The sequence below is a fragment of the Bufo gargarizans genome, chromosome 6 (genome assembly GCF_014858855.1).
Source record: "Bufo gargarizans isolate SCDJY-AF-19 chromosome 6, ASM1485885v1, whole genome shotgun sequence".
Classification (NCBI taxonomy): Eukaryota; Metazoa; Chordata; class Amphibia; order Anura; family Bufonidae; genus Bufo; species Bufo gargarizans.
In genome coordinates, this window is record NC_058085.1 from 245,176,076 (window position 1) to 245,248,164 (window position 72,089).

The 72,089-nt window shown below is 45.0% G+C and overlaps 1 protein-coding gene across 3 annotated transcripts; it reads right to left on the reverse strand.

Moving 5' to 3' along the window:
• Window positions 1-1,609: 1,609 nt before the first annotated feature.
• Window positions 1,610-60,322, reverse strand: LOC122940581 (gastrula zinc finger protein XlCGF26.1-like). 3 transcript variants are annotated; one of them, XM_044297213.1, is made up of 7 exons: window positions 60,036-60,322; window positions 55,025-55,160; window positions 37,812-38,003; window positions 20,261-20,375; window positions 13,774-13,832; window positions 3,829-3,940; window positions 1,610-2,979 (listed from the first exon to the last, which is right to left on the reverse strand). In XM_044297213.1, the coding sequence occupies exons 2-7, from the start codon at window positions 55,130-55,132 to the stop codon at window positions 2,075-2,077; spliced, it is 1,491 nt and encodes a 496-aa protein (XP_044153148.1). In that variant the 5' UTR covers window positions 55,133-55,160; window positions 60,036-60,322; the 3' UTR covers window positions 1,610-2,074. The 3 variants fall into 3 exon arrangements, with proteins under 3 accessions (XP_044153148.1, XP_044153147.1, XP_044153149.1); XM_044297212.1 differs by lacking the exon at window positions 60,036-60,322 and adding an exon at window positions 59,794-60,025; XM_044297214.1 differs by lacking the exon at window positions 60,036-60,322 and adding an exon at window positions 42,149-42,209 and having other exon boundaries at window positions 55,025-55,155.
• Between the last annotated feature and the right edge of the window lie 11,767 nt (window positions 60,323-72,089).

Sequence of the window (72,089 nt, forward strand, 5' to 3'; positions counted from 1 at the left end):
CACCCTCAGTCCTTATATTACCACCCAATAGCACATCATGCCCTTGTTTTTTTTTTCTTTTATATATTATGTATCCACCGTATAGGTTCATTGACCCTCAGCTAAAACTTACAAAAGTGACGCTGTAGCAATAATGCAATGCCCATCCTGCGTCTCTTTTTTGACTAATCGTATTGGCATTTTTACCATGAAATTAAATATTTAACTGCTTAAACTTTATATTGCATATCTATATCAAGATTGTTTAACCTTACACGTGCCCTGCAAACAGCTATTTATTTTCAGCCACGTAATCAATTGGCGCCTCTCATATATATATATATATATATTTACATTTTTATTTCCATATTTTACAATTGATAGTTGTTTATATTTTTTATTATTATATTATATAATTTTTTACTTTTTATTGACATCATGGTATTGACGTATATATGTATCCATTCATTCATATCTACATCTAAATCTAAGCTTGACGGACATATTATTATTACTATTATCCCTTTTTATATAATTTTGTATGTACATGTTTTTTAGACTTGAAAAAGGGGTCCACAGAACCCCGAAACGCGTTGTCACGATAACAAAAATAATAAAAAAAAAACTATTGGTTTGAAACAAACTCTGGTTGTGTTTTGCGCCTATGGTCCACTGTGATAAAGGAGACCATTAACCTTTTAATGACAAAAAGTAGCAGCATACAGCCAAGGAAGAGATGCTGTGGAGAAAAATGCAGATGGGCCGCTGCAAGGGTTACAGTGTTCTCATCTCTAAGCAGGGGACAGATTCTCTTTAATTTATTTGTACAGGCATACTGTAGTGTCTTCTTGCAGCCCTTGGACTATGACAAAATTTTTTAATTAAATCAAGATTAAAAAAAATACCTATTGCCTATTCTAGAGCAAATAAATATAGCTTTGACAAACTTTTCTCACTGGTTTCCAGAGCTCCACAGCATCACAATGCAAAATACAACACAAAGCATCTTTATTATACTGCTCCACAATAATTTAGGCAAAGACATGCAGAAAAAAACTTTTACTGACAACCACTTTATAAGAGAATTCTCACCAATAAAAGGTATTGTCTCAAGATTTCAACTTACCAGCTATCCACAAGATAAGGGATAAGTATCTGAATGGTGGGAGTCTGACTGCTTGAACCCTTCGTGTCCCACTGTATGAACAGAGTGGTGGTCGAGCAAGTGCGCTGCCACTCCACTTATTCTATGGGACTCCCAGAGATGATCAAGTACACTAATGTCAGTCCCATAGAAATAGAGCAGCATTGTGCATTCTCGACCACCTCGCCATTCATATGTAGACATAGGACCCTCATGTTTGTGATCTGTGTGGGTCCCAGCAGTCAGACCCCCACTGATTAGACATTTAATCCATATTCTGTGGATAGAGGATACGTTTAAAAGGTTATGTACACCTTTGGAGGCAATTTTCGTTTGATTGCATTTTACTTACTTTGAGCTAAAAATCATATTGTCAATTGGCCTTTATTAAAAATATTGAGCCATTCTGTCACAAAGGGCTAACTGTTTTTCTAACTGTGTGACTGGTACTTACACTTTGTGCTGTCATCTAATAACCCTTAGCTCTAAACTACTAAGAGGTCATATACACTTATTTAAGCCACATTCTTCTCAGTAAGAAAAGGATTGAGCTTTAATGAGTGTTTATAATGTGAGAAAGCAGAGATAAGGAGTCCATCTGCTTCCCAGATGATGGATAAGACAAAAAATCCACAGGCAGCAACTACAGCATCTCAGATCTCAAAAAGGATTCCATATTGTTAATAAAGACCAATTGAAAACATAATTTTTAGTTCAAAATGAGTATAATACAATAATAAAGAAAAATTGCCCCCAAAGGTGTACATAGCCTTTAAATATTAGGACAAAAAACTTATATTCTGTGAGTTGTAACATCATCTGATTTTACAGAAACATTTTTCTAACATCTTGAACATTAAACAGCCTCATCCTGTATTTCGGAAGTACTACAGCGGATTACAGGTCTTGAAATGAAAACGGCTTCTGCTCTGTGGAAATTTTTTGGGTCCTTCAGTCCGAACATGAATATGACTTCTCCACAGTGTGAATTCTATAATGGTCAACAAGTTCTGATATCTGTGTAAAACATTCCCCACATTCTGAACATGAAAACGACCCTTCCCACGTGTGAATTTTATGGTGGTCAACAAGATCTGATATTTGTGTGAAACATTCCCCACATACCGAGCATCCAAATGGCTTCTTAAATCTGTGAGTTCTCTGATGTCTTTCAAGATAGTCTTTACGTGCAAAACATTTACCACAATTAAAACAGGAAAATGGCTTCTCCCCGGTGTGGGTCACCTGATGCTTAACAAGATCTGAATTCTGGGAAAACCCTTTCCCACATTCTAAACATGAAAAAGGCTTCTGCCCAGTGTGACTTCTTTGATGTTTAACGAGAACAGATTTCTGAGTAAAACATTTCCCACATTCTGAACATGAAAATGGCTTTTGTCCTGTATGAATTCGCTGATGTTCAACTAGGGATGACTTTTGGGTAAAGCATTTCCCACATTCTGAACATGAGAATGGTTTCTCCCCTGTGTGAATTCTCTGATGTTCCACAAGAACAGATTTCTTGGTAAAGCATTTCCCGCATTCTGTACATGAATATGGACGCTCGTCATTGTGGATTCTCTTGTGCATGGAAAGACTCAAGTTCTTTTTAAACTGTTTCCCACATTCAGAACATGTAAACATTTTACCCGTGCTGTGACCTGCACTTTCATTAACAATCTGTGATGGGTCAGAAAAATGTTCCTTGAAAAGATCAGATGATGGTTTTCTGTTGTGAAAGACTGAGGATAGATTGCCAATGAAGACATGTTCTCCGCATTTATTTTTTGTGAAATCTCCTGCTTCTTTATCTGGAATAAAAGGTAGCTGTCCTTCTGTGCTCCCATCTGAGTCATCTGTAGAGTGAAAAATTTAACTTTCAGTTTTTCCCCCTCCAAAACATTTTCCATTAACATAACTATACATATATAATGCATAAATACACAATATTTTATTAGATCAATAAGGTCAATTATAGGACCATGGTCACAAACCATCATCTGTTGACCAGGTATCAACCTCAGTTTACGTGTCTGACATGAAGGAAATCTATATATGCAGTGTTCCTTTTACCAAAAATGGTTGCCATACACTTTGGGGTGAATGGGGTTTTCTAGCAGTTATTTTTTACTGATGAATTATCCTCTCAATAGGTCATCAGTATCTGACCAGTGGAGGTCTGACACCTAGGACCCCTGCTGATCAGCTTTTTGAGAAGGCAGCAGCACTTGCAGTAGCATTGCAGCCTTCTCCAACTTTTCCTAGTCCATTTCCCATCACGTTCATCAATCACCTAGCCTAGGTGCAGCTCAGCCCCATTGAAGTGAATGGGGCTGAGCTATGATACCAAGCACAGCCACTATGCAATGTACAACGTTGTGCCGGGTACACTGAGAGAACAGAGCGGGTCAACTGCAAGCGCTGATGCTTTCTCTTTCCTTTAAATGGTCCAGTAGTCAAGGCAACCTAAGGCATCAGACCAGTTACAGAGACCAGAGCAGGAAAGACTGATTATCTATCCAACATATGGTGCTTTTTTTTTTCCTTCTAAAAACAAGACTAGAACGCATCCCCACTATTATTACCCCCTTGGCCAGTACATTGCATACCACTGTAACACCTCCACTACTGAAGGAAAAAGAGACAGCTGTATGAATAGACACACACTCTTTGAAGCTCCTCTTTATTTAGTGGTCATTACTCACCTGGGCTGATAACTACAGGAATTACCTCTTCTTTACAATGCTGATCATCGCTCATATATGTCTCTTCTTCACTTTGTTTACCATCAGCTTTCAAGTTTTCCTGATCTTCATCCTAATTTCATGATTGAATAGGTAATGTAAAAATGAGCAAATAACGTATCTAACACAAACGTAGATACCTTAGGAGACTCAGATTTCAGTCCTCATCTCCTTTTTACACAATAACAATTTAGGCTAGGGCTACACAACGACATGTGTCGCGCGACACATAGGGCACAACTACACTGCAACATGTGTCGCGCGACAATTTTTATGATGATAGTCTATGGTAAGTGCCTGTCGCAGAAAAATCCATCTTGTATAGATTTTTTGCTACTGTCGTGTCGCAGTCACAGCATGTTGCACGTCGCTGTAGGACAGCAATGTGAAGAAGGAAGGGCACATGACTTCAGACCCTTTTTCACATTTTGTTATGTTGTGGCCTTGTGCTAAATTAAAAGTTTTCCCCATTAATCGGCACTTGATACCCCATAATTATAAAGAATTTTAGAATTTTTTTGCAAATTTATTAAAAAGGAAAAACCAAAATGTTCTCTGGAATGCCTTACCCCAAGCAATTAGGTTAATTCACAATATCCAGTTTTAGGTGCTCCCTAAAAACACATCTTTTTAGGTTAGCCTATTATATCACCCAATCTAACTTTTCTTGATTCATCCTACTTCTGAACCTGATCCATCACCAAATATCCACACCCCATGCACTCAGAAGCACTACAGATATCAGCTGGTGATTGGCTCAAGCAGCTTCATATCTACTCCCCTATTGTTTAAAGATGGCTGGACCACTGTACAAAACAAGCACTTTTTAAATGGTGACAGAACTAACACAACCCGCGCAGGCACCCCACAGCAGAAAGGGGGCATACGAGAACCCAATGGCTATGAACACTGGCCGAGCAGGCAGTAACAGTATGTGGGGGAGCACAACTACTGTCCCTGCGGAAAGGGAGAAAAAGAAGCAGATGATGCGGCTTAGTAGAAAACCAGCACTTATGGGTGACAACAAGGGCAGTACGACCGCTCAACCTGGTGAGGGGAGCCATGCAGACAACTCACATATGCAAACTGAATAAGTGCATACCCAAACCCCACACGGAGGGAACGCTGATGCTGTCACCGTAGTAGATTGTAGAAGCAATGCGCTAAGCCAGTGCTATTGAAATCGGTAGGTTATACCAGGTACAGAAAAAGTACTAACGCCCAGCAGAAGTGAGTAAACCCCCTCAGCCGCAGTGCATTCAGGCAGGACATAAGCAAAGGGCCCCCTGTGGAAGAAGGAAATGGAGACACGATCACAACTACAACTAGCGAGAAGGCACCAGGCCTAGAAGGAAGAATGCTGTGTAGATACCGCCGGAATGCCAGGGCCGATACTCTACATGGAGGAGGTCATAAGGAGAAAGCCATAAATGTAGTGTTTCCCGCCCATGCGTCATGTAAGCCGCAGTTTAAGGATGAAAGCAAATATTCCCTCTGGGAAGGATTATATTTGGTCAGCGCAAAGACAGCCTCGCAGGGGGAGGCAATAGCAACAACTATGGCATCTAGGGTCAGAGGAGAGACTCCATCTGAAAATGTGGACAACAGCAATAGCCATCAAGAATTGGTGCTAGCGCAACACCCCACCTGAGAAGGAAGAAAACTGGCAATCAGAGCAGATGTTCCACCTACTGAAGGAGCGTGGATGCCGGGCGTGCCAATGACAATCAACCAAATGAGATTGCCCCTCACAGGGACTCAAGGCATGAGGAAAGGTATGAGGTATACCAACAGCCTGTTAGAGCTACAGGCCGACCTGGAAGACCAAGGCTGCCATGTAGGCGCCAGACAGCAATGCAAACTAAGACTTCCTGAGGAAGGGGGTAGTGTGAAGCAGTCACAGTATCCAGCAGTAAGGCCAAAATACCACCTACGATGGGGGATAAGGCAATTGTAGGTACCGTGTCTAGCCAATAGACCACCTATGAAAAGGGATGCCATGCAACAAGGAACAAATGAGAGTAGTCGCAGTAGACAACGTTGAAGCAATTACTCTACCCAAGAAAGAGGGATAATGTAATAGAAGGAACAGTTTCCAGTGGTAGTGGAATTACTCCGCTGAGGGAAAGCGGGGAACCGAAAAGATGTACAGGGTTGTCTGGAAGTGCAAGCACTACTGGTTGGGCAACTACTCCGTCAATGGGGGAGGGTAATGCTACAGGATCTCTAACACGCAATTGTGGTGCAACTAATCCCCCAATAGAAGGGGGAAAGCCGACAGGACAGATGATATCCAGTATGAGTGTAATTACTCCGTCTGCGGAAGGGTTAATGCTACTAGATGTATGGTATCTACAGTGGTGGTATAAATATTCCGCCCATGGAAAGAGGTCAATGCTACCGGACGTAAAGGAACCAATGGGATGTAAACACTCCGCCGATAGAGGATTACTCTGCCCATGGAAAGAGGATAATGCTACGGGCCGTACAGTACCCAGTGGAAGTGCAATTACTCTGCCTAAGGAAGGAGGGCAATGCTACAGGCCGTACAAAACCCAGCAGGGGTGCAATTACTCCTCCTACGGAAGGAGGATAATGGCATGGGCTCTACAGTATCCAGTGGTAGAGCAAGTACACCGCCTATGGAAGGAGGGTAATGCTACAGGCTGTACAGTATCCAACACAAGGGCAATTTCTCCTCCTATGGAAGGAGTGTAATGCTACCAGCCGTATGGTATCCAGTGCAAGGGCAATTACTTCGCCTTTTATGGAAGAAGGGCAAGACCCCTTGCAAAGTCATTCAGTTTTGCATGCGATTGCGTTCAGTTTTTATTGCGCGGGTGCAATGTGTTTTGATGCGTTTTGCACGCACATGATAAAAAACTGAATGTATACAAACAACATCGCTTAGCAACCATCCGTGAAAAACGCATCGGATCCGCACTTCGCTTGCGGATGCGATTTTCACGCAGCTCCATTGACTTCTATGGGGCCTGCGTTGCGTGAAAAATCGCTGAATATAGAACATGTTTCGATTTTCAAGCAAAGCACAAGTGATGCGTGAAAACCAACAAACATGTACACAGCCTCATTGAAATGAATGGGTCCGGATTCCGTGCGGGCGCAATGCGTTCGCATCACGGATTGCACCCGTGCGGAATACTCGCTCGTGTGAAAGGGGCCTAATACTACAGGCCATATGGTATCCAGCGCAAGGGCAATTACTCCACCTATGGAAGGATGGTAATGCTACAGGCTCTATGGTATCGAGTTCAAGGGCAATTACTCCGCCTATGGAAGGAAAGTAATGCTACAGGCTGTATGGTATCCAGCGCAAGGGCAATTACTCCGCCTATGGAAGGAGGGTAATGCTACAGGCTGTATGGTATCGAATGCAAGGGCAATTACTCCACCCATGGAAGGAGGGTAACGCTACAGAATGTACAGGGACCAGTGGTGAGCGCACATATTCCACCTAAGGAGAGAAGGGACTGTGACAGGACTCACGGAATTCAGTGGTAGTGTAAATCCTCTGCCTAAAGAAGGAGTGTAAGTTACAGGGAGTGCGGTATCCAGTAGCAGTTCCAGGATTCCGCTTATGCTATAGGATGCCTATATCCAGCGGTAGGGTTAAGAAATTTTGCCTACAGAATAGCGTGGGAGCTAGGTTCAGAAGGACCAGATAGCTCCAAGTGTTAAAAATACATAAATATATAGTTGTTTTTTTTTAGCTCAATTCTAACCAAACAGAGCTAGGGAAACTGCACCAATCCGTCTGTACTAATAACCAGCACTGTAAGCCTCAGCAGAGAGCCCAGTAAGCTCTTTCCTCAGCACAGTAGTACTGAGGCAAAGAAGGGGTTAAGCAGAAGGCAGGGGCAGAGCTTATTGAGCAGCTGGTGGGGATTAAAGCAAGCCAGGTGTTTTGTTTTTAAGCATGTGCAATGTTTCAGCTGAGTAGCCATTTTCCTACAGCTACTCCAATGGCTTTTGAAGTCCTACCTCTCCATACCAAGGTGGTGAGTTGGACCAAGCCCTCAGAAGGCGCTCACCCACTTATGCTGCATCTCTTGGAGTAAGCAGAAGGTGGCCTGACATGAAGTCTCCCCTGTCCCGCCCCCCCCCCCCCCGCCGAAACGGAGACCTCAGGTGGAGGTAAGTAGGCCTCCTTGTGGAATATTCACATGGGAAAACCTGAGAAGGGGGAGGAGTGTTACCCCTTGGTGAGGGTAGCTACATCAACAACAGAGGGGACTTAACAGAGGCCGGACCTGGTGACCCGAAAGCTGGCGGGATACAAAGGTTTTAGGAACCTCTGGCCCTCCTTGCATTCTGGAGACCGTGAGCGAGCAGCGGGCCTGTAGACCCCCTGGACTACCGTCTCTTGGGTGGGAACGCAGTCAGCTTGGAGACTGCCATAAACCCAGCTAAAGGAAAGAAAAAGAGAAAAAAAAAAATTATCAGAAGACCTGCAAAGCAGGGAGGTGTGCCTCCTACGGACACTAAGCTAAAACTGATTAGCTCAGTGTCTGCAGGAGGGATATAGCTGACTTTTTTTGCTTAGTGTCGCCTCCTAGTGGCAGCAGCTATACCCATGGTGTTCTGTGTCCCCCCAATGATACGAGCGAGAAATGTAAGATTACACCGGTAATCACTTTTCCATGAGCTCATGACAGCACCCTTGAGAGACCGCCTTTATCCAGGACAGGAAACTGGAACTTTCGTGGAGAGCTCTTAAGGAGGGGCTCTGCCCCTATACCACCAGTTAATTGCGAGAACTTGAATATATACATGCTGAAAAGTAGATATATATGCTGAAAAGTAGGGTGGGAATAAATCCTGGGTGCTGTAATGGGCTCATGGAAAAGTGAGTGTAATCTTCAATTTAGAATAATAACTAGCTGGGGGGGGGGGGGCTACTGCCTGCAGGACTTAGAGTCTAAATCTAATTAATACTGACAAAAAGGATCTGGTTTAATGAGCACTCTGTCCTCCAGGATGTTAGTATAAGGAGGAGAGGCTGAAAAGGCAGAAATCTCACCCACGCGCCTGGCAGAGGTAACCTCCACCAGAAATGCGGTTTTAAAAGACAAAGTTAATAGACAAATCCTGCAGTGGTTCGAAAGGAGGCTCCATCATTCTAGACAAAACTAGATTAAGATCCCACGGGGGAACTAAGGATCTGATCACAGGTTTAATCCTACTAATTGCTTTAAAGAATCTCCTAATCCATGGATGATTGGCGATAGGGAAATAAAAAAAAAGCACAAAGGGCAGAAACTTACCAGGCTGTTAGATAAAGGGTTTCTTCCGTATGGAAGACAGGACCCTGAAACAACAGATCCTGCCTGTCCGGAAAAATCCAGGGATCTGTTAGCGAAAGCTTCCCCAACCAGGTGAACCATGTTCTCCTTGGCCAGAAGGGGGCAATCAAAATGAGCCTCGTCTGTTCCTGCCTCAGCTTCTGTAATACTCTCAGAAGAAGTCTTAGAGGAGGAAAGGCATACAAAAGTTGATTTGGCCACAGAAGGGAGAAAGGAGAATCTTCTGGACTTAGGGAAAATAATAAGTTGCATTTTTTGTTCTGCCTGGTTGCAAAGAGGTCTACTTGAGGATGGCCCCAGAGCTGAATTATCTGCCTGAAGACTTCTTGGTTTAAACACCATTCTCCTTGATCTAGAAGGTTTCTGCGTAGATAGTCTGCCACTTTGTTTTTTGTTTCCTTTAAGGAGGACCTTTCACCTGGAAAAACATTGTGAACTAAGTATCATGACATATAGAGCGGCGCCCAGGGATCTTACTGCACTTACTATTATCCCTGGGCGCCGCTCAGTTCGGCCGCGATGTCCTCCGGTATCTTCGCTCACTTGGTTATAGTAGGCGGAGTCTTCCCTTGTTCTGCTGGGCGTCTCCTCCTCCTAGGCTGTAGAGCTGGCCAATCGCAGCGCAGAGCTCACAGTCTGCGCTGCGATTGGCCAGCACTACAGCATGGGAGAAGGAGACGCCCAGCAGAACGAGGGCAGTCTCCGCCTACTATAACCAAGTATAGTATGAGCGAAGATACCGGAGGACATAACGGGAGAACGGAGCTCAGGGATAATAGTGCAGCGAGATCCCTGGACGCCGCTCTATATGTCATGATACTTAGTTCACAATGTTTTTCCAGGTGAAAGGTCCTCCTTAAGTGTACTGCTTTGATGAAAGGACATAATTTTTTTTTTTTATCTGGTCTCTCCTTGCCTGTTTAAGTAGGATACCACCGTGGCGCTGTCTGAGAAGATCTTTATTCTCTTTCCTTGTATTATGGGTAGGAATTATCTTAAGGCAAATAGAACAGCTCTGAGCTCTCTCATATTCTGGGAATCCTGACTCTCCATTGAGCTCCATACCCCCTGTCGAACCCACCACACTGGTCGGACAATAGGCCCCCCACCTGGTCGGACTGGCATCTGTGGTGATCTGCTCCTATAGATCCCAAGAGAGGCCCTGAGACAGATTTGAAGGTTCCAGCCACAAGGTCAAGGATTGTATCACCTAAAGGGGTGAGAGGAAGCGGGGCATCCAATGGGGACAGTGATCCCTGCCACTCTTTTAGAATCTGCCATTGAAGTGTTCTGGAGTGAAACAGTGCCCAATTGACCGTAGGGAATGTGGAGGTCATTTTGCCTAATACTGCCATTCCCTGTCTGATGGTTCGATCTTTTGAGTCTACCAGCGACCGCACATCTTCTGCTAATAGGGATATCTTGTGCTGAGGCAGGATACAACGTAGGTTCACTGAATCCAGAATCAGTCCTAGAAATACACAACTTTGGGAAGGGGTCAGTTTTGACTTTCCCCAGTTAATCTACCATCTTAGTTTTGTCAAGATTTCTAATACTTCTAGAAGATGAGAGGTTAAAAGGTTTTGGGATTCTGCCACCACTAGAAGATCGTCCAAATAAGGAATAACCAGAATGTCTCTTTCCCTTATGTGGGCCATAACCTCTGCCATCAACTTTGTGAAGAGTCTGGGGGCCTGAGATATTCCAAACGGAAGTGGTCTGTATTGCAAATTATGAACTTGGCCTTCCATGGAAACTGCCACGGAGATATTTATGAAAATCTGCATGAATGGTGGCCATGACAGTCTTTGAATAGATGTTTTATTGCAGACTGTACAGATTCCATTCAGAATTTTTTGTATTTAAGGAATTGATTTAAGTCTCTCAGATTTATAATCATTCTGAATGATCGGTCTGGCTTAGGTACAAGGAAAAGCAACAAATAAAACTCCCTTCCCTTCTGAGTCTGGAACAGGAACCAGAACCGTTTTCTTTAGAAGGGAAAACATTTCTTGTTTTAGCGCTAGGTTTCTTGTAGAATTTTGAGGTTTGTCATTTTTTTAATCTTTCCGGTGGAGGAGAGACAAACTCTAGACGGAACCTGTCTTTTATAATACCAATAATCCACGCGCTTGACAAGATTCTTTCCCAAGCCCAAGCAAAAAGAGAAAGTCTCCCCCCCCCCCACCCCCACAGGACAGAAACAGTCATTCTTGACCAGCCTTGGGTCCTGAAAATTGCCGAAAATTCTGTCTTTTGTCTCTATTGAAATTATTTTTGTTTCTGCAAAAAAAATGTTGTCTTTTGGGAGGTCTGGAGACAGGAAACCCCTTTTTGTTATCGGAGGCCTTCTCTAAAAGGTCATCCAAAACCGGTCCAAAGAGATAATCTCCCTGGCATGGAATAGAGCAAAGTTTATTCTTTGAACCCGTGTCACAAGACCATCCCATAAGCCAAATAGCTCTTCTTGCAGAATAAGACAGAGCTGCTGACCTCATATTTAATTTTAATGCATCCGCAGAAGCATCTGAGATGAAGTCTACTGCTTTAAGGGTGGTATGAAACACTGCTATTAATTGGTCTCTGGAGGTTTTATTCTGGATATGGGGCTCCAGTTTTTGTAGCCATAACTTTAACGACCTGGCAGTTGAAGTAGTGGCAATATTCGGTTTAAATGCCTGGGTAGAGGCCTCCCATGCTTTTTTAAGGTAAACATCTGCTCGTCTATCCATAGGATCCTTTAAAGCACGAGATCCTCAAATGGCAAAGCAGATTTTTTTTTTCACATCTTGGTGATTGGGGTGTCCAATTTAGGAGGCCTATCCCAGCAGGAGGATCTCTGCGTCATTAAAAGGGTATTTTCTTTTAACATTTTTGGGAATAAAAAAATAAATAAATTGTCAGCTTTTTTTTAAAATAAATTCTTTTTTTAATTAAAAGTTTTATGTTTTTATTTAATGGGAAAACTCTTGATTTTTGTGCCTCAGATCACCAAACATTATATCTTGGACCGATTTCTGTTCTTTAGATTCATCCACTTTCATAGTGACTCTAATAGCCTTCAGCAGAGATTCCATATCCTTAGCGGAAAATAAAGGTCTACCTGTGGTTTCTTCATCCGAAGAAGAGTTTGAAACTTCTAGGATTTCTCCTTGCTCATTCTCGTCTGAAGAATCTGAATCAGATACCATGCTAGAGTGACCCTGTTTTCCGAGGCTGAGGGGAAGGGAGGCACTTCCCAAAAAATGTCATTGAATCAGAAACTTCAGATTTGACAATATCCTTAATGCTCTTAAGCAGAGATGGGGATTCCTCTTCTACCACCTTGTTCACACAATGCTGAGATAATAACCTAGACCAGGAAGGGGCGAGTTTTTACTTGCATACAGCTCACTCTTTCACTCTGGTTTTTGTGGTAGCTTTCCTGGGGCCCTCTTTGATACTCTAAAAATAAAATAAGAGAACAAGCCCCTATTAGAACCTGACAGGGGAAAATAAAAGTTGGGGATTGACCCCCTTACCCCACCAGGAGTTCCGGTCTAGCGTCAGGACCCTCCTGGACGCTGACTACTCTCATCCTCCATGATAGTAGACAGGGATAGAGCGTCTTCCATAAGAGATCCACTGATGCTTGTAGGATGGCTAGGCGCCTTCTAACTGCGCACTGAAGGGTTTTAAATACCCTAGGTCGGGTCCCTGCCGATGCTCCCGTGCGGCCTCGGTAGGAGATGTCCCTCCCCTACTCCTGGAATGCTATTTCCACGTGCGTTTTAAATACCGGAAGTTGCGCGCAGTACAAACTCTAACCCCGCCCCCCGCCTCTGTAAGCTGCCCAGGCAGGGGGGCAGGCAGAAAAAAGGCCCCGGACCTCCTTAACAAAGCCAGAAAGATCCGGCGTGTCAGCATCACCGTGCGGTTATGCTGGGACGGCCCAGGAACACCGGCCCGATGAAGCATCCAGGACCCAGAAGGAAAGGCCTCAGACTTTGCAGGCGGCTCCTAGTGGAGACTTATGCTGCACCAGGTAACTCTACACACAAAAAACGTCCTATCCATAGGACAGGACACAGGAACTGGTGGTATAGGGGCAGAGCCCCTCCTTAAGAGCTCTCCATGAAAATTCCTGTTTCCTGTCCTGGATTTAGGCGGTTTCTCAAGGGTGCTCTCATGGGCGTAAGGGAAATTTTAGTTTTGCTTTTACAATAAATTAGCAAAGATTTCTAACTCGTTTTGTTTTCACTTTTGTGTTACGGGGTATCGAGTGCAGAATGATGGGGAAAAACGTGTTTTAGCACAAGTCCGCAATATAACAAAATGTGAAAAAAGTGAATATGTGAGCCTATATGTACGGTACGTTAGAAAAAAGTCTTCAATTTTAATTGTGGTATGGGGAAAAAAATAGGATCAAAGGAAATCAGATTAGGTGCAGAATTGCTAGGATATTTTTTATTTTATTTGTGAGATTATTTTATGTTTAATGTTCCTTTAAAAAGTTAATTTTAATGACAAGTTAAATTTCCAGAACAAGAAACCTACATATGGTAAGGTCCCAGCATAGCCATAATTTCACAGCTCTATGTACCTGATGATCCTGTGAAACACTTGAGCGGGTCTCTGGTATAATGCTATTGCATGGACTATCTGTAGAAAAAAAACACAAGCAGTGACTTAATTAATTTAATACATGTGTTTTTTAGAAAATATAGGTAACATTTAAACCTGCTCATGCTTTAGTGCCAAACTTTGTGGCAAGCTGCATGCAGCAAGCTACGCCCACCCACAGAAGCCAATTTTGCAGTATATTGTGCAGTCACTTGCACCAGGCCACACTGTTTCTGCTCACCCTTACAATGAGACTCCTCTTACCAGGTGATATAAGGGGGCTGATGATTTTTAATCGTTGCATCGCTGTACAGTTTCAATGATGGAACTGCTGGAAAAGTAGTCTTCTTTCGAGTTATAATTCTCTTGTACACCTTCCGGTGCCAGCAGCAGAAAAACAACCAACGAGCATGATGCAGTCACCAGTTTCTCATATGTCCTGGCAGGGAGGCAATTCAGTAGCCAAGGATGTACCTCATACATCCTTGCTACTGATGGCTGCATCTCAGGTTGTGTAAAAGACAGCCGAGAAGTAAGCTAGTGTGGAAAAGGAGAGTGGGGGGCAGTGGTGAAGTGACGACAGGCTACACAGGGAGAGAAAGACACACAGTCTTCTCTCTCCCTGTGAGATTTTACACAGTCTCAAAGGGAGAATAACATGGATTTCTTTGCATGTTGTCAACCCCCTTTCCCCCATCAAGTATACTTCTTTCTGGTTGTCATATATGGGGGTAATTTTTTTCCAGAAAAGGAGAGACGCCACGACCCAGACATTTATCAGCGTCCAGATCACAGCGCCAAATAAGCTGCACCAAACACCATAAACATCAATAAAGTTTTTACACTGTCCCTATTCTGTCTATACCTGATCTATAGAGTAAAATATACAGACCGCTTCTCTAGCGATACCAGTTAGTCACTGCAGTAATAGCAATAACAATTATCACTAGAGGGAAATATCTAATATATTTCCGACAGATGGAAAAAAACTGCCATTAAGTCAGAAAAGACATATTTAGGCTGTGTTCACATCACGTTTTATGCCTCCGTTTGACGTATACATTAGGGGGAAAAAAGGAAACAAAAAGGCAGAACACCATGTTCTTGTATCCTGCACAGTCCGGTAAAAAAAAAAAGTGTATATATATATATATATATATATATATATATATATATATATATATATATATATATATATATATATACACAATACAGACCAAAGGTTTGGACACACCTTCTCATTCAAAGAGTTTTCTTTATTTTCATGACTATGAGATTCACACTGAAGGCATCAAAACTATGAATTAACACATGTGGAATTATATACATAACAAAAAATAACTTTGAAAGTGTCCCCAAGTGTAGTCACAAAAACCATCAAGCGCTACAAAGAAACTGGCTCACATGCGGACCGCCCCAGGAAAAGGAAGACCAAGAGTCACCTCTGCTGCGGAGGATAAGTTCATCCGAGTCACCAGCCTCAGAAAGCGCAGGTTAACAGCAGCTCAGATTAGAGACCAGGTCAATGCCACACAGAGTTCTAGCAGCAGACACATCTCTAGAACAACTGTTAAGAGGAGACTGTGTGAATCAGGCCTTCATGGTAGAATATCTGCTAGGAAACCACTGCTAAGGACAGGCAACAAGCAGAAGAGACTTGTTTGGGCTAAAGAACACAAGGAATGGACATTAGACCAGTGGAAAGCTGTGCTTTGGTCTGATGAGTCCAAATTTGAGATCTTTGGTTTCAACCACTGTGTCTTTGTGCGACGCAGAAAAGGTGAACAGATGGACTCTACATGCCTGGTTCCCACCGTGAAGCATGGAGGAGGAGGTGTAATGGTGCTTTGCTGGTGACACTGTTGGGGATTTATTCAAAATTGAAGGCATACTGAACCAGCATGGCTACCACAGCATCTTGCAGCGGCATGCTATTCCATCCGGTTTGCGTTTAGTTGGACCATCATTTATTTTTCAACAGGACAATGACCCCAAACACACCTCCAGGCTGTGTAAGGGCTATTTGACCATGAAGGAGAGTAATGGGATGCTGCGCCAGATGACCTGGCCTCCACAGTCACCGGACTTGAACCCAATCGAGATGGTTTGGGGTGAGCCAGACCGCAGAGTGAAGGCAAAAGGGCCAACAAGTGCTAAGCATCTCTGGGAACTCCTTCAAGACTGTTGGAAGACCATTTCAGGTGACTACCTCTTGAAGCTCATCAAGAGAATGCCAAGAGTGTGCAAAGCAGTAATCAAAGCAAAAGGTGGCTACTTTGAAGAACCTAGAATATGACATATTTTCAGTTGTTTCCTACTTTTTTGTTATGTATATACAGGTGTTAGAAGTGCAGAATTATTAGGCAAGTTGTATTTTTGAGGATTAATTTTATTATTGAACAACAACCATGTTCTCAATGAACCCAAAAAAACTCATTAATATCAAAGCTGAATATTTTTGGAAGTAGTTTTTAGTTTGTTTTTAGTTTGAGCTATTTTAGGGGGATATCTGTGTGTGCAGGTGACTATTACTGTGCATAATTATTAGGCAACTTAACAAAAAACAAATATATACCCATTTCAATTATTTATTTTTACCAGTGAAACCAATATAACATCTCAACATTCACAAATATACATTTCTGACCTTCAAAAACAAAACAAAAACAAATCAGTGACCAATATAGCCACCTTTCTTTGCAAGGACACTCAAAAGCCTGCCATCCATGGATTCTGTCAGTGTTTTGATCTGTTCACCATCAACATTGCGTGCAGCAGCAACCACAGCCTCCCAGACACTGTTCAGAGAGGTGTACTGTTTTCCCTCCTTGTAAATATCACATTTGATGATGGACCACAGGTTCTCAATGGGGTTCAGATCAGGTGAACAAGGAGGCCATGTCATTAGATTTTCTTCTTTTATACCCTTTCTTGCCAGCCACGCTGTGGAGTACTTGGACGCGTGTGATGGAGCATTGTCCTGCATGAAAATCATGTTTTTCTTGAAGGATGCAGACTTCTTCCTGTACCACTGCTTGAAGAAGGTGTCTTCCAGAAACTGGCAGTAGGACTGGGAGTTGAGCTTGACTCCATCCTCAACCCGAAAAGGCCCCACAAGCTCATCTTTGATGATACCAGCCCAAACCAGTACTCCACCTCCACCTTGCTGGCGTCTGAGTCGGACTGGAGCTCTCTGCCCTTTACCAATCCAGCCACGGGCCCATCCATCTGGCCCATCAAGACTCACTCTCATTTCATCAGTCCATAAAACCTTAGAAAAATCAGTCTTGAGATATTTCTTGGCCCAGTCTTGACGTTTCAGCTTGTGTGTCTTGTTCAGTGGTCGTCTTTCAGCCTTTCTTACCTTGGCCATGTCTCTGAGTATTGCACACCTTGTGCTTTTCGGCACTCCAGTGATGTTGCAGCTCTGAAATATGGCCAAACTGGTGGCAAGTGGCATCTTGGCAGCTGCACGCTTGACTTTTCTCAGTTCATGGGCAGTTATTTTGCGCTTTGGTTTTTCCACACGCTTCTTGCGACCCTGTTGACTATTTTGAATGAAACGCTTGATTATTCGATGATCACGCTTCAGAAGCTTTGCAATTTTAAGAGTGCTGCATCCCTCTGCAAGATATCTCACTATTTTTGACTTTTCTGAGCCTGTCAAGTCCTTCTTTTGACCCATTTTGCCAAAGGAAAGGAAGTTGCCTAATAATTATGTACACCTGATATAGGGTGTTGATGTCATTAGACCACACCCCTTCTCATTACAGAGATGCACATCACCTAATATGCTTAATTGGTAGTAGGCTTTCGAGCCTATACAGCTTGGAGTAAGACAACATGCATAAAGAGGATGATGTGGTCAAAATACTCATTTGCCTAATAATTCTGCACTCCCTGTAATTCCATGTGTTAATTCATAGTTTTGATGCCTTCAGTGTGAATCTACAATTTTCAGTCATGAAAATAAAGAAAACTCTTTGAAAGAGAAGGTGTGTCCAAACTTTTGGTCTGTACTGTATATATATACATTTTTTTATTTTTTTTACAATGGAACTCTACGGTGAATAGATGCCACTGTATGGCATTAGTCTGAGGCATCCGTTTAACGTATACAATTTTGTATATGTTAGATGGATTGGGAAAAACGTGATGCGAACCCACCCTAACTTTTTTGCCATAAATAATAGCTTTCAATTACCATATTTCAGTGTCTGGCATTCAATTACCGTACTTTGTGCCTATATTATGAATACAGCAGCTGGACTTCCTGCGATATGGTGCTCAAACTTATTTTCTGATGAACTACAGGAGGTTTAGGTGTTCGTCCTGAGAATAGGTCATCAATATAAATCGCTGCACAACCCCTTTAAGTTATATTTATATTTGTGCTCTCAGAAAATGTAGATTTTGGATGCTGATGCTTGGATGTGTGTTTTAGGTCCAAATGTTTGTTTTCTTTTTTTTTTATAATTCCTGTTTGTCATAAAGTTACCTGAAGATGAACATGGTCAACATTCCATCAAGGCAACAGCTTTCAAGAACTCACAAGCAGAGCCCTTGTAGCACTCAGTGGATGTTTCTTCTGGAGTAGGGTTCCCACCCCTTTAGACATTATTACAAAAACTCCAGTTAAATCGTATTGGATGCAACTTGTTTATTGGGTTTTCAAAATCACGCTTTCAAGAACTGTAATTTTATAGAAATAGATAGGTGCGGACCCATTAATTTTCAATGGGGCCGGAATGTGCTGTCTGCATCCGCATTTGCAGAGCCACACTTCCGTTCCGCAAATAAATAGAACATGCCCTATTTTTGTCCGTAATTGCGGATAAAAAAAGGCATTTTCTATGAGAGTGCCGGCGATGTGCAGTTCGCCAAATGCGGAAGGCACATTGCCGGTATCCATGTTTTGCGGATCCGCAAAACACATACGGACGTGTGAATGGCTGGGTTCAGACCTGAGGGTTTTACAGCGCTGTAAAACGCTCAACAGGCAAGAACCAATGATTCCCTATGGGAATGGTTCTCATCTGAGCGTTTTACAGCGTGTACGATCGCGATGTAAAACGCCTGACGCCCCAAGAAGTACATGAGCTTCTTTAGGACGTCTTGTCGCGCGTTCCCATACATAGACTTTAGCGGGAACGCGCGACAATGGGCGTTCGCTTGTCTCTGTATGCGCGATTGCAAACGCCCGTACAATCGCGCATACAGAGCGCTCCATCGCGAACGCTCAGGTCTGAACCCAGCGTTAAGCTGCTGATTAACCCGTTAGTTACCGCCAAGATGCCTTTTTACAGCAGTTACAAATGGGCCTTAGGCTAGGTAGCCACCGTTTTACAGCTGCCTGGACTATGATCAGGAGCTTGGCTCTCATATGACAGCCGGGCTCCTGTACTAACAGCCTGGATTGGCAGAAGTGACGATTAAGGCCGTTTAACCCCTTAGATGCAGTGGTCATTAGAAACAGCAGCATCAGAACCCTACAAATGAGATTGCAGGGTGTCAATGGCTTAGTAGGGCAACCAGGGGCTTTATGAAGGCCTATAGTGTACTATATGAGCGATCAAAGGGCTGCTTATCAAATTCCCTATGTGGGACTAATAAACTGCAAAAATAATAAAAATGCAAATTTTTTCCACTAATAAATGCTTTTCAATGGAAAAAAAATAGGAAAAATAACATTCCTTCCACATATTTAGTGGTCCATAACAAACCACACTACACAATTATCACATAATTTATCCCGCACAGTGAAAAACGGAAAAACAATCAAAAAGTGTTATGTACCCCAAAATTATACCAGTGAAAACTATAAATCGCCCTGCAAAAATCAAATCCTCACACAACTCTGTAAATATAAAATAGTTATGGTCTTGGGAGGTGGCAATGGAAAACATTTTTTTATAAAAAGGGTTTTTATTGTGCAAAAGTAGTAACCCAAATAAGGGTACTTTCACACTTGCGTTAAACTTTTCTCGTATTGAGCTCCGTCCTAGGGGCTCAATACCGGAAAAAAACTGATCAGTTTTATCCTAATGCATTCTGAATGGAGAGCATTCCGTTCAGTATGCATCAGGATGTCTTCATTCAGTTCAGTCACTGTCCGCATCCGGATTCGTCTACAGATTGCCAGATCCGGAATCAAAAGACGCAAGTGTCAAAGTACCCTTATAAAGGTATTGTTATTTATGCCGAAAAATTAACATTGCAAATTGTAATTTTTTTTTTATATCTCCCCTTAATCAGTAACTAATATGAACCCCAAAATGTTGCCATTAAAAACTACAACTTGTCCTGCAAAAAGCAACACCGCATACAACTACATCAACTGAAACATAAAAAAGTTATAGCTCTTGGAATGCGACAATGAAAAAACTTGCCCAAAACAGGCTGGTCACTAAGTGCTTAAGAAGATTTGTTTTGATTAAACATGGAGAATAAGAGAGACGATTACCAACCTGGACTGATCGCTATAGGGACTTCCTCCTCCTTATACCGCTGACTGCTGGTTTCGTACATCTCATCGTCTTCTTCTGATATTACCTCAACTTTGACATCTGTGAAATCTTCACCCTACATTTATAAGTCAGCAAATAATGTTGGAGAAGCCTTGTGAAGAACACAATCTGTTGTAAGAACTGTAAACTTTCCCAACTGATGGTAACCATATTTATTTACCCCAAATTAATTTGATTACACTTACCGGTAATCGGTTTTCTTTGAGCCTATGACAGCACCCCTGGACAGGAAACAGGAACCAGAACCGCCCTTTTAAAGGAGGGACCATCCCTTCCCTCTTATCTATCTAAGTTAGAGATATTAATCCCTGAGCTCTTGTCCCTACCTGTCGGTTGATATAGGCCACTGCTCTTGTGTTGTCTGAATACATTTTTACATTTATGCCCCTGATGATTGGAAGACTCTGTATCAAGGCTATCCTGATCGCGTCCAACTCCAGCAACTGGGAAAGAGAACTGCTGTCCCAATTGCCCTGCAACAGCATGGACTCCACATGGGCTCCCCAACCGGAGGGGCTCGCATCCGTGGTTAAGGGGAGAACCGACTCCCTGGTCCAAGGAACTCACCTCTAAAGTTTTTAAATCCATCCACCAGTCTAAGGAATCTAGGGTCTGGGAGGATAGAGACATCTCCATGTCCAGGGAGGGGAGACTCTTGTGCCAGTACTGCAGGATCCGTAGCTGAAGAGACCTTGAATGATACTGGGCCCATTCCTGTCCTGGATGTCATGAGACCCAGTACCGACATGGCCTCTCTTATGGTGAGTGACGTAAACGAATGAAGAAGCTGAACTCTTGACCTGATCAGTAAGGCTTTCTGCAGGGGTAGTAGGCATTTCTGGGAAGTGGAGTCCAGAATCATTCCCAGAAAACTGCATTTCTGGTTTGGGCATAGACTGGATTTTTCATGGGCATAGCCTCTCTAGAACCTCCCTCAACCAGACAATCTGACCGGGCCACCAGTAGAAAATCGTCCAGGTATAGTATAATTATGATGTTCTGCTCCCTGATGTGGGCCATTATTTCTGAAATAATCTTTGTAAAGACCCTCGGAGCCCGAGAGAGCCGAATGGTAATGCTCGGAACTGAAGATATAGAATTTTCTTCTCTAACTGGACCACTACCCTTAGAAACCTCTGTTGGCTGGGATGAATGGGGACATGATTTTATGCATCTCTTAGGTCTATAGTGGCCATGAAGCAGCCCGGGTAAAGATTGTTCACTACCGATCTGATGGATTCCATACGAAATCTCTTGTACTGCAAAAAAAGGTTCAAACACTTCAAGTTTATTATGGTACGAAACGAGCCATTTGGTTTTTTGGACCAGAAAAAAGAGTCAAATAAAATCCCTCTTTTCATTCCTGCTCTGGGACACTTAGGCCTCATGCACATGTCCGTTGTGTGCATCCGTGTCCGTCGTTCCATTTTCCGTGATTTTCTGCGGACCCATTGACTTTCAACGGGTCCGTTGAAAACTCGGAAAATGCACCGTTTGTCATCCACGTCCGTGATCCGTGTTTCCTGTCCGTCAAAAAAATAGGACCTGTCCTATTTTTTTGACGGACAACGTTTCGCGGACCCATTCAAGTCAATGGGTGCGTGAAAAAACACGGAGGTACACAAGATTGTCATCCGTGTCCGTAGGCTACTTTCGCACAGATGGATCCGCAGATCCATCTGCAAAACAGCTTTTTCAGATCTGAGTTTTCACATCGTGAAAACTCAGATCCGACAGTATATTCTAACACAGAGGCGTTCCCATGGTGATGGGGACGCTTCAAGTTAGAATATACTAAGAACTGTGTACATAACTGCCCCCTGCTGCCTGGCAGCACCCGATCTCTTACAGGGGGCTGTGATCCGCACAATTAACCCCTCAGATGCCGCACCTGAGGGGTTAATTGTGCGTATCATAGCCCCCTGTAAGAGATCAGGTGCTGCCAGGCAGCAGGGGGCAGACCCCCGTCCCTCCCCAGTTTTAAATTCATTGGTGGCCAGTGCGGCCCCCCCCCTCCCTCCCCTGTATTAAATTCATTGGTGGCCAGTGCGGCCCCCCCTCCCTCCCTCCCCTGTATTAAATTCATTGGTGGCCAGTGCGGCCCCCCTTCCCTCCCTCCCTCCCCTGTATTAAATTCATTGGTGGCCAGTGCGGCCTCTCCTCTCCCCCCCTAATTAAAATCCCCCCCCCCATCATTGGTGGCAGCGGAGAGTTCCGATCGGAGTCCCAGTTTAATCGCTGGGGCTCCGATTGGTAGCCATGGCAACCAGGACGCTACTGCAGTCCTGGCTGCCATGGTTACTTAGCAATTTTAGAAGCATTATACTTACCGCTGTCTGTGGCCGGCCGGGCGCTCCTCCTACTGGTAAGTGAAAGGTCTGTGCGGCGCATTGCTTATAGCACAGACCTGTCACTTACCAGTAGGAGGAGCGCCTGGCCGGCCACAGACAGCGGTAAGTATAATGCTTCTAAAATTGCTAAGTAACCATGGCAGCCAGGACTGCAGTAGCGTCCTGGTTGCCATGGTTACAGATCGGAGCCCCAGCGATTAAACTGGGACTCCGATCGGAACTCTCCGCTGCCACCAATGATGGGGGGGAGAAGAGGGGAGGCCACACTGGCCACCAATGAATTAATACAGGGGAGGGAGGGGCCACACTGGCCACCAATGAATTTAATACAGGGGAGGGAAGGAGGGGGGGGGCGCACTGGCCATTCATGAATTTAATACAGGGGAGGGAGGGGGGTCCGCACTGGCCACCAATGAATTTAATACAGGGGAGGGAGGGGGGTCTGCCCCCTGCTGCCTGGCAGCACCTGATCTCTTACAGGGGGCTATGATGATACACACAATTAACCCCTCAGGTGCGGCATCTGAGGGGTTAATTGTGCGGATTACAGCCCCCTGTAAGAGATCGGGTGCTGCCAGGCAGCAGGGGGAAGTTATGTACACAGTTCTTAGTATATTCTAACTTGAAGCGTCCCCATCACTATGGGAACGATCTAACTCAAATCCGAAGGTATATTCGAATTGTATATTCATGGTGATGGGGACGCTTCAAGTTAAAATATACCATCGGATTGGAGAAAACTCTGATCCGATAGTATATTAATAGGGACTCCTGACTTTACATTGAAAGTCAATGGGGGACGGATCCGTTTGCAATTGCACCATATTGTGTGAACGTCAAACTGATCCGTCCCCATTGACTTGCATTGTAAGTCAGGACAGATCCGTTTGCCAGGCGGACACCAAAACGACTTTTTGTTCACTTTCCTTCATGTCTGCTGATCCTCCAAAAATCAAGGAAGACACACGGAAACAAAAACGGATCACGGAACCCCGTTTTGCGGCCCGTGAAAAAATACTGTCGTGTGCATGAAGCCTTACTAGTAGAGTTGAGCGAACACCTGGATGTTCGGGTTCGAGAAGTTCGGCCGAACATCCCGGAAATGTTCGGGTTCGGGATCCGAACCCGATCCGAACTTCGTCCCGAACCCGAACCCCATTGAAGTCAATGGGGACCCGAACTTTTCGGCACTAAAAAGGCTGTAAAACAGCCCAGGAAAGAGCTAGAGGGCTGCAAAAGGCAGCAACATGTAGGTAAATCCCCTGCAAACAAATGTGGATAGGGAAATGAATTAAAATAAAAATTAAATAAATAAAAATTAACCAAAATCAATTGGAGAGAGGTTCCATAGCAGAGAATCTGGCTTCCCGTCACCCACCACTGGAACAGTCCATTCTCAGATATTTAGGCCCCGGCACCCAGGCAGAGGAGAGAGGTCCCGTAACAGAGAATCTGTCTTCATGTCAGCAGAGAATTAGTCTGCATGTCATAGCAGAGAATGAGGCTTCACGTCAGCCACCACTGCAACAGTCCATTGGCATATATTTAGGCCCAGCACCCAGGCAGAGGAGGGAGGTCCCGTAACAGAGAATCTGTCTTCATGTCAGCAGAGAATTAGTCTGCATGTCATAGCAGAGAATGAGGCTTCACGTCAGCCACCACTGCAACAGTCCATTGGCATATATTTAGGCCCAGCACACACACAGGCAGAGGAGAGAGGTCCCGTAACAGAGAATCTGGCTTCATGTCAGCAGAGAATCAGTCTGCATGTCATAGCAGAGAATGAGGCTTCACGTCAGCCACCACTGCAACAGTCCATTGGCATATATTTAGGCCCAGCACACACACAGGCAGAGGAGAGAGGTCCCGTAACAGAGGATCTGGCTTCATGTCAGCAGAGAATTAGTCTGCATGTCATAGCAGAGAATGAGGCTTCACGTCAGCCACCACTGCAACAGTCCATTGGCATATATTTAGGCCTAGCACACAGGCAGAGGAGAGAGGTCCCGTAACAGACAATCTGGCTTCATGTCAGCAGAGAATCAGTCTGCATGTCATAGCAGAGAATGAGGCTTCACGTCACCCACCACTGCAACAGTCCATTGGCATATATTTAGGCCTAGCACACAGGCAGAGCAGAGAGGTCCCGTAACAGACAATCTGGCTTCATGACAGCAGAGAATCAGTCTGCATGTCATAGCAGAGAATGAGGCTTCACGTCACCCACCACTGCAACAGTCCATTGGCATATATTTAGGCCTAGCACACAGGCAGAGCAGAGAGGTCCCGTAACAGACGATCTGGCTTCATGTCAGCAGAGAATCAGTCTGCATGTCATAGCAGAGAATGAGGCTTCACGTCAGCCACCACTGCAACAGTCCATTGGCATATATTTAGGCCCAGCACCCAGGCAGAGGAGGGAGGTCCCGTAACAGAGAATCTGTCTTCATGTCAGCAGAGAATTAGTCTGCATGTCATAGCAGAGAATGAGGCTTCACGTCAGCCACCACTGCAACAGTCCATTGGCATATATTTAGGCCCAGCACACACACAGGCAGAGGAGAGAGGTCCCGTAACAGACAATCTGGCTTCATGTCAGCAGAGAATTAGTCTGCATGTCATAGCAGAGAATGAGGCTTCACGTCAGCCACCACTGCAACAGTCCATTGGCATATATTTAGGCCCAGCACACACACAGGCAGAGGAGAGAGGTCCCGTAACAGAGAATCTGTCTTCATGTCAGCAGAGAATTAGTCTGCATGTCATAGCAGAGAATCAGGCTTCACGTCACCCACCACTGCAACAGTCCATTGGCATATATTTAGGCCCAGCACCCAGGCAGAGGAGGGAGGTCCCGTAACAGAGAATCTGTCTTCATGTCAGCAGAGAATTAGTCTGCATGTCATAGCAGAGAATGAGGCTTCACGTCAGCCACCACTGCAACAGTCCATTGGCATATATTTAGGCCCAGCACACACACAGGCAGAGGAGAGAGGTCCCGTAACAGAGAATCTGTCTTCATGTCAGCAGAGAATTAGTCTGCATGTCATAGCAGAGAATGAGGCTTCACGTCAGCCACCACTGCAACAGTCCATTGGCATATATTTAGGCCCAGCACACACACAGGCAGAGGAGAGAGGTCCCGTAACAGAGAATCTGTCTTCATGTCAGCAGAGAATTAGTCTGCATGTCATAGCAGAGAATGAGGCTTCACGTCACCCACCACTGCAACAGTCCATTGGCATATATTTAGGCCCAGCACCCAGGCAGAGGAGGGAGGTCCCGTAACAGAGAATCTGTCTTCATGTCAGCAGAGAATTAGTCTGCATGTCATAGCAGAGAATGAGGCTTCACGTCAGCCACCACTGCAACAGTCCATTGGCATATATTTAGGCCTAGCACACAGGCAGAGGAGAGGTTCATTCAACTTTGGGTAGCATCGCAATATAATGGTAAAATGAAAATAAAAATAGGATTGAATGAGGAAGTGCCCTGGAGTCCAATAATATATGGTTATGGGGAGGTAGTTAATGTCTAATCTGGACAAGGGACGGACAGGTCCTGTGGGATCCATGCCTGGTTCATTTTTATGAACGTCAGCTTGTCCACATTGGCTGTAGACAGGCGGCTGCGTTTGTCTGTAATGACGCCCCCTGCCGTGCTGAATACACGTTCAGACAAAACGCTGGCTGCCGGGCAGGCCAGCACCTCCAAGGCATAAAAGGCTAGCTCTGGCCACGTGGACAATTTAGAGACCCAGAAGTTGAATGGGGCCGAACCATCAGTCAGTACGTGGAGGGGTGTGCACACGTACTGTTCCACCATGTTAGTGAAATGTTGCCTCCTGCTAACACGTTGCGTATCAGGTGGTGGTGCAGTTAGCTGTGGCGTGTTGACAAAACTTTTCCACATCTCTGCCATGCTAACCCTGCCCTCAGAGGAGCTGGCCGTGACACAGCTGCCTTGGCGACCTCTTGCTCCTCCTCTGCCTTGGCCTTGGGCTTCCACTTGTTCCCCTGTGACATTTGGGAATGCTCTCAGTAGCGCGTCTACCAACGTGCGCTTGTACTCGCGCATCTTCCTATCACGCTCCAGTGCAGGAAGTAAGGTGGGCACATTGTCTTTGTAGCGTGGATCCAGCAGGGTGGCAACCCAGTAGTCCGCACAGGTTAAAATCTGGGCAACTCTGCTGTCGTTGCGCAGGCACTGCAGCATGTAGTCGCTCATGTGTGCCAGGCTGCCCAGGGATAAGGACAAGCTGTCCTCTGTGGGAGGCGTATCGTCATCGTCCTGCCTTTCCCCCCAGCCACGCACCAGTGATGGACCCGAGCTGCGTTGGGTGCCACCCCGCTGTGACCATGCTTCATCCTCATCCTCCTCCACCTCCTCCTCATCCTCGTCCTCCTCGTCCTCCAGTAGTGGGCCCTGGCTGGCCACATTTGTACCTGGCCTCTGCTGTTGCCAAAAACCTCCCTCTGAGTCACTTCGAAGAGACTGGCCTGAAAGTGCTAAAAATGACCCCTCTTCCTCCTCCTCCTCCTCCTCCTCCTCCTGGGCCACCTCCTCTTCCATCATCGCCCTAAGTGTTTTCTCAAGGAGACATAGAAGTGGTATTGTAACGCTGATAACGGTGTCATCGCCACTGGCCATGTTGGTGGAGTACTCGAAACAGCGCAACAGGGCACACAGGTCTCGCATGGAGGCCCAGTCATTGGTGGTGAAGTGGTGCTGTTCTGTAGTGCGACTGACCCGTGCGTGCTGCAGCTGAAACTCCACTATGGCCTGCTGCTGCTCGCACAGTCTGTCCAGCATGTGCAAGGTGGAGTTCCACCTGGTGGGCACGTCGCATATGAGGCGGTGAGCGGGAAGGCCGAAGTTACGCTGTAGCGCAGACAGGCGAGCAGCAGCAGGATGTGAACGCCGGAAGCGCGAACAGACGGCCCGCACTTTATGCAGCAGCTCTGACATGTCGGGGTAGTTGTGAATGAACTTCTGCACCACCAAATTCAGCACATGCGCCAAGCAAGGGATGTGCGTCAAATTGGCTAGTCCCAGAGCTGCAACGAGATTTCGCCCATTATCACACACCACCAGGCCGGGCTTGAGGCTCACCGGCAGCAACCACTCGTCGGTCTGTTGTTCTATACCCCGCCACAACTCCTGTGCGGTGTGGGGCCTGTCCCCCAAACATATGAGTTTCAGAATGGCCTGCTGACGTTTACCCCGGGCTGTGCTGAAGTTGGTGGTGAAGGTGTGTGGCTGACTGGATGAGCAGGTGGAAGAAGAGGAGGAGGAAGCCGAGAAGGAGGAGGTGGCAACAGGAGGCAAAGAATGTTGCCCTGCGATCCTTGGCGGCGGAAGGACGTGCGCCAAACAGCTCTCCGCCTGGGGCCCAGCTGCCACTACATTTACCCAGTGTGCAGTTAGGGAGATATAGCGTCCCTGGCCGTGCTTACTGGTCCACGTATCTGTGGTTAGGTGGACCTTGCCACAGATGGCGTTGCGCAGTGCACACTTGATTTTATCGGATACTTGGTTGTGCAGGGAAGGCACGGCTCTCTTGGAGAAGTAGTGCCGGCTGGGAACAACATACTGTGGGACAGCAAGCGACATGAGCTGTTTGAAGCTGTCTGTGTCCACCAGCCTAAATGACAGCATTTCATAGGCCAGTAGTTTAGAAATGCTGGCATTCAGGGCCAGGGATCGAGGGTGGCTAGGTGGGAATTTACGCTTTCTATCAAATGTTTGTGAGATGGAGAGCTGAACGCTGGCGTGTGACATGGTTGAGACGCTTGGTGACGGAGGTGGTGGTGGTGGTGTTGGTGGTACATCCCCTGTTTGCTGGGCGGCAGGTGCCAACGTTCCTCCAGAGGCGGAGGAAGAGGCCGAGGCGGCAGCAGCAGAATAGGCCGAGGCGGCAGCAGCAGAAGAGGTAGCAGGGGGAGCCTGAGTGACTTCCTTGGTTTTAAGGTGTTTACTCCACTGCAGTTCATGCTTTGCATGCAGGTGCCTGGTCATGCAGGTTGTGCTCAGGTTCAGAACGTTAATGCCTCGCTTCAGGCTCTGATGGCACAGCGTGCAAACCACTCGGGTCTTGTCGTCAGCACATTGTTTGAAGAAGTGCCATGCCAGGGAACTCCTTGAAGCTGCCTTTGGGGTGCTCGGTCCCAGATGGCGGCGGTCAGTAGCAGGCGGAGTCTCTTGGCGGCGGGTGTTCTGCTTTTGCCCACTGCTCCCTCTTTTGCTACGCTGTTGGCTCGGTCTCACCACTGCCTCTTCCTCCGAACTGTGAAAGTCAGTGGCACGACCTTCATTCCATGTGGGGTCTAGGACCTCATCGTCCCCTGCATCGTCTTCCACCCAGTCTTGATCCCTGACCTCCTGTTCAGTCTGCACACTGCAGAAAGACGCAGCAGTTGGCACCTGTGTTTCGTCATCATCAGAGACATGCTGAGGTGGTATTCCCATGTCCTCATCATCAGGAAACATAAGTGGTTGTGCGTCAGTGCATTCTATGTCTTTCACCGCTGGGGAAGGGCTAGGTGGATGCCCTTGGGAAACCCTGCCAGCGGAGTCTTCAAACAGCATAAGAGACTGCTGCATAACTTGAGGCTGAGACAGTTTCCCTGGTATGCATGGGGGTGATGTGACAGACTGATGGGGTTGGTTTTCAGGCGCCATCTGTGCGCTTTCTGCAGAAGACTGGGTGGGAGATAATGTGAACGTGCTGGATCCACTGTCGGCCACCCAATTGACTAATGCCTGTACCTGCTCAGGCCTTACCATCCTTAGAACGGCATTGGGCCCCACCATATATCGCTGTAAATTCTGGCGGCTACTGGGACCTGAGGTAGTTGGTACACTAGGACGTGTGGATGTGGCAGAACGGCCACGTCCTCTCCCAGCACCAGAGGGTCCACTAACACCACCACGACCATGTCCACGTCCACGTCCGCGTCCCTTACTAGATGTTTTTCTCATTGTTATGGTTCACCACAACAACAAATATATTATTTGGCCCAATGTATTGTATTCAAATTCAGCGGGATATAAATTTGAGGCCTAGTATTTAGGCGCTGGGTGACCGGTATGGATTTAGTGACAGAATTAGACTTGGAAATGCACAGAAGCGTGTGTGTGAAGTTATTCTGAATGACCCTATGTGCACCTTGAATATTATATACCCTTTTTGGGATAGATTTCAAATAGCTCTGATATAGCAGGAACCACTAAATTATGAAATTGCTAAATTGGGAATTGTACTTCAACCCAGAACAAAAAATGTGCTTTGACGGACACTAAATAACTTTCCCAGCCACAACAGGACAGCGGTAACGAGAGATTTAGCGGGATATAAATTTGAGGCCTAGTATTTAGGCGCTGGGTGACAGGTATGGGTTTAGTGACAGAATTAGATTTGGAAATGCACAGTAGCGGGTGTGTGAAGTTATTCTGAATGACCCTATGTGCACCTTGAATATTATATACCCTTTTAGGGATAGATTTCAAATAGCTCTGATATAGCAGAAACCACTAAATTATGAAATTGCTAAATTGGGAATTGTATTTCAACCCAGAACAAGAAATGTGCTTGAACGGACACTAAATAACTCGCCCAGCTACAGCACTAGGGACAGATTTAGCTGGATATAAATTTGAGGCCTAGTATTTAGGCGCTGGGTGACAGGTATGGGTTTAGTGCCAGAATTAGACTTGGAAATACACAGTAGCGGGTGTGTGTGAAGTTATTCTGAATGACCCAATGTGCACCTTGAATATTATATACCCTTTTAGGGATAGATTTCAAATAGCTCTGATATAGCAGAAACCACTAAATTATGAAATTGCTAAATTGGGAATTGTATTTCAACCCAGAACAAGAAATGTGCTTGAACGGACACTAAATAACTCGCCCAGCTACAGCACTAAGGACAGATTTAGCGGGATATAAATTTGAGGCCTAGTATTTAGGCGCTGGGTGACAGGTATGGGTTTAGTGCCAGAATTAGACTTGGAAATACACAGTAGCGGGTGTGTGTGAAGTTATTCTGAATGACCCAATGTGCACCTTGAATATTATATACCCTTTTAGGGATAGATTTCAAATAGCTCTGATATAGCAGAAACCACTAAATTATGAAATTGCTAAATTGGGAATTGTATTTCAACCCAGAACAAGAAATGTGCTTGAACGGACACTAAATAACTCGCCCAGCTACAGCACTAAGGACAGATTTAGCGGGATATAAATTTGAGGCCTAGTATTTAGGCGCTGGGTGACAGGTATGGGTTTAGTGCCAGAATTAGACTTGGAAATACACAGTAGCGGGTGTGTGTGAAGTTATTCTGAATGACCCAATGTGCACCTTGAATATTATATACCCTTTTAGGGATAGATTTCAAATAGCTCTGATATAGCAGAAACCACTAAATTATGAAATTGCTAAATTGGGAATTGTATTTCAACCCAGAACAAGAAATGTGCTTGAACGGACACTAAATAACTCGCCCAGCTACAGCACTAGGGACAGATTTAGCGGGATATAAATTTGAGGCCTAGTATTTAGGCGCTGGGTGACAGGTATGGGTTTAGTGACAGAATTAGACTTGGAAATACACAGTAGCGGGTGTGTGTGAAGTTATTCTGAATGACCCAATGTGCACCTTGAATATTATATACCCTTTTAGGGATAGATTTCAAATAGCTCTGATATAGCAGAAACCACTAAATTATGAAATTGCTAAATTGGGAATTGTATTTCAACCCAGAACAAGAAATGTGCTTGAACGGACACTAAATAACTCGCCCAGCTACAGCACTAGGGACAGATTTAGCGGGATATAAATTTGAGGCCTAGTATTTAGGCGCTGGGTGACAGGTATGGGTTTAGTGACAGAATTAGACTTGGAAATACACAGTAGCGGGTGTGTGTGAAGTTATTCTGAATGACCCAATGTGCACCTTGAATATTATATACCCTTTTAGGGATAGATTTCAAATAGCTCTGATATAGCAGAAACCACTAAATTATGAAATTGCTAAATTGGGAATTGTATTTCAACCCAGAACAAGAAATGTGCTTGAACGGACACTAAATAACTCGCCCAGCTACAGCACTAGGGACAGATTTAGCGGGATATAAATTTGAGGCCTAGTATTTAGGCGCTGGGTGACAGGTATGGGTTTAGTGACAGAATTAGACTTGGAAATACACAGTAGCGGGTGTGTGTGAAGTTATTCTGAATGACCCAATGTGCACCTTGAATATTATATACCCTTTTAGGGATAGATTTCAAATAGCTCTGATATAGCAGAAACCACTAAATTATGAAATTGCTAAATTGGGAATTGTATTTCAACCCAGAACAAGAAATGTGCTTGAACGGACACTAAATAACTCGCCCAGCTACAGCACTAAGGACAGATTTAGCGGGATATAAATTTGAGGCCTAGTATTTAGGCGCTGGGTGACAGGTATGGGTTTAGTGCCAGAATTAGACTTGGAAATACACAGTAGCGGGTGTGTGTGAAGTTATTCTGAATGACCCAATGTGCACCTTGAATATTATATACCCTTTTAGGGATAGATTTCAAATAGCTCTGATATAGCAGAAACCACTAAATTATGAAATTGCTAAATTGGGAATTGTATTTCAACCCAGAACAAGAAATGTGCTTGAACGGACACTAAATAACTCGCCCAGCTACAGCACTAAGGACAGATTTAGCGGGATATAAATTTGAGGCCTAGTATTTAGGCGCTGGGTGACAGGTATGGGTTTAGTGCCAGAATTAGACTTGGAAATACACAGTAGCGGGTGTGTGTGAAGTTATTCTGAATGACCCAATGTGCACCTTGAATATTATATACCCTTTTAGGGATAGATTTCAAATAGCTCTGATATAGCAGAAACCACTAAATTATGAAATTGCTAAATTGGGAATTGTATTTCAACCCAGAACAAGAAATGTGCTTGAACGGACACTAAATAACTCGCCCAGCTACAGCACTAAGGACAGATTTAGCGGGATATAAATTTGAGGCCTAGTATTTAGGCGCTGGGTGACCGGTATGGATTTAGTGACAGAATTAGACTGGGATATGGCCAAAAAATAAACAGACTATTGCTGGTTAAATGCACTTGGTGTGACAGCTTCACCCTGATGTAGGCTTTAGCCAAAAAACAACCACACCATTGAGGGTTAAATGCACTTGGTGACAGGCGCAGCTTGCCCCTGATTTAGTATATGGCCAAAAAATGAACAGACTATTGCTGGTTAAATGCACTTGGTGTGACAGCTTCACCCTGATGTAGGCTTTAGCCAAAAAACAACCACACCATTGAGGGTTAAATGCACTTGGTGACAGGCGCAGCTTGCCCCTGATTTTGTATATGGCCAAAAAATGAACAGACTATTGCTGGTTAAATGCACTTGGTGTGACAGCTTCACCCTGATGTAGGCTTTAGCCAAAAAACAACCACACCATTGAGGGTTAAATGCACTTGGTCGCAGCTTGTGCTGGCGCACCACAAGACACAAAATGGCCGCCGATCACCCCAGAAAAATGTGACTGACAAACGGTCTGGGCAGCCTAAAAACAGTGAGCAATTGAGGATCAGCAGCTCAATGATCCACAGCTGCAGATCGATCAGTTAATCAAGTCCTTTGGAGGAGTTAATCTGCCTAATCTCGCCCTACTGTCGCAGCCGCAACCTCTCCCTACGCTAATCAGAGCAGAGTGACGGGCGGCGCTATGTGACTCCAGCTTAAATAGAGGCTGGGTCACATGGTGCTCTGGCCAATCACAGCCATGCCAATAGTAGGCATGGCTGTGATGGCCTCTTGGGGCAAGTAGTATGACGCTTGTTGATTGGCTGCTTTGCAGCCTTTCAAAAAGCGCCAAGAAAGCGTCACAAAAGCGCGAAGAAAGCGACGAACACCGAACCCGAACCCGGACTTTTACGAAAATGTCCGGGTTCGGGTCCGTGTCACGGACACCCCAAAATTCGGTACGAACCCGAACTATACAGTTCGAGTTCGCTCATCCCTACTTACTAGCACTTTTTTCTCTATTAGTAAAAAAACTTCTGAAACTATGGCAGAATGTTTTACAGGATCTGACCAGAAATCTGTAATTATACATTTTCCTTCTAGAACACTGTGGAATTTAAGTTTTAGACCCTCCCCTATTACAGACTTTATTCAGGGGCTGTTGGAGATCCTCTGCCAATGGTGTACAAAGAGGGACAGACGACCCCCAATAGAAGCCCTGGGGTCATTGGGACTGCTTTTTTGAGGCATCTGACCCGGAAAAAATAAAACCCCTATTCTTTTTGTTTGGCTCTGCAAACTGTCTTTCTCTTTCTTTCTTTCCCCTTAAAGGAACCTTTGTTAAATCTGGGATGGAAAGATCTTTTGGGTGGCTAACTATCAGAGGGAAAGCCCTTCTTCTTGTTTGAGGCCTTTTCCAATAAATCATCTAGAACAGGCCCAAACAAGAAGCTAAGAACAGCTAAGAAATCCAAGGCGTTGTTTATAACAGGAAAGGAAGAAAGCAATTGCTCCCTAGGGGTACCCCCTTTAATGTGAGCCTCTAGCTCCCCCATCCACACTTTCATGGCCCTAGCAACAGATGTAGCAATGGTAGGTATACAAATTGCCGCAGAGGCTTCCCAATTTTTCTTTAAATAAACCTCTGCCCTTCTGTCCATTGGGTCCTTGAGTGAACCTATGTCCTCAAAGGGGAGCGCAGCTTTTTTGGACATTTTTGCAACAGAGGCATCCAGTTTTGGGGCTCTATCCCAAGGGGCAGACAATTCCTCATCGAACGGATACTTCCGCTTCACTGAAGAGGGAACGAAAAAATTCCTATCCGGTCATTTCCATTCTCACCTCATCAATGTTCTTATGCACATCAAATATCTTCCTCTTCTTGGGGCCTAACCCTTCAAACATTGAATCCTGAACTGAATGCTGTGGCTTCTGATCCTCCAACCCCATCGTAGCCCTAACCGCCTTTACTAAGGAGTTAGTGTTCTCCACATGAAAAAGTGGTCTCCCTGCGGCCTCGTCTTCAGAAGAATCGTCTGATGACCCCCATTCTCCTTCTTCCTCCAGACCCAAAAGTATCTCACTGTCACTGGAGGGGGAGTCCTTAGCAGCAGCGGAAGAAGAACTGGGACGGTGCTTTATCAAACCGCTAACCGACTCTCTGACTTTTTCACGTATCATTTCTTTAATGCTGCCCATTAAAGACGGAGTTTCGGCTCCTGGAGGAGAACTTATGCCGCACGGGGTAACCCTCCACACACTATTTCAATAGCCGGGGCCCCCCCAGCTCTCGTTAATTTTTCTTTCGGCGGATCTGACTCCCTCCTGCCCCTTAGGACAGGAAACAGAACTGGAGATAGAGGGGATGATCCCTCCATTAAAAAGGCGGTTCTGGTTCCTGTTTCTTGTCCTGAGGAGGTGGAGGTGGTCTCTCCAAGGGCGCTTTCATAGGTGAGAAATAAAAATTACACAACCTCACCTAAAGAGAATTTTGTCAATGGTTAGCTACAGAGAACCTGGAGAAGATGTGCTCTGGTATGCTGTAAGCCCTCTCTTTCTGACCACTGGGGAGAGATTCAGCAGAACAAGGAGAAGCATTGTACTTTAGCTTCAGTAGCATTTGGGCTAGAGCTACAAGATGAGATGTAATACAGCCAGGAATGTTGTGGATTACTTCAACTTTTTGGGTCTTTTTCCTCCCTCTACAAGTTCCTAATTGCTCTTGTTGTGATGATAGATGTCCAGGGAGCTAATCAGATGTCTCCTCCCCTACTGCTTTCTCTTATGCAGTTATACTGAAATGCTAAGGGTACGGCCACATGGTCGGGTTTCTACATGCAGTTTGTACCCTAACTGAGAAGCTGCAGGTGAACCTGCCCTCCCCCTCTTCCACTTACATTCTTGACCGAAGATCATCAGCAGCTTATCGTAGAAAAGCCTAAAGTTCAGAGCTGTTCCACAATCAGCCACTGATGCCTTAGCCAAAATCCTGAGCAGAAGACTTCAAATATCTGCATAAAATGCTGGACTTTGATAAATCTCCCCCTATTCTTTCAGCAAACAGTACAAAATATACTGTCCCAGACAGGGCCGGCCTTTGGGGTGTGCGGGCTGTGCGGCCGCACAGGGCGCCATAGCAACAGGGGCGCTGGGCGGCCGACAGCTCGCAATGTATATGAGGCAGCGGCAGGCGAGGCTGCACTTGTGTTCTACCTCGGGGCGCCCCCTCCATCTCCCCCTCCCCTGTCTGACCTGATTCCTCCTCCCCTGTGTCTGACCTGCCTGCTGCCCCCGCCGCTGCCAATAAGAAGAGAGACGGGAGGAGGAGGGGAGGGGCTGTGGCCACTGTGCCACCGTTTCTTATAAAGTTATACAAATACAGGAGGCGGGTGCCGGAATCAAATAGCCGGCACCCGACCTCTGTGACAGGGAGCTGCGATCAGCGGCAGTTGAGTTAACCCTTCAGGTGCGGTACCTGAGGGGTTAACTGCCGCTGATCGCAGCTCCCTGTCACAGAGGTCGGGTGCCGGCTATTTGATTCCGGCACCCGCCTCCTGTATATGTATAACTTTATAAGAAACGTTGGTGGCATAGTGCGCCCCCCCCAACACCCCAGTATAAGAAACGTTGGTGGCATAGTGCGCCCCCCCCCCCAACACCCCAGTATAGGAAACGTTGGTGGCACAGTGCGGCCCCCTCCCCCCCAACACCCCAGTATAAGAAACGTTGGTGGCACAGTGGGAAGTGCCAATGAGGGTTAAAAAATAATAAAAAAAATTAACTCACCTCCTCCAGTTGATCGCGTAGCTGCCGGTCTCCTGTTCTTTCTTCAGGACCTGTGGTGACGTCACTGAGCTCATCACATGGTCCATTACCATGGTGATGGATCATGTGATGGATCATGTGATGAGAACAGTGATGTCACCACAGGTCCTTTGACAGGTCATGAAGAAAGAACAGGAAACGATCAATTGGAGGAGGTGAGTTAATATTTTTTTTTTTTTTAACCCTCATTGGCACTGCCCACTGCACCACCGCACCACCGCACCACCAATGTTTATTATATGGGGGGGGGGGGGGGGGCGCACTGCGCCACCAATGTTTATTATACTGGGGTGTTGGGGGGGCCCACTGCGCCACCAATGTTTATTATACTGGGGTGTTGGGGGGGCGCACTGCGCCACCAATGTTTGTTATATTGGGGGGGCCCACTGCGCCACCAATGTTTATTATACTGGGGTATTGGGGGGGCGCACTATGGGCCAGTGCACAGGTGCAGTGATCGGATGGATGTTCTCAGCTGGACACCGGCCGACACTGCGCATGCGCTGGGAGCCTCACCAGTGGTTAGGGTAGGGAAAAAGCACTGGCCCGTACGTAATTTTTCCCTTCCCTAACCGCTGGCGAGGCTCCCGGTGCATGCGCAGTGTCGGCCGGTGTCCAGCTGAGAACATCCATCCGATCACTGCGCCTGCACACTGGCCCATAGTTTTTCCCTACCCTAACCGCCGGCGAGGCTCCCGGCGCATGTGCACTCTGCTGTGAAATTTCCCTAACCTGTCGTCGTGCGCCTGCACGGCGCTGCACACCTCCTCACGTCATGTCCGGTGCGACCGGAAGTGACGAAGGTAGGGAAATCTCACGAAGTAGGGGAGTATAACATTACACCGGCCTTTGGGGTGTGCGGGCTGGTAACTACTTGGTTGGATAGTCAGCCAGCCTATGCCATGATGCCAGCAACAAGCAGTGTTTTTTTTTTTTTTTTGGGGGGGGGGGGGGGGGGCGCCACAAGGTTAGCTCGCACAGGGCGCCTGAACGCCTAAGGCCGGCCCTGGTCCCAGATCATGTTGTGACGGACAGCTATCTCAGTGGGACAGTCATGCATAATATATAAGTTTAGCATTATGTCCACATACTATCATTTAGACTAATTGAGGAAGTTTATCAAACTGGAGCTGTCAAAAATGAAAGGTGGGATCTGATTGGTTACTATGGGCAACTAAGCCAGTTCTACTTTACACCGCTTTGATAAATCTCCCACATTGTCCCTTGTGTCACTGGTCCCAGCATTCCCAGCGGCGCTCACCTCTCCAGCCAGCAACTCAATGATCTTGTTGGCGAGTTCCAGGATCTTCTTATCATTGTCTCTCTCATGTACCAGTGATGGAGGTGGGGGATCCATGGTGGGGCTCTGGTGTTTGCTCCATCCTTTTGGCATACAAGAACAGTGGCTAGGGGTCACACACCCACCAGATGTTTTCTTCACTACTGTGTAATCCTGTATGTGGAGAGATACCCTGATATCACTATATACATCCACAGAATATGTTACCATATTGCAATGCATTACATATACAATGCAATACAGTCACTAATCAGAGAAATGGCTGAAGTATGTAGGTTGGAGTTTCTTCTCACACAGAGGCACATCAAACTTAGCAGTTACAGTCATGCTGCATGAGACACCTTAGAAATCCTAGTCACCATTGGGCCGCTAACTTTTTCAGGAGTTCCTCAATGTGTGCTCCACCAACACTTTAACACTGTTAAAAACTTGAGCGCAATCCTTGATCAATGCATGGTCAAAACAGTCTATAGTAATGGGTATTACATGTTTAAACGGTTTATCCCATGTCGCCATTTCCATGCAATGGAAACAATGGAACGCCGGCCCGCTTGGCTGTTTCCATAAACCTAGCCACCTAGCGACGGGAAAGATGGGACAAACCTTTTAAGAGTGGCACTTCACTTGTAGTAACAGCACACACATCAACTTGAACAGCAATTCTCTAATCCCACTTTGGCAGTACTAACCACAGTGTACCACAAGCACCTACTTTCTTGGAGAAGGAGGGTTCACTACAGAGTTGGACTTGCATTACAGTGTTCCACTGGTAAGGCCCATTTGTAGAGGTTTCACCTTGCTTCCTTCACTACAGCACTCACTCTCAGTGCGGTACAATGCAATTAAGGCTATTAATTTTAAAGTGATTATATATTGTGGCAATGTGACTATTGATTGGTGCAGGGAAGCATGAAAAAGGGGTGTTTGCACCAGGAGCATGTCACCAAGGGGCCTGGCCTTAGTGGAGTAAAGGCCCTAGATATAGGTGGCCACCAAGTTAGTTGGTGGACACCAAGACAGTTAGCTTAGCTGGCTCCAGCTAGTCCGGGGTGGGCTTTTACTGGGAACAGGCAATGTGTTGGGTGGGTGCCTGTTCCCCATGCTCCAGTCCGGGATTTTGGAATATGCCCATGTCCAGGGATGATATTGAATCCTGTTGCTGGACTTGGGTGTGGCTCCCAGTCTGGGGAAGGAGACAGAGTTGCGAAACACAGTCCTGCTGGAGGCTCTGGAAGAGTGGTCTCAGCTGGGCTGGGTGAGGGTCCACGGGGCTAGGTGCTAGCCGGATTGTTGGGGGACGCCATGACGCTTGGGTGCACAAGGCCAGAGTCGAGAGGACTACTGGGCCACACTCCCCCATTAAGGCACTGGACTTTAGACTGTGTGTGAACGGTGCTCTATACAGCCAGGAGGCTGATGGACATTGGGCTGGGAAAGCCGCATATTATGACCATGTGTGAACGGTGCTTTAGGCGAGTCAGGTTATGTTATGTTTAGTTAGAGCCCAGCCGGGCAGGTGTTTATTTTGCATCATTTATTTTTGTTTTGCTGAGGTGCCAAATAAAGCGATATTAGGAGCTGAAACTTGGTGTCTGGCGAAGATACTTGTGTGAAAGACCCCCGGAGAAGAGCTAACCCCCCTGGTTTTTGCCAGGGGAGAGCGGTGCAAGGTCAATCGACTGGATCATCATGGGACCTGGATTAGTCGTATCACGAATTTTCATCATTTTTTTCACATGCATTACCATTTATTTTATTTTTGAATATTATAGTATATGATCTATTTTTTCCGCACTTAGCACATGAACATTGCCATGCACAGCCTTTTCATGGGGTGCCGACGATGTTCAGCAAGCGACCTGCACTTTCTGGCCGGTTATGGGGGTTGCTTTTGGAGTCAGCGGTATCAGAGGGATAGGCGACACTAGGATTTCTCTAATAGGTGTTTCCTGTGATTGCCCCCCAGCCTAGAGGACGACCCCGGACTGTTACATCGGATTTCCAGGAATGGGATCCTATGAACAGGGGGTTATTTCAACCTGGGGCTAAGCGGTGACAACCGGGTCACATTGGTTGTGTTCCTCGACATGACTGGGAGGCACTAGAATGACCATTTTGAGCTAACAACTCGAATGGGTATCTGGCGGTACTACCGCTCACTATATACCGTTTCCTTCTCTCTCTTTATAATAACGGTACTTCCGTCTAAGATGTTGCCTGCTAAGTTCCCTGATGAACCACTGACCCATATCTATTTGCCTCCCACATCGGAGCCGGTAATTTGCGATCAATACTGACATGCGGTGATCATGAAATGCTGGTGCAGGCATGATTTTTGTGTGCTGAGATGCGGTTACCATCTAGATTAATATACTATCTAACTAGGTATTTTATATGTGCATACTTTTTATGATGAGGCGTTCGTGTATTGGAACACATGATCGGATACACGATCAGCTGTCTATAGACAGTGTGAGGTACGGAACAATTAGAATTCCTTTTCTTGTTCTGTGACGTGATATATTTAGTCACGTGATCGGGTGCGTGATCACGTGATGCGATCACATGTTCCAAGGTCCTTGGACATGCGCACTACGTGACCGGTGTACGCGCGATCATGTGACTGAACTATTTGGAAAGGTCCTCTGACATGCGCATTGCATTGTCCGATACGCCGAGATCCATGTGTCTTTGACTTCACCATATACTCCCGCGATCCATGTCATCTCCAACTGAAGGTACACCTGTGCACTTTAGATTATTAAGGTATTGGAAAGATCTACACCTGTATTCACTATCATCACAATTAATGTATTATGTTATATTTTCGATGGCTATGATATACTGTACAAGAAGGATTAATGCCATTGTGATACACTGTAATGAGTTGCAGAGTCTGACTGTTCAAACACAAATGATAACATTATTTTATTGCTGTTTTCATTATATTATATGTGATAAATGTATTTGATTTGTTAATTGTTTAATGATGTTTAAACCGCATAAATATGCACTATGCACTGCCCACTTTTGTCACTGCTTGAAAAAGATCCCATTGAGCGGATCGAAACGTCGCGTGTCTGGTGAATAAAGCCGTCTTTTTTACTTTTTACAACTTGGATGTGCTGTGGATTTTTTTACTTTTATATCGCTGGAGGTGGATCGCCTCCTCAGCCGCTGGCACTCCGACCGTACCGTCCAGACAGCTGTGCTGCCCACATCCTTCTATATATATATAAAAAGAAAAAAGAAAAACGTATGGCAGCACCAATTTATACCAAAGAGAGAAGAGAGGGTGCTAGGTCCAGGGAATTCACTGCTTACCCTTGTATGTAGACGAAAACGGACAGCAACTCCAAGTAGTACAAAAATAATGATTTATTGGGCCACAGTGGCACAGAGGCGACGTTTCGGCTCAAAATCCAGAGCCTTTCTCAAGCATCAAAACACAAAGGTGAGTGCACATATAAATAGGTGTACACAATTATAACATTATAATCAATTGATGTTCACAATTAATATCAAAGTAATAAATACATCAATAAATAGTGTTAGAAAAAAGTGATAACATACAGAGATAAATCCAATAGTATATAATTGTGAATGTGATTCATGATAAATACATAGAAAGAATAATAATTCATAATATAAACATAAGTGGCTCCAATGTAAATCATCTGTTTCACATCTTCTTTAATAATCTATAATTAAAAACAAGGAGGTGCCAGAGAGATAAGGGTGACGTACCACAGAGTCCGCTTGTATCCACATCTCGACAATGGCCACACTTGGCGTCTAGCTGGATGAAGTGCGCAGGCGCCAGTATCCGTCCCTACAGAATCGCGTCATATTACGTCCTGCTACGGCGCGCCCGCATCATACCTTACGTCATCAACTACACGCCACTCACTCCACTTCAGTGCGCATGCTCAAAGCGTTCTAACTAAAGACACGCCATATTTTGTTCTGGACGGGTTGCCCATAGTTCCTAAATCTATATTTGGGGTGGCTAACTGGAGGCAAAAGTAAGAGAACCATCATCCTCTGTCAGGGGATCATGGTAATCCTATGTTGGGCATGCATTATGGCCCCGATCGACACCCCAGTATCGGTCGTGTGCCAAGTGCCGCCCCCATCTTACCACCCATAGCCACCCAATAAGGGTTCTCCTTAATGATACATATTCTTGAAAGAAACAGGTATGTACAGTATGTCGGAACATGATCCGACCCCAACACACAATCCAATCCAGATAAGACCAAATATGTGGATACCATCGGACGTGAGATACAGCTTACTTCCATGTGGGGAAACGACACCCAGACTTCATAGCTCCTTTTTCTAATATTCATTGATCATCTGCAATATAATGATAATGACGATTAATAATATTCAATTGAGAAAGAACAAGTTCAAGTTAAATCTCATAATAACCTTTGTGTAGGATCAACACCTACAGTCAAGTGAAAGACATGTAACAAATGACACAAGACCTGCCGGGGCAAACCACCTCTTCAAGTACATACCCTTAACCCCTTCAAGACACAGCCTTATTTCACCTTAAGGACCAGGTCATTTTTTGCAAATCTGACCAGTGTCACTTTAAGTGCTGATAACGTTAAAACACTTTGACTTATCCAGGCCGTTCTGAGATTGTTTTTTCGTCACATATTGTACTTCATGACACTGGAAAAATTAAGTCCCAAAATTAATTTTTTTTGCATAAAAAAATACCAAATTTACCCCAAATTTGGAAAAATTAGCAAATTTCAAAGTTTCAGTTTCTCTACTTCTGTAATACATAGTAATACCCCCAAAAATTGTGATGACTTTACATTCCCCATATGTGTACTTCATGTTTGAATTATTTTGGGAATGATATTTTATTTTTTGGGGATGTTACAAGGCTTAGAAGTTTAGAAGCAAATCTTGAAATTTTTCAGAAATCCAATTTTTAGGGACCACTACAGGTCTGAAGTCACTTTGCGAGGCTTACATAATAGAAACCACCCAAAAATGACCCTATTCTATAAACTACACCCCTCAAGGTATTCAAAACTGATTTTACAAACTTTGTTAACCCTTTAGGTGTTGCACAGGAGTTATTGGCAAATGGGGATGAAATTTGAGAATTTCATTTTTTTGCCTAATTTTCCATTTTAACCAATTTTTTACACTAACAAAGCAAGGGTTAACATCCAAACAAGACTGTATCTTTATTGCCCTGACTCTGCCGTTTACAGAAACACCCCATATGTGGCCGTAAACAACTGTACGGCCACACAGCGGGGCGTAGAGTGAAAGGTGCGCCGTATGGTTTTTGGAAGGCAGGTTTTGCTGGACTGGTTTATTTACACCATGTGCCATTTGAAGCCCCCTGATGCACCCCTAGAGCAGAAACTCCCTAAAAGTGACCCCATCTAAGAAAGTACACCCCTCAAGGTATTCAAAACTGATTTTACAAACTTCGTTAACCCTTTAGGTGTTGCACAAGAGTTATTGGCAAATGGGGATGAAATTTGAGAATTTCATTTTTTTGCCTAATTTTCAATTTTAACCCATTTTTTCCACTAACAAAGCAAGGGTTAACATCCAAACAAGACTGTATCTTTATTGCCCTGACTCTGCCGTTTACAGAAACACCCCATATGTGGCCGTAAACTACTGTACGGGCACACAGCGGGGCGTAGAGTGAAAGGTGCGCCGTATGGTTTTTGGAAGCCAGATTTTGCTGGACAGTTTTTTTGACACCATGTCCCATTTGAAGCCCCCTGATGCACCCCTAGAGTAGAAACTCCCTAAAAGTGACGCCATCTAAGAAACTACACCCCTCAAGGTATTCAAAACTGATTTTACAAACTTTGTTAACCCTTTAGGTGTTGCACAAGAGTTATTGGCAAATGGGGATGAAATTTGAGAATTTAATTTTTTTGCCTAATTTTCAATTTTAACCCATTTTTTCCACTAACAAAGCAAGGGTTAACAGCCAAACAAGACTGTATCTTTATTGCCCTGACTCTGCTGTTTACAGAAACGCCCCATATGTGGCCGTAAACTACTGTACGGGCACACAGCGGGGCGTAGAGTGAAAGGTGCGCTGTGTGGTTTTTGGAAGCCAGATTTTGCTGGACAGTTTTTTTGACACCATGTCCCATTTGAAGCCCCCTGATGTAGAAACTCCAAAAAAGTGACCCCATTTTAGAAACTACGGGATAGGGTGGCAGTTTTGTTGGTACTAGTTTAGGGTACATATGATTTTTGGTTGCTCTATATTACACTTTTTGTGCGGCAAGGTAACAAGAAATAGCTTTTTTGGCATCGTTTTTTTTATTGTTATTTACAACATTCATCTGACAGGTTAGATCATGTGGTAATTTTATAGAGCAGGTTGTCACGGACGCGGCGATACCTAATATGTATAATTTTTTTTTATTTATGTAAGTTTTATACAATGATTTCATTTTTAAAACAATTTTTTTTTTTCGTTTCTCCATAGTCTAAGAGCCATAGTTTTTACAGTTTTGGGGCGATTATCTTAAGAAGGGTCTCATTTTTTGCGAGATGAGATGACGGTTTGATTGGCACTATGTTGGGGTGCATATGACTTTTTGATCGCTTGCTATTACACTTTTTGTGACGTAAGATGACAAAAAATTGCTTTTTCTACACCGTTTTTATTTTTATTTTTTTACGGTGGTCATCTGAGGGGTTAGGTCATGTGATATTTTTATAGAGCCGGTCGATACGGATGCGGCGATACCTAATATGTATACTTTTTTTATTTATATAAGTTTTACACAATGATTTCATTTTTGAAACAAAAAAAATGATGTTTTAGTGTTTCCATAGTCTAAGAGCCATAGTTTTTTCAGTTTTTGGGCGATTATCTTAAGTAGGGTCTCATTTTTTGCAGGATGAGATGACGGTTTGATTGTTACAATTTTGGAGTACATGCGACTTTTTTGATCACTTTTATTATCTTTTTTGGGGAAGTAAGGTGGGCAAAATTTCAATTTCATCATAGTTTTTTATTTTTTATTTTTATGGCGTTCACCGTTCGGGAAAAGTAACATGACCGTTTTATAGATCAGGTCGTTACGGACGCGGCGATACCAAACATGTGTAGGGAATTTTATTTTTCTCATGTTTAATCAGTGATAAATGTGTTTTTTGATTTTTACTTTTTTTTTACTTTTTTCACATTTTTTTTTGACCCAGACCCACTTGGTTCTTGAAGATCCAGTGGGTCTGATGTCTGTATAATACAGTACAGTACAATATATATTGCACTGTACTATATTTTACTTACACTGAACAGATCTATGCTTTCAGCATAGATCTGTTCAGCACCATGGACAGCAGGACGCCTGAGAGGCGTCCTGTTGCCATGGGAACCTTCCCCGTCTGCTCAGTTATGGTCAGAACTGCGCAGACGGGGAAGGGTAAGGACGGGGCTCTGGGGGGGCTGTCTGGGAGCTCTCTCCCTCTCCATCGGGGGGCTGCAAAGGCACAGCAGCCCTCCGATGGGAGAGGGAGGGAGCTCCCTGAGCTGTTAACCTTTTCCATACCGCGGTCCGTACGGACCGCGGTATGGAAAGGGTTAAACGGCTGACATCGCATCACCGATGTCAGCCGTTTATACCAGGGTGCCAGCAATGTGCTGGCACCCTGGTATACCCACTAGACACCAACGATGATTATAATGGGAGGCGGGCGGGGGATCGCGATCCCGCCTGCCGCACCGCCCGCCTCCCGCAACTGCCACACCGCCCCGCACCGGCCCCGCACCGCCCACAAACCGCCCCCTGCACCCCGCCACATAAATGGAATTCAGGGGTGCAGGGGGGGTAAAAAAAATCGATTTGGGGCCATTTTTTAGGTTTCTGATCCTTGCGGTCAGGGACCGCAGGGATCAGAAACGACATAAAGCGATCGCCGATAGGGGGGGGTGCCGAAACTACCCGATCGCCGATACGGGGGTCAGAGGACCCCCCTCGGCATTGAGCCTGAGTGCCTGGCTGTGTGTAACAGCCGGCACTCAGCGCTGTCACCATGTCTGCAGACATGGTGACAGTTTTATGCCATGACGAGTATACTAGTCATGGAGCGCTAAGTAGCAGTGCTCCATGACTAGTATACATGTGATAGGTACAGTATATTGTCACACTCTCCTTCTCTGATCGCTTCCCTGACAGGAATGGGGACGATCAGAGAAGGAGAGGCACACAGTCCCTCCCTAACCCCCCTTACCTGCCCCGATGCGCTGCGATTGGTCCCTCTGCAGTATTGGACCAATCACAGCGATCGTGGGCGGGTCAGGGGTCTAATACAACTCCTTCCGGCTTCTAGGGTTGCCTAGCAACCCCAGCACGCCGGCTTCACTGAATCTTCAGCGCTCAGGTCCCTGCGCTGACAGTGAAGCCGATCACGTACATGCACCTGGGGATGCGGTGAGGCACCACATTCCCCCACGTACATGTACGTGATGTTGCGTGAAGGGGTTAAATTAAAATCTACATTGAGACCATTTGGCCTTAAGGTGTTTAACCTGTGTATCCACAGTAATTCTCTCCTTTTTAATAATAAATTCCTATTGCCCCCCCGTCTGGGCATGGGAATGTGATCTATGATCCAGCATTTTAGTTGGTATTCTGTATGATCCATCTCAACAAAATGTTTAGGGATAGGTAGATCCCGACGTTTTTTTCTTATGGTAGAGCGGTGATTGTTTAGTCTGGTTTTCAGATCGGTGGAAGTCTCACCTATATACAGTAAATTACACGGGCAACTCAAAACATAAATCACATAATTAGAGCTACAAGTGAGATAAAAAGGAATAGGGTATCTCACATTGGTCTCCGGGTGTGTAAAAGTTTTTCCTTTACAGATATATTTACAGTTCACACAGCAGAGACATGGGAAACATCCCGTGCTCTGCTGTGTCAATGTTCTCTGTGTTAAACCAGGTCCTGCACCTATATCCGCATGTACCAATTGGTCACGTAAATTTTTAGATCTTTTGTAAGAAAACAATGGAGGGGATTTAAATTCAGGTATTTGACTGAGGCATCCCCCCAGGATGCCCCAGTGTTTGACGATGATACGGTTGATGATACTACTATGTTCTGTATATTTTGTGATAAAAGGGATTCTATTGTGAGGACCCTTTCTTATCTTCCTCACCAATGTATCATCTCTATCCAGATCATGGACACGATCTACCTGGGATAATAATAGTTCAGTCGGATAACCCCTGTGTCTAAATTTATCCACCATAGTCTCCAATGATTTCTCTAGTACATCAGGGTCAGAGGTAATCCTCTTGGCCCTGAGGAACTGAGAAAAAGGAAGATATTTCACCATATTTCGTGGATGACTACTCTGATAGTGTAAAAGGGTATTCTTATCCGTAGGTTTAGTAAATAACCTGGTTGCTAGACGTCCTTCATCATACATGACAGTAGTGTCCAAAAATTGAATTTCAGTACTAGAGTGCACAAGGGTAAATTGTAACTCTTTATTGACACTATTCAAATACTCCTGAAACTCCAATAGTTCCAGGCAATCACCAGTCCATATGAGGAAGATGTCGTCGATGTATCTCCACCACCTCAAGATTTTATTGCTGTGGTGGGATCCATGGACGACATCTTCCTCGAAACACCTCATGAAAATATTTGCGTATGTGGGGGCCACATGGGACCCCATCGCCACGCCTCTGATTTGTTTATAGAATGTGTCCTGAAACAGAAAATAGTTCTGCCTCAGGATAACATTCAAGAGATCAATCACGAATTCACATGCTTCCATAGTGAGGGATGACATCTCTAACATGTGTCTAACCGCTCTGATCCCTAGATCATGATTAATTGACGTATAAAGCGATGTCACATCAAACGACGCCAATATAATATTCTCATACCCCTCACATTCCACCTCTCTCAATTTACACAGAAAATCTGTGGTGTCCTGAATATAGGATTTCGCCCCACAGGCATAGCTGTTTAAAAGTTTATCTAGAAAGATGGAAATGTTACTGAATATGGAATCTGAACCTGACACTATTGGACGACCAGGAGGGTCGACCAAGGATTTATGTACTTTAGGCAGTACATAAAGTACTGGTGTTACCGGATGACTCACAGTACAAAAATCGGCAAGATCACTGTCAATGATGCCAGCCACAACAGCATTATTTAAACATTTTTGGATGATCCTGGCAATATCAAACTTTGGATCGGATTGAAGTACTAGATATACTTCAGTATCGCTCAGTTGTCGTCTGATCTCCGCAATGTATTTAGCGGTATCAAGGACGACTATACCACCCCCCTTGTCTGCAGGTTTTACTGTAAGGAGGGGGTCATCCCTCAATTGTTCAATCGCCTCAATCTCCAAACGAGTGAGATTGGGGTTCTTGAACACATTAACATTACATGATTGTTTATATTGTAATATTTCAGATTTTACAGCTGTTATGTATGCATCAACGGCAGACTCGCCAATCACAGGGGTGAAATTGCTTTTGAGGTGCAAATCAAAACTACCCAGCGAAAGCTCACTATGCTGGGCAGTGTTGGTATGCATCCTCTCACTGAACCATGCTTTGAGCTTGATCCTGCGGAAAAAAGCAGCCAGGTCCACATCTAAATCAAACATATTCAATTTTGTCGACGGACAAAAAGTAAGACCCTTGTTCAGGACACTTACTTGTATGGGGTTAAGTATTTTAGATGACAAGTTAATAACAGTTACTTCTTCTTCTGTGTCTGTGTTTTGTTGCCTTGTACACGAATTTTGTTGTTTCGTAATTTTGGCGGTTCGTCAATGTCTACGACCACCGCATCTGGTGCGGCTTCTTTTTTGTGCTGGTGATTGCCTCTGTATCCTAAAAAAGGTGTGGACTCCTCTGATCCCAATGGTTGTCCATTTCTCTTTTTCTTTCTGTCTTTCTGGTTGGACTGATTGTTGTCAAACTGCCATGTGTAAATGAATCCCCTTTTGTAATCTTCCAAGTCCCGGATCCATTTGGAACGTTTCCCTTCTTCCAATTCACTTTTAAGTTTAGTTGTGTGTGATGTCACATTATCAGAAAATACCGTAAAATCCTCCACAGTAAGGGAGGTCTGTAAAGTCCGCTCAATATCACCAATCTCCACAGCTGTAGAGGTTAATTCCTCTTGGATAAACTGAATGTTTAAAAGAATAAAGTCCAAAGAGTATCTGTTCGAAAGCGCTTCAAACTTTTTGCAATAATTCTGATTATGAAAAAATAAATTAGGACGTAAATTAGATCTCATACCTCTCGGGATTCTTTGAGCCTTATAATATTCACCCAGAGTGGTCATGTGTAGACCCAGGGACACTGTTTTTTTGGAGAGAAATTCCAATTGTTTTTTTAGTTCCTTTATTGATGGGGTATTTAAAAAGGTAGCATCTCCCCCGATATCTCGTATAATTCGCTCCGCTTCCTCCTGTGAGTAGGTAGGGCCACGTGGAGATTCAATATCCATGGTACTGAAATTCAATTTTTGGACACTACTGTCATGTATGATGAAGGACGTCTAGCAACCAGGTTATTTACTAAACCTACGGATAAGAATACCCTTTTACACTATCAGAGTAGTCATCCACGAAATATGGTGAAATATCTTCCTTTTTCTCAGTTCCTCAGGGCCAAGAGGATTACCTCTGACCCTGATGTACTAGAGAAATCATTGGAGACTATGGTGGATAAATTTAGACACAGGGGTTATCCGACTGAACTATTATTATCCCAGGTAGATCGTGTCCATGATCTGGATAGAGATGATACATTGGTGAGGAAGATAAGAAAGGGTCCTCACAATAGAATCCCTTTTATCACAAAATATACAGAACATAGTAGTATCATCAACCGTATCATCGTCAAACACTGGGGCATCCTGGGGGGATGCCTCAGTCAAATACCTGAATTTAAATCCCCTCCATTGTTTTCTTACAAAAGATCTAAAAATGTACGTGACCAATTGGTACATGCGGATATAGGTGCAGGACCTGGTTTAACACAGAGAACATTGACACAGCAGAGCACGGGATGTTTCCCATGTCTCTGCTGTGTGAACTGTAAATATATCTGTAAAGGAAAAACTTTTACACACCCGGAGACCAATGTGAGATACCCTATTCCTTTTTATCTCACTTGTAGCTCTAATTATGTGATTTATGTTTTGAGTTGCCCGTGTAATTTACTGTATATAGGTGAGACTTCCACCGATCTGAAAACCAGACTAAACAATCACCGCTCTACCATAAGAAAAAAACGTCGGGATCTACCTATCCCTAAACATTTTGTTGAGATGGATCATACAGAATACCAACTAAAATGCTGGATCATAGATCACATTCCCATGCCCAGACGGGGGGGCAATAGGAATTTATTATTAAAAAGGAGAGAATTACTGTGGATACACAGGTTAAACACCTTAAGGCCAAATGGTCTCAATGTAGATTTTAATTTAAGGGTATGTACTTGAAGAGGTGGTTTGCCCCGGCAGGTCTTGTGTCATTTGTTACATGTCTTTCACTTGACTGTAGGTGTTGATCCTACACAAAGGTTATTATGAGATTTAATTTGAACTTGTTCTTTCTCAATTGAATATTATTAATCGTCATTATCATTATATTGCAGATGATCAATGAATATTAGAAAAAGGAGCTATGAAGTCTGGGTGTCGTTTCCCCACATGGAAGTAAGCTGTATCTCACGTCCGATGGTATCCACATATTTGGTCTTATCTGGATTGGATTGTGTGTTGGGGTCGGATCATGTTCCGACATACTGTACATACCTGTTTCTTTCAAGAATATGTATCATTAAGGAGAACCCTTATTGGGTGGCTATGGGTGGTAAGATGGGGGCGGCACTTGGCACACGACCGATACTGGGGTGTCGATCGGGGCCATAATGCATGCCCAACATAGGATTACCATGATCCCCTGACAGAGGATGATGGTTCTCTTACTTTTGCCTCCAGTTAGCCACCCCAAATATAGATTTAGGAACTATGGGCAACCCGTCCAGAACAAAATATGGCGTGTCTTTAGTTAGAACGCTTTGAGCATGCGCACTGAAGTGGAGTGAGTGGCGTGTAGTTGATGACGTAAGGTATGATGCGGGCGCGCCGTAGCAGGACGTAATATGACGCGATTCTGTAGGGACGGGTACTGGCGCCTGCGCACTTCATCCAGCTAGACGCCAAGTGTGGCCATTGTCGAGATGTGGATACAAGCGGACTCTGTGGTACGTCACCCTTATCTCTCTGGCACCTCCTTGTTTTTAATTATAGATTATTAAAGAAGATGTGAAACAGATGATTTACATTGGAGCCACTTATGTTTATATTATGAATTATGATTTTTTCTATGTATTTATCATGAATCACATTCACAATTATATACTATTGGATTTATCTCTGTATGTTATCACTTTTTTCTAACACTATTTATTGATGTATTTATTACTTTGATATTAATTGTGAACATCAATTGATTATAATGTTATAATTGTGTACACCTATTTATATGTGCACTCACCTTTGTGTTTTGATACTTGAGAAAGGCTCTGGATTTTGAACCGAAACGTCGCCTCTGTGCCACTGTGGCCCAATAAATCATTATTTTTGTACTACTTGGAGTTGCTGTCCGTTTTCGTCTATGTATATATATATATATATATATATATATATATATACACACATATACACACACACACACATACAGTGGGGAAAATAAGTATTTGATACACTGGAGATTTTGCAGGTTTTCCCACCTACAAAGAACGAAGAGGTCTGTAATTTTTATCGTAGGTACACTTCAACTGTAAGAGACGAAATCTTTTAAAAAATCCTGAAAATTACATTGTATGATTTTTTTATATTTCATGCAATAAAATGCAAATCAATTATTTGATCACCTGCCAACCAGCAAGAATTCTGTCTTTCACAGATCTTAGTTTTTCTTTAAGACGCCCTCCTACTCTGCACTCATTACCTGTATTAATTGCACCTATTTGAACTGGTAAGGCTACTTTCACACTCGCTTTTTGGGGAGATCAGTCATGGATCTGCAAAAACGGATCCGTTACAATAACACAAGCACATGCATTCGTCATGAACGGATCCGTTTGTATTATCTGTAACATAGCCAAGACATCCGTCATGAACTCCATTGAAAGTCAATGGGAGACGGATCCGTTTTCTATTGTGCCAGATTGTGTGAGAGAAAACGGATCCGTCCCCAATGACTTACATTGTGTGCCAGGACGGATCCGTTTGGCTCAGTTTTGTCAAGCGGACAGCAAAACGCTGCAGGCAGCGTTTTGGTGTCCGCCTCCAGAGAGGAATGGAGACTGATTGGAGGCAAACTGATGCTTTCTGAGCGGATCCTTTTCCATTTAGAATGCATTAGGGGAAAACTGATCCGTTTTGGACCGCTTGTGAGAGCCCTGAACGGATCTCAGAAACAGAAAGCCAAAGCGCTAGTGTGAAAGTAGCCTTACCTGTATAAAAGACCTGTCCACAGACTCAATCAATCCCACTCCAACCTCTTTACCATGGCCAAGACTAAAGAGCTGTCTAAGGACACCAGGGACAAAATTGTAGACCTGCACAAAGCTGGGATGGGCTACAGGACAATAGGCAACAACTGTTGGCACAATTATTAGAAAATGGAAAAAACACAAGATTACTGTCAATCTTCCTCGGTCTGGAGCACCATGCAAGATCTTACCTCATGGGAAAAGGATGATTCTGAGAAAGGTCAGGAATCAGAACAGAACTACACGGGAGGACCTGGTCAATGACCTGAAGAGAGCTGGGACCAGTCTCAAAGATTACCGTTAGTAACACACTAGGCTGTCATGGATTAAAATCCTGCAGGGATGCCGGCACATGTCCAGGCCCATATGAAGGTCGCCAGTGACCATCTGGATGATCCAGAGGAGGCATGGGAGAAGGTCATGTTGTCAAACGAGACCAAAAAATTACTTTTTGGTATCAACTCCACTCGCCGTGTTTGGAGGAAGAAGAAGGATGAGTACAACCCCAAGAACACTGTCCCAACCGTGAATCATGGGGGTGTAAACATCATACTTTGGGGGTGCTTTTCTGCAAAGGGGACAGGACAACTGCACCGTACTGAAGAGAGAATGGATGAGTCCATGTATGGCAAGATTTTGGCCAACAACCTCCTTCCCTCAGTAAGAGCATTGAAGATGCGTCGTCGCTGGGTCTTCCAGTATGACAAAGACCCGAAACACAGCCTGGACAACTAAGGAGTTGCTTCATAAGAAGTATTTCAAGGTCCCGAAGTGGCCTAGCCAGTCTTCAGACCTGAACCCAATCAAAAATCTTTGGAGGGAGCTGAAATTTAGTGTAGCCCAGCAACAGCCCCAAAACCTGAAAGATCTGGATAAGATCTTTATGGAGGAGTGGGTCAAAATCCCTGGTGCAGTGTGTGCAAACTTGGTCAAGAACTACAGGAAACGTCTGACCTCTGTAATTGCAAACAAAGGTTTCTGTACCAAATATTAAAGTTCTGTTTTTCTATTGTATCAAATACTTATTTCATGCAATAAAATACAGATTAATTATTTAGAAATCATACAATGTGATTTTATTGTTTTTTTTTTTAATTTTGTCTGTCAAAGTTGAAGTGTACCTACCATAAAAATTAGACCTCTCCATTCTTTGTAGGTAGGAAAACCTGCAAAATCGCCAGTGTATCAAAAAACTATTTTCCCCACTATATATATATATATATATATATATATGTATATGTATATGTCACCACATGCAGTCACCAGCTCCCTTGGAAAGCAGTCTCTATAGCTCTCCTGTGACCCCTCTGAGGGCGTTCATTTTCCAGGTCCTGACTCCTTAAAGAGGAGTGGGCTGGAAAACCTCCTCACACACAATGAATGCACCTTTAGGGCACCCTTTTGGCAAACACTGGGCTAATATACAGTACACGGGAAACCCTGTTAGGCTACTTTCACACTAGCGTTCGGGGCTCCGCTTGTGAGTTCCGTTTTAAGGGGCTCACAAGCGGCCCCGAACGCTTCCGTCCAGCCCTAATGCATTCTGAGTGGATGCGGATCCGCTCAGAATGCATCAGTCTGGCACCGTTTGTCCTCCGCTCCGCTCAGCAGGCGGACACCCGAACGCTGCTTGCAGCGTCCAGGTGTCCGCCTGGCCGTGCGGAGGCAAACGGATCCGTCCAGACTTACAATGTAAGTCAACGGGGACGGATCCGTTTGAAGTTGACAGAATATGGCTCAATTTCAAACGGATCCGTCCCCCATTGACTTTCAATGTAAAGTCTGGACGGATCCGTCTGAGCAACTTTCACACTTAGAATTTTTTCTAAACTATAATGCAGACGGATCCGTTCTGAACGGATCCCATCGCTTGCATTATAGGAGCGGATCTGTCTGTGCAGACACCAGACGGATCCGCTCTGAACGCAAGTGTGAAAGTAGCCTTAACGGTATAGGAAAGTGTAGTCTGCTGTGGTTCCTATACAGAGGGACAAAGTAAAAAAACTATTCAGATGCAGTGTGTAGTTTTTTTTTAACAACCGGAGAAAATGGGCAACCTATGTGACTAATACTATATGCCCATATATGTGGCAGCCTTCTGTTGGTGGCATACGTTAGGACTGTGATGGCCAACCTCCGGCACTCCAGCTGTGGTAAAACTACAACTCCCAAGATGCACACTTACTTGGCTGTTCTCAGAACTCAATAGAAATGAATGGAGCATGCTGGGAGTCGTAGTTTCACAGCTGGCGTGCCGGAGGTTAGCCATCACTGCGTTAGGGAATACTACCGACCTAGATGTCTAGAGCCTCTATATATTTCCTCTATATTTCCATTTTCATCTGAGCGGTTTCATCCACTCACAGCATTCACATATAGAAACTGCAGACGCTTGCCGACAAATGACAGGATATCCAGATCATGCACAGTGTAAAATGAAAATGACACACGCTTGATCCTCTCATATACATGGCGCCAATATAAAGCCACCACTTTATGAGGCTATCAATATGGGATTGATTATTGCATCCACAAAAAAACAGGGTGTCTGCAGGAAGGGGTTAACAGAGATAAGTGTGATGTCAGAATCCCTCACCTCTCCAGTCAGCAGGTAGATGATCTCCAGCGTGAGGTCCAATATCGTCTCAGCCATCTCTTTTCTGTCCACGTCCATCCTTGGTGGATCAGTCAGGAAAAAGACCATTGTGCAGGAGAGCTCATCTGGACAGATCCTTTAGTAAATGGAAGATCATATGTTAATGGTTCCAAGCAGGATGGTGGTGGTGGTAGTAGTATGGAAGAGGGGGGGGGGGGGGGGCTGCTTTTATAACCACTGCCTTCTATCTGATTATATTGTAAAAATACAGTGGCATCAGTATAAGAGCTCATCCACACAAACTAATTTTCTTTCCATGCCCATTCCGTTTTTTTTTGCGGACCATATGCGGATCCATTAATTTCAATGGGTCTGCAAAAAAAACTGAAGTTACTCTGTGTGCCTTCCGTTTCCGTATATGTCCGTATTTCTGCTCCGCAAAAACCACATTATGAACAAGGATAGTACTGTTCTATTAGGGGCCAGCTGTTCCGTTCCGCAAAATACAGAATGAACACGAACGTCATCTGTATTTTTTGCGGACCGCAGAACACATACGGCCATGTGCATGAGCCCAAATACCGGTATATCCCTAACACAGGCTGTGAAGAGTCAGGTATTGTGGATGTGGAAGCAGTAGAGATGTCCTGCACATAGACAAACAGTACAGAAGCCAGGCATATAGGGAGATAATAGAGACATCCTGTATATAGGAGGATAGTAAAGACATCCTACATATAAGAGACAGACTACTTATAGGGAGATAATAGAGACATCCTGCATATAGGAGGATAGTAAAGACATCCTGCATATAGGAGACAGACTACATATAGGGAGATAATAGAGACATCCTGCATATAGGAGACAGACTACTTATAGGGGCAGTAGAGACATCCTGTATATAAGATGATAGTAAAGACATACTACATATAGGAGACAGACTACTTATAGAGGCAGTAGAGACATCCTGCATATAGGAGACAGACTACTTATAGGGGCAGTAGAGACATCTGCATATAGGAGACAGACTACTTATAGAGGCAGTAGAGACATCTGCATATAGGAGACAGACTACTTATAGGGGCAGTAGAGACATCTGCATATAGGAGACAGGCTACTTATAGAGGCAGTAGAGACATCTGCATATAGGAGACAGGCTACTTATAGAGGCAGTAGAGACATCCTGCATATAGGAGACAGACTACTTATAGGGGCAGTAGAGACATCCTGCATATAGGAGACAGACTACTTATAGGGGCAGTAGAGACATCTGCATATAGGAGACAGACTACTTATAGAGGCAGTAGAGACATCCTACATATAGGAGACAGACTACTTATAGGGGCAGTAGAGACATCTACATATAGGAGACAGACTACTTATAGGGGCAGTAGAGACATCTACATATAGGAGACAGACTACTTATAGGGGCAGTAGAGACATCTACATATAGGAGACAGACTACTTATAGGGGCAGTAGAGACATCTACATATAGGAGACAGACTACTTATAGGGGCAGTAGAGACATCCTGCATATAGGAGACAGACTACTTATAGGGGCAGTAGAGACATCCTGCATATAGGAGACAGACTACTTATAGGAGCAGTAGAGACATCTGCATATAGGAGACAGACTACTTATAGAGGCAGTAGAGACATCTGCATATAGGAGACAGGCTACTTATAGAGGCAGTAGAGACATCCTGCATATAGGAGACAGACTACTTATAGGGGCAGTAGAGACATCCTGCATATAGGAGACAGACTACTTATAGGGGCAGTAGAGACATCTGCATATAGGAGACAGACTACTTATAGGGGCAGTAGAGACATCCTGCATATAGGAGACAGACTACTTATAGGGGCAGTAGAGACATCTGCATATAGGAGACAGACTACTTATAGGGGCAGTAGAGACATCTGCATATAGGAGACAGACTACTTATAGGGGCAGTAGAGACATCCTGCATATAGGAGACAGACTACTTATAGGGGCAGTAGAGACATCCTGCATATAGGAGACAGACTACTTATAGGGGCAGTAGAGACATCTGCATATAGGAGACAGACTACTTATAGAGGCAGTAGAGACATCTGCATATAGGAGACAGACTACTTATAGGGGCAGTAGAGACATCTGCATATAGGAGACAGACTACTTATAGGGGCAGTAGAGACATCTGCATATAGGAGACAGACTACTTATAGGGGCAGTAGAGACATCTGCATATAGGAGACAGACTACTTATAGAGGCAGTAGAGACATCCTGCATATAGGAGACAGACTACTTATAGGGGCAGTAGAGACATCTGCATATAGGAGACAGGCTACTTATAGAGGCAGCAGAGACATCCTGCATATAGGAGACAGGCTACTTATAGAGGCAGTAGAGACATCCTGCATATAGGAGACAGACTACTTATAGGGGCAGTCGAGACATTCTGCATATAGGAGACATACTACATATAGGGAGATAATAGAGACATCCTGCATATAGGAGACAGACTACTTATAGGGACAGTAGAGACATCCTGCATATAGGAGACAGACTACTTATAGGGGCAGTAGAGACATCCTGCATATAGGAGACAGACTACTTATAGAGGCAGTAGAGACATCCTACATATAGGAGACAGACTACTTATAGAGGCAGTAGAGACATCCTACATATAGGAGACAGACTACTTATAGAGGCAGTAGAGACATCCTACATATAGGAGACAGACTACTTATAGAGGCAGTAGAGACATCCTACATATAGGAGACAGACTACTTATAGAGGCAGTAGAGACATCCTACATATAGGAGACAGACTACTTATAGAGGCAGTAGAGACATCCTACATATAGGAGACAGACTACTTATAGAGGCAGTAGAGACATCCTGCATATAGGACAACCTATATAAACCCTGAATATACATATATAGTAGAGGCAGAACACGTACAGGGGGCAGTAGAGACAGAATATATACAGGGGGCAGTAGAGACAGAATACATACAGGGGGCAGTAGAGACATAATATATACAGGGGGCAGTAGAGACAGAATACATACAGGGGGCAGTAGAGACAGAACACATACAGGGGGCAGTAGAGACAGAACACATACAGGGGGCAGTAGAGACAGAATATATACAGGGGCAGTAGAGACAGAACACATACAGGGGGCAGTAGAGACAGAACACATACAGGGGGCAGTAGAGACAGAACACATACAGGGGGCAGTAGAGACAGAACACATACAGGGGGCAGTAGAGACAGAATATATACAGGGGGCAGTAGAGACAGAACATATACAGGGGGCAGTAGAGACAGAACATATACAGGGGGCAGTAGAGACAGAACACATAGTAGGGGGCAGTAGAGACAGAATACATACAGGGGGCAGTAGAGACAGAATACATACAGGGGGCAGTAGAGACAGAATATATACAGGGGGCAGTAGAGACAGAATATATACAGGGGGCAGTAGAGACAGAATACATACAGGGGGCAGTAGAGACAGAATACATACAGGGGGCAGTAGAGACAGAATATATACAGGGGGCAGTAGAGACAGAACACAGTAGGGGGCAGTAGAGACAGAATACATACAGGGGCAGTAGAGACAGAATACATACAGGGGGCAGTAGAGACAGAATACATACAGGGGGCAGTAGAGACAGAATACATACAGGGGGCAGTAGAGACAGAATATATACAGGGGGCAGTAGAGACAGAATATATACAGGGGGCAGTAGAGACAGAATACATACAGGGGGCAGTAGAGACAGAATACATACAGGGGGCAGTAGAGACAGAACACATACAGGGGGCAGTAGAGACAGAATATACAGGGGGCAGTAGAGACAGAATATATACAGGGGGCAGTAGAGACAGAACACATACAGGGGGCAGTAGAGACAGAACACATACAGGGGGCAGTAGAGACAGAATACATACAGGGGGCAGTAGAGACAGAATACATACAGGGGGCAGTAGAGACAGAATATATACAGGGGGCAGTAGAGACAGAATATATACAGGGGGCAGTAGAGACAGAATACATACAGGGGCAGTAGAGACAGAACACATACAGGGGGCAGTAGAGACAGAATATATACAGGGGGCAGTAGAGACAGAATACATACAGGGGGCAGTAGAGACAGAACACATACAGGGGGCAGTAGAGACAGAATACATACAGGGGGCAGTAGAGACAGAATATATACAGGGGGCAGTAGAGACAGAACACATACAGGGGGCAGTAGAGACAGAATATATACAGGGGGCAGTAGAGACAGAATACATACAGGGGGCAGTAGAGACAGAATACATACAGGGGGCAGTAGAGACAGAATACATACAGGGGGCAGTAGAGACAGAATCATACCGGGGGCAGTAGACAGAATACATACAGGGGCAGTAGAGACAGAATACATACAGGGGCAGTAGAGACAGAACACATACAGGGGGCAGTAGAGACAGAACACATACAGGGGGCAGTAGAGACAGAATATATACAGGGGGCAGTAGAGACAGAATATATACAGGGGGCAGTAGAGACAGAATATATACAGGGGGCAGTAGAGACAGAACACATACAGGGGGCAGTAGAGACAGAACACATACAGGGGGCAGTAGAGACAGAATATATACAGGGGGCAGTAGAGACAGAATACATACAGGGGGCAGTAGAGGACTACATATAGGGGCAGTAGTGACACTGAATATTGGGGACTATGGAGACATCCTGCATATAGGGAGACTGCAGAGACGTTGTGCTTACAGGAGCAGTAGAGACGTATCGGAGGCAGGACGTTCTGCATGTATGTGGACAGAGGACGTGTACATACGTCTGTCAGCTGGAATATACTTGGGTACACGCCTCTGCGCTAAACGTATTATAAATCTCCCATCACATGAGACTGCAGTGGGGCTGATACATTCCAGGGAGATACACAATGTCCTAAAAGATTCAGTAGAAATGTCTCACGAAGTGACACATACACTGAGCCGCCACCGACTCACCCCGGAAGTAATCCGTCCGTCCATATAATCACGTGATTCTTAATCACGGTAGTGACTAGAACGGAGTTTCTCTTGGCTGGTATGATGTCATAAAAAGGGGCGGGACTTCACATGCATGTGGTGGTCCTCCGGATTTGCAAGAGAAGGCACTTTTTGGAGAAGAGTGATATTTTTACATGGGGCCGTATATTAGCGGGGTCTGAAGAGAAGGGGGTGATGTGTTTTACATGGGACTGTATATTAGAGGGGTCTGAAGAGAAGGGGGTGATGTATTTTACATGGGACTGTATGCTGGAGGGACTGAAGGCAGAAAGAGTGACATATTTAATATGGGACTATATGGTGCAGGGGCTGAAGTCAGGGGGAGTAGTGTATTTTACATGGGACTGTATGGTGCAGGGGGAGTAGTGTATTTTACATGGGACTGTATGGGGGAGGGGCTAAAGGCATGGGGTGGTATTTTTTTTAGGCTCCTTTCACACCTGCGTTCAGGTGTCCGCTCGTGAGCTCCGTTTGAAGGGGCTCACAAGCGGCCCTGAACGCAGCCGTCTGGCCCTAATGCATTCTCAGTGGAGGCGGATCCACTGAGAATGCATCCGTCTGCCAGCGCTCAGCCTCCGCTTCCGCTCAGTGAGCGGACTCCTGAACGCTGCAAGCAGCGTTTGGGTGTCCGCCTGGCCGTGCGGAGGCGAGCGGATCCGTTCCGACTTATAATGGAAGTCAATGGGGACGGATCCGCTTGAAGATGACACCATATGGCTCAATCTTCAAGTGGATCCGTCCCCCATTGACTTTCAATGTAAAGTCTGAACGGATCCGCTCAGGCTACTTTCACACTTAGAAAATTTTTCTAAGTTATAATGCAGACGGATCCGTTCTGAACGGAGCCACCGTCTGCATTAATATGAGCGGATCCGTTCAGAACGGATCTGCTCGAACGCTAGTGTGAAAGTAGCCTAATAGGACTGTATGTTGCAGGGGCTGAAGGCAAGGCTGTAATGTATTTGGAGAGGCTAGCGGAAGGGGGTGTTATTGTTTTTTTTGTTGTTTTTTTTTTTACATAGGACTGTATTTTTGATCGATCTGAAGGGAGGTCAATGGTGTTTTGTAGTGCTGAAGGTAGGATTGGGCGATAAACCAGTATCTATGATATACTGCGGTATTAAGAAGCACTGATTTCACAATTTCTTAACCACCTCAGCCCCCCTAGCTTAAAGCGAACCTGTCACCGGGATTTTGGGTATAGAGCTGAGGACATGGGTTGCTAGATGGCCACTAGCACATCTGCAATACCCAGTCCCCATAGCTCTCTGTGCTTTTATTGTGTTAAAAAACCGTTTTGATCCATATGCAAATGAACCTCATATGTGTCCTGTATCCGGAGATGAGTCCAGCGGAAAGGAGCCCAGCACCGCCCCGCGTCCTGATGCCAGCACAGGGAATGAACATGATGCCGACACTGCGCATGCGCTAGCTCGCGCATCGCGAGATTTCGGCGCTCCAGCTCTGTGACGCCAGCAAGGAGGAGATTCGGAGGACGCCGGGCGGTGCTGGGCTCCTTTCCGCTGGACTCCTCTCCGGATACAGAACACATATGAGGTTCATTTGCATATGGATCAAAACGTTTTTTTTTTAACACAATAAAAGCACACAGAGCTATGGGGACTGTGTATTGCGGATGTGCTAGCGGCCATCTAGCAGCCCATGTCCTCAGCTCTATGGCCAAAATCCCGGTAACAGGTTCCCTTTAAACACCCTTAATGACCAGACCACTTTTCACCGTTTATTGCTCGGTCATGCAACTTACCACCCAAATGAATTTTACCTCCTTTTCTTCTCACTAATAGAGCTTTCATTTGGTGGTATTTCATTGCTGCTGACATTTTTACTTTTTTTTGTTATTAATCGAAATTTACTGAAATTTTTGCTAAAAAAAATGACATTTTTCACTTTCAGTTGTAATTTTTTTAAAAAACTAAATTTCTATATAAAATTCTCTCTAAATTTATTGTTTTACATGTCTTTGAAAAAAAAATGTTTGGGTAAAAAAAAATAATGGTTTAGGTAAAAGTTATAGCGTTTACAAAATGTGAATTTCCGCTTTTTGAAGCAGCTCTGACTTTCTGAGCACCTGTCATGTTTCCTGAGGTTCTACAATGCCCAGACAGTAGAAAACCCCCACAAATGACCTCATTTCGGAAAGTAGACACCCTAAGGTATTCACTGATGGGCATAGTGAGTTCATAGAACTTTTTATTTTTTGTCACAAGTTAGCGTAAAATTATGATTTATTTTTTTTCCTTACAAAGTCTCATATTCCACTAACTTGTGACAAAAAATAAAAACTTCCATTAACTCACTATGCCCATCACGAAATACCTTGGGGTGTCTTCTTTCCAAAATGGGGTCACTTGTGGGGTAGTTATACTGCCCTGGCATTTTAGGGGCCCTAATGCGTGAGAAGTAGTTTGAAATCAAAATGAGTAAAAAATGCCCTGTGCTCTTTGGAACGTGGGCCCCTTTGCCCAGCTAGGCTGCAAAAAAGTGTCACACATGTGGTATCGCCGTACTCAGGAGAAGTTGGGCAATGTGTTTTGGGGTGTCTTTTTACACATGCCCATGCTGGGTGAGATAAATATCTCTGTCAAATGACAACTTTGTATAAAAAAATCTGAAAAGTTGTCTTTTAGAGACATATTTCTCTCACCCAGCATGGGTATATGTAAAAAGACCCCAAAACACATTGCCCAACTTCTCCTGAGTACGGCGATACCACATGTGTGACACTTTTTTTGCAGCCTAGGTGGGCAAAGGGGCCCACATTCCAAAGAAGACCTTTAGGATTTCACAGGGCATTTTTTACACATTTTGAGTTCAAACTACTTCTCACGCATTAGGGCCCCTGAAATGCCAGGGCAGTTAGTATAACTACCCCACAAGTGACCCCATTTTGGAAAGAAGACACTCCAAGGTATTTCGTGATGGGCATAGTGAGTTCATGGAAGTTTTTATATTTTGTGGAATATGAGACTTTGTAAGAAAAAAAGAAAAAATCATCATTTTCCGCTAACTTGTGATAAAAAATTCTAGGAACTCACCATGCCCCTCATGGATTACCTTGGGGTGTCTTCTTTCCAAAATGGGGTCACTTGTGGGGTAGTTATACTGCCCTGGCATTTTAGGGGCCCTAATGCGTGAGAAGTAGTTTGAAATCCAAATGTTTTAAAGGGATTCTGTCACCAGTTTTTGACCCCCACATTCAAAAATATGGTTATGTGCATAGAGCCCTTGTGATTCCTAATGTGGTCTTATAAGCTAAATCTGTAGGCTCATTTAGTGTAAAAAACGTTTTATCTAACCTGTCATTCATCAGATTAAGGTGCCCAGGAGGACGCTCATGTCTCCAAGATGCCACCCGCCGCCGTTCGTGCCCAGCTCCTCCTTTGCTTTCTGAAGCGATGTGCCCAGCTCCTCCTTTGCAGTCCTGCTCCAACGGTCTTCAATCTGCCCAAGGGGTGGCGTTTCACCTCTCTTGCGCCCAGCCAGCCTCCCCCAACTGCCGCTTTGAAGCGCCGCCCAGCTCATGAATATTCAGTTTGCTGGGCGGCTTCTGCGGTCTCCACTCTGAAGCGCTGCGCTGAACAGTGCCCTGCGCATGCGCCGGATCTTGTGAAGTCGGGGACAGTAAGCGCCGCCCAGCGAAGTGAATATTGATGAGCTGGTCGGCGCTTACTGTACCGGACTTCACAAGATCCGGCGCATGCACTGGCTGGGCGCAAGAGAGGTGAAACGCCGCCCCTTGGGCAGATTGAAGACCGTTGGAGCAGGACTGCAAAGTTAGTGGAATATGAGACTTTTTAAGAAAAAACAAAAAAATAAATAAAATCAATTTCCGCTAACTTGTGCCGAAAAAATGCCTGAATGGATCCTTACAGGGGGTGATCACCCCCCTGTAAGGCTCCATTCAGAGGTCCGTATGTGTTTTGCGGATCCGATCCGTGGATCCGTAAAACACATACTGATGTCTGAATGGAGCCTTACAGGGGGGTGATCAGGGAGTCTATATGGGGTGATCACCCCCCTGTCATTGATCATCCCCCTGTAAGGCTCCATTCAGACGTCCGTATGTGTTTTGCGGATCCGATCCGTAAAACACATACGGACCTCTGAATAGAGCCTTCCAGGGGGGTGATCAGGGAGTCTATATGGGGCGATCACCCCCCTCTAAGGCTCCATTCAGACGTCCGTATGTGTTTTGAGGATCCGTGGATCCACAAAACACATACGGACCTCTGAATGGAGCCTTACAGGGGGGTGATCAATGACAGGGGGGTGATCAGGGAGTCTATATGGGGTGATCACCCCCCTCTAAGGCTCCTTTCAGACGTCCGTATGTGTTTTGAGGATCAGCGGATCCATGGATCGGATCCGCAAAACACATACGGACCTCTGAATGGAGCCTTACAGGGGGGTGATCAATGACAGGGGGTGATCAGGGAGTCTATATGGGGTGATCAGGGGGTTAATAAGGTGTTAATAAGTGACAGGGGGGGGTGTAGTGTAGTGGTGTTTGGTGCTACTTTACAGAGCTGCCTGTGTCCTCTGTTGGTCGATCCAAGCAAAAGGGACCACCAGAGGACCAGGTAGCATGTATATTAGACGCTGTTATCAAAACAGCGTCTAATATACCTTTTAGGGGTTAAAAAAAAAAATCGCATCTGGGGGCGTGGCCTGATCAAGCTCGATGGCGGCTGCTTGTTAGCAGAGCTCTCGCCACCAGACCCTGTCTTTGCCTCTGTCATAGCACTACTCTGTGTCAGGCATGAAGATTCAGCCGAAGGACTGTATGCTGACCACCTCTGGGCGAAAAGACGATCCGAGCCCGAGCCAAGGTATGGATAAATACCTTAACAAATCGGCCTCTCAGCCGCCGGCTTGGACCTCTAAGATGGCGCCGAAACAGCATGGCTCGGCCCTATGTGATTCAGCACCGCAAGCGTCCCAGGCGCTGAGAGAGGAGGACGATCCCAGCGAGCATAGCTCACAACATGGTGATGAGAGGTCTGCTCTCACCAGAAAATTCCTAGAAGGGGCATTGCAGAGAGCGCTAGCTCCGTTGGCTGCCGACTTGGCATCCATAAAGACAGACATTCACCATATCGGAGGCCGAGTGGAAACATTAGAACAATTACAAGACGCCATACTCGCATTCAATTTGGCTGTGAAAGAGTCCCTACTCTCCCATGCCAGAGCGATGAACACTCTCCTGCTGCAGATGGAGGATCAGGAGAACAGAAACAGACGGAGTAACATTAGGCTTAGGGGCCTTCCTGAGGCTGAGGAGAAGACCTATTCCAGGTAATGAACTCCCTTTTTCATCTATTGCTGGGCCCAGAACAAGCGGAGCATGTTACTGTCGAAAGGGTGCACAGGGCTTTAAAGCCAAAGCCGGCATCCCGTGACAACCCCAGGGACATTATCTGCGGTATCCTGAGCTACAGGGACACCGAACTGATTCTGCAAGCCGCTAGGAAGAGGGACGAGATAAAGCTTCAGGGGGCTAATGTACAGATCTACCAAGACCTGGCAGCCTCCACCTTGCAAAAGAGGAGATTACTAAAGCCTCTCACTGACCTTCTCCGCACCGCAAAGTTCCCGTACAGGTGGCTTTTCCCGTTTGGGATCCTAATCACGGCCGGGAACCGTCGCATCACTGTTCGTACGCCTGAAGATCTCCCCCCCCCCCCCGGTCTGGGAAGCACTGCAGCTTTCGCCGGTAGAGATCCCCTCATGGATGCCTGTCCCACCTATGGAGGACTTCCCACCACTGCCTTCGGTATCGAAATGGATGCGGCCCAAACCTCAAAGATCCGGAAGGAGTGGAAGAGCCTGGACCCAGGGAGCACCGGACTGAGGGTTTGCCTTTAGAGTAAATCGTTTTTATTGTCATTTTCAATGATTGGCTAATCAAGCCATAGATCGCAATAATAGAAAGCATAAAAATGTATGCCTACGCAGTAGGCTAATCAGTAGGACAATGGTGTACATTAATAGTTTGCATAGTGAGTAAGGTCTGTAACAATAAGACTGTAACATCAGGAAGGTAAAGGGGGGGGGGGGGAAGAGGGTTGTGGTAGGGTAGACCCTGTCGCAAGTCATCAGAATTCACAAGTCATCATAATTCAAGGGACCCAAGTGATGCTACACCCTAATCTCCATCCAGGTTCGGGAACCTCCCTTCACTTTAGGGGATGTAGTTTGAGTTATTGAGCCATGAACTCCAAGTGAGAAGCCTGGACTTCAGAGGAATAATAGTGGAAGGCACTATTTGCACGATTTGTTAACCTCTAATATAACCTCTGCTACGGTTGGCGAAACAATTTGTTTCCAATAACGTGTAATGATCAATTTAGCACTGAGCAAGATGTATCCCACTAAGTTCCTGTGTTCCAGTGGGATATTATGAATACCCAAAAACAAGAGGGCCAGTTCAGGACAAGGGTCCACAACCCGGAAGGTGAACCCAGTGATCAGGTCAAAAACATTGCGCCAGAATTGAGAGATTACAGGGCATGTCCATAAGATATGGAGTAAAGAACCTCTGGCCCCGCATTCCCTCCAACAGTTGGGGGAAGAGGAAGGGTAGATTCCGCTCAGTCTCTGTGGAGTGAAGTACCAATGCAGGAGGGTCTTCAGTCCTGCTTCATAGTGGGAGACACATTTGAAATCGGATACTAGAAATCTGATAGATTGAACCCACTGCTTGTCTAGAAAAGTTTTCCCCAAGTCTGTTTCCCATTTCATGATGGGCAATGTCATACACATATCGCGTAGTATGTTTTTTAAAAAGGAATGGGTACTGGAACAGTCTCCACATATCTGAGTTAATTGAGGGTGGACTTTGCTGAATCTTAGCAATGAAGTGTCTGATTCTAAGAAAATTGTAAAATTCTTTATGCGGCAATGCAAACAAGCGATGGAGAGAATCAAAGGGGAGGAGACCGTCATCTGACATAATCTGGGAGATCAAGGTGATCCCTCTCTCACGCCAGACCGTCAAATTATTGTCAGGGATGGTTAGCTCCAATGTTCCTAAAGTGGCTTGTGTAAGAAGGGTGGCTACCGTATCCTTCTGCATCTTGTGGATAGAAGACCACAGGCTACTAACTAGTCTTATCGTCAGTAAGTCTCCACGTGGCTGTGATGGGTTCCACAACAGATGGATCAGATAGTCTTTCAATGAGGCGCGTTTTATAGTGTGTTGCTCAATCTGGATCCAGGCCTTCGTGTCATCTGGGGTCCACCATTCCCGGGCAAAAGAGAGTGCTATTGCTTGAAAATAATCCCTAATGTCCGGAAGGCCTAATCCGCCAACTTGCTTTTTCTTGGATAATAATGTACGTGATACTCTAGGTTTGGTCGGACCCCAAATGTATTTACCCAGGGTGGTCTGTGCTCCTTTAAAAAAAAGTCCTAGGGACCGGGATTGGGAGGCCCCCAAAAATGTATATGAACTTGGGTAGGGTCATCATTTGGAATGACGCCACTCTACCCACCCAGGATAAAGCTTTCATAGAAAAGCTGTTAAAGGGCTTCTGTCACCCCACTAAAGTGATTTTTTATTTTTTTTGGGCTAGTGAAATTAGTTATATTGCGATATATGACAATATACAGTCATGTGAAAAAATTAGGACACCCTTTGAAAGCATGTGGTTTTTTGTAACATTTTTAATAAAAGGTTATTTCATCTCCGTTTCAACAATACAGAGAGATTAAAGTAATCCAACTAAACAAAGAAAACTGAAGAAAAGTCTTTTCAAGATCTTCTGTAAATGTCATTCTAAAAAAATGCCTATTCTAACTGAGGAAAAAGATAGGACACCCTCACATGTATTCCCTCTTAAATTGGCTCAGATCTCACACAGGTATATCACACCAGGTGCACATAATTAGTAGATCGTTACTCTGCATGTTGAATGAGGCTTGCCCTATTTAAACCTCAGACATTTAGTTTGGTGTGCTCCTGACTGTTGAAGTGAGAGTGAGCACCATGGTGAGAGCAAAAGAGCTGTCAGAGGACTTCAGAAAAAAGATTGTAGCAGCCTATGAGTCTGGGAAGGGATTTAAAAAGATCTCAAAAGATTTTGAAATCAGCCATTCCACTGTCCGGAAGATAGTCTACAAGTGGAGGGCTTTCAAAACAACTGCCAACATGCCCAGGACTGGTCGCCCCAGCAAGTTCACCCCAAGAGCAGACCGCAAGATGCTAAAAGCGGTCTCCAAAAACCCTAAAGTGTCATCTCGAGAACTACAGCAGGCTCTGGCTACTGTTGATGTAGAAGTACATGCCTCTACAATCAGAAAGAGACTGTACAAGTTTAACTTGCATGGGAGGTGTGCAAGGAGGAAACCTTTGCTTTCCAAGAGAAACATCGAGGCCAGACTGACATTTGCCAGAGATAAAGTTGACAAAGACCAGGACTTCTGGAATAATGTTCTTTGGACAGATGAGTCCAAAATTGAATTATTTGGACACAACAGCAGAGGACATGTTTGGCGTAAACCAAACACAGCATTCCAAGAAAAGAACCTCATACCAACTGTGAAGCATGGAGGTGGAAGTGTCATGGTTTGGGGCTGCTTTGCTGCAGCAGGACCTGGTCAGCTCACCATCATAGAATCCACGATGAATTCTACTGTGTATCAGAAGGTGCTTGAAGAACATGTGAGACCATCAGTTAGAAAATTAAAGCTGAAGCGGAACTGGACCATGCAACATGACAATGACCCAAAACATACTAGTAAATCAACCAAAGATTGGCTGAAAAAGAAGAAATGGAGAGTCCTGGAATGGCCAAGTCAAAGTCCAGATTTGAATCCCATTGAGATGCTGTGGGGTGACTTGAAAAGGGCTGTACGTGCAAGAAACCCCTCAAACATCTCACAGCTGAAAAAGTTCTGCATTGAGGAGTGGGGTAAAATTTCCTCAGACCGATGTCGAAGACTGGTAGATGGCTACAAGAACCGTCTCACTGCAGTTATTTCAGCCAAAGGAGGTAACACTCGCTATTAGGGGCAAGGGTGTCCTATCTTTTTCCTCAGTTAGAATAGGCATTTTTGTAGAATGACATTTACAGAAGATCTTGAAAAGACTTTTCTTCAGTTTTCTTTGTTTAGTTGGATTACTTTAATCTCTCTGTATTGTTGAAACGGAGATGAAATAACCTTTTATTAAAAATGTTACAAAAAACCACATGCTTTCAAAGGGTGTCCTAATTTTTTCACATGACTGTAATTGTGTTACTTACTTTGATCCAGCAGTTTCTGCAAAAAACGAGGTTTTATAATATGTAAATTCGGTCTCTACCAGCAAGTAGGGCGGCTACTTGCTGGTAGCTGCTGCAGAAATCCGCCCCCTCGTCGTGTTGATTGACAGGGCCAGCCGGGATCTCCTCCTCCGGCCAGCCCTGTCGGCATTTCAAAAATCGCGCGCCTGTGTTGATTCGGCACAGGCGCTCTGAGATGAAGAGGCTCGTCTCCTCAGCACTCCCTCAGTGCGCCTGCGCCGATGACGTCTTCTATTTCGTGATGTCATCGGCGCAGGCGCACTGAGGGAGTTCTGAGGAGACGAGCCTCCTCATCTCAGAGCGCCTGCGCCGAATCAACACAGGCGCGCGATTTTTGAAATGCCGACAGGGCTGGCCGGAGGAGGAGATCCCGGCTGGCCCTGTCAATCAACACGACGAGGGGGCGGATTTCTGCAGCAGCTACCAGCAAGTAGCCGCCCTACTTGCTGGTAGAGACCGAATTTACATATTATAAAACTTTGTTTTTTGCAGAAACTGCTGGATCAAAGTAAGTAACACAATTATATTGTCATATATCGCAATATAACTAATTTCACTAGCCCAAAAAAAAAAATCACTTTAGTGGGGTGACAGAAGCCCTTTAAGGTCTCTCTGCATAGTATCAAGAAGGGGGAGGTAGTTTCTACTATAAAGCAAGGAGAGGTAATCTTAACACCTAAAGGGATCTCCGAAGTTTGCCAGTCTAAGTCATGGGAGGATTTCAATGAGGCAATCTCAGCTAGTGGAATATTGATAGGTAAAGCTTGAGACTTGGCACTATTTATTTTATAGTAGGAAAGAGACCCATATTGTGAAATAATAGAAAGGGCGGCGTCCAGCGAATTACCGGGGTTGGTTAACGTAAGTATAATATCGTCCGCATAGAGTGTGATCTTATGGGTTCTACTCCCTACTTCCATTCCGGTTATTAAAGGCGAGTTTCTTATGGACTGTGCCAGGGGTTCCAACGCCAGGATAAACAATATGGGAGATAAGGGGCAGCCCTGCCTGGATCCATTGGTGATGGCAAACGGATCCGACACCACACCATTAACCCAGACCCTCGCGGATGGAGAGGAATATAAGCTATGGATAGTCTGCAATATCTGCCCCGAAAAGCCCAGCTGGCGGAGAGTAGAGAACGTGTAGTCCCAATGCAGGCGGTCAAATGCTTTTTCCGCATCTAGTGTGATCGCAAGCATTGGGAGGTTACGTAATTCGGGATAATTAAACAAGTCTACAATCCGTCTAGTATTATCAGACACTAGCCGGCCGGTCACAAACCCTGTTTGGTCGGGATGGATCAGGGAGGGGGGGAGTCGAGCTACTTAATCTGTTAGCAATAAGTTTGGCAAAGATTTTTATGTCTGAGTTAAGCAGCGAGATAGGGCGGAAATTCTGAGGCACATCAGGGACTTTGCCAGGTTTCGGGATAGTGACTATGAGAGCTTCCAACATATCCGGGGGGAAAAGATGACCATCCTGTACTAACTGAAACATGTCAAGCATGTAAGGAGCAAAACTACCTTGGAAGTGGCGGAAGTACTAATTAGAGAGTCCATCAGGACCTGGGGACTTACCCATCTGGAGAGATCCGATAACCTTATTACTTTCAACAAGGGAGAATGGAGCATTAAGGGACGCAGTTGTGTCTAAAAGAGAGCAGGGAGAGACGCTTGAGTGAGGAAGCTCTCCACCGAGGTAGAGTAATCACCAGGGAGAGGGACAGTCTCTTTCAAGTTGTAAAGCGACTGATAATACAATTTAAATTGGTTGGCGATTTCCCGGGGATCTGTCAATTTTGCTTTATTCCCGGGGTGCACCAGATGGGGGATTTTTGATTTTGACTGCTGGGATTTTAGTTGTTGAGCTAAGAGTCTGCCAGCTTTGTTGCTCTGAGAATAGTATTTAGAACGAAGCCGTAGGAGGGACTTGTGGTAGTTTTGGAGGAGTAAGCTGCTAAGCTTCTTTCGTGCTTCCCTAAGCTCGGTGGAGCATTGATAGGTTGGAGCTGACTTATTGGTTGCTTCCAATCTAGCAATGTCCTCCAATGTCTGAGTAATGTCACGTTCTCTGAGCCTCCTCACAACAGAGTTCAGTTTGATTAGAGAGCCTCGCATATACGCTTTGTGGGCCTGCCATAAGATAAATTTATCAGAAATGGAACCATTGTTGAACTGGAAGTATTCAGTCAACTGTGCAGAAAGCTCAGATACATGCTTTGGGTTGTTAAAGAGAAATGTATTCCTCCAGATAGGGGGCCTAGTGGACTGAAACTGCTCCTCTAAGACAATAGTAATCGGGGCATGGTCGGACGACTTAATTAGGCCAATGTCAGTGGAAAGAGTATGGAGTAAAGCTGTGTGATCCACCATGAACATGTCAATTCGTGAGTAGGACAGATGTATCGGGGAGAAAAAGGTGTAATCTCTCTCAAGGCTGTGCTGTGCTCTCCACACATCCGTGAGGCCCTCAGAGTGCAGGAAGGCAGCAACTCCCGCATCCGAGCGCCTGGCAGATGATGAGGAGTCAATTGTAGGGTGCAGGACAGAATTAGTCTCCACATACAACCACTTTCCCTTGTTTAAGCTTGTTTACATTGCGCATAAGTTTATGTAGGAAAGCTAACTGGCGTGAGTTAAATAAGACTTAAATATCCGTCTAAGATTCAGTAGGTATTGAACAGGACGGGTATAACCGTCTAGGT

Bases quoted from the DNA above. Each gene is read 5' to 3' on its own strand.
- LOC122940581 (XM_044297212.1), bottom strand. From the start codon at position 59,858: ATGTACACGTCCTCTGTCCACATACATGCAGAACGTCCTGCCTCCGAT. The intron at 38,004-55,024 runs GTGAGGGATTCT...CTCCACATACAG, and splicing joins TCTACCTGCTGACTGGAGAG to GATTACACAGTAGTGAAGAA. The intron at 13,833-20,260 runs GTTGGTAATCGT...TTTTTTCTACAG, and splicing joins CCCTATAGCGATCAGTCCAG to ATAGTCCATGCAATAGCATT.